Raw genomic sequence first — 70979 nt, 5'->3', positions numbered from 1 at the left:
CCTGTATTGCTCATTCAAGGAATACATCATTTTTCTAATCTCCTCTATTTTTTTTTAATCAATGTCTTCTTTAGAAGTAGCTATTAATTCTTTTACTGCAGTGTTTTTTTCAGGTTGGCTTTCCTCCCTATGTTTCTGTAGTTGATTCTTTACCTCAGATGCTATGAGTTCCGAGAATTCTTTTCTTATTTCAGAAAATTCCACTCTGAGTTCCTCTATAACTTTCTGCTGTTGCTTATTTACTATCAACACTATTAATCCATACATTTGAGCTGAGCTAGTGTCCTCTGCACTTGTTCTGGGTGGGCATTGGGTTTCCTCCCTATGTTTCTGCATTTGATTCTTTACTGAAGATGTTATTATTTCAGGGATTTCTTTTTTCATTTCCAGTCTGAGTTCCTCTATACCTTTCTGCAGCTGTTTCTTTCTTTCAGAAGCTGTTGATTCATTGATTTCAGCTGTGTGATTCCCAATTTGTTCTGTGTTAGTGTCCTCTGCACTTGTTATAGGTGCGCTTGGGTTCTGAGATTGCATTTTGTTCCTTCTCATTGTCATTTTGTGTAGCACTGTCTTCTGACCTTTGTTGTAGATCTTTGGTGCAGTTATAACCTTAGCACGTACTGAAGTTCAGGTGCAGATCTACAAAGTTTGGATTTATCCAGCTGTGCCTGGCTTGGGTCTGGCTGCTGTGCTCAGCTCCTTCCTGCTGCTGCCCTTCGGGGTGAACCTGTTGTGCCCCTCTGGCAAGATGTTCTGCTCCTGGACTAGCTGGGTGGTTCTGTCCCCTACACTCTCTGCAGGGATTGTAGCTGCAGGGTTTCATCCCAGGCCTGTATGCCAGGCCTAAGCTGAGTCTGGAGGGTACAAGGTGGAGTAGGGGGGAGAGGCAGCTCTCCCACACACTCACTGGGCCTGGGCTAGGACTGGATCTGGGGGTTCCCGGTACGTGACAGAAATTCCTACTCAGTGGGTGGGGTGGGGGGAGGACTATGGAGTGGTGGGGGGCGTCCTAAGGGGGTGGAAGAGGGTCTCACCCATGCTGTGCCTGGACTGGGACCAGTAGGTCCCGCCGGCGCATGGTAGCCAGAAGCTCTCCCACACACTCACCGGGCATGGGCTAGGACTGGATCTCCCAAGATTCTTGGGGTGCAGAGTATCACAGTAAGGGGCACAAAGCCTGAGCCAGCCCACAGCAGAGGGACAGATGTTCCCTTCCTTCACTAGCCACTGGCCTATGAGTCCAGAGCCTTGAGTGCACCTCAGGGCTAGGAGCCTCGGGAGCCAGTAGCGGGCGGGCTGTCCCGTAGGGCCCTGGGCGGCCTTGCCTCCTGGCTTCCTTCCAAGGCTTGCCTCCCTTCTGTCCTCTTCCCTTCCTTCCATCCATTTTTCTTCCTTTATTTTTTTCTTTTTCTTTTCTTTCTTCTCTCCTTTTTTCTTTATTCTTTCTTTTGACCTGTGAGCTGCCTGCCACCTACTAATAAATGCTCCTTCTGTGAGCACCACAGAGAGTCCTCACCTCCTGCTGGTCACCGTGGTCACTCTGCCTGCCGTGTGTTGAGGTGTGAGGTGGCCTCTCTACCCCAGACTCCCACTGTGCATGGGCAGCCCCTGCTTCTGTGAGCCTACAGCCCTGCTCACTCCTTTTGAACCCTCACTTGGACCACCACTGTCATAGATGTCACCTCCTTACCACTTTCCCAATACCTGTCCAGGACCAAAAAAAAAAAAGAAAGAAAGAAAGAAAGAAAGAAAGAAAGAAAGAAAGAAAGAAAAAGACTTGAGGCTTCTTGCTGCTGGGCAGGGGCCAGTTGCAGAGCATTTGTTTGTGTAATGCCCTGGGTCACATCCAAGCTAAAGCAAAACAAAAGGAAGCCAAGCTAAGCCAAGCTAAACCAAACCCAGAAATCATCCTCCCCCAAAGACATCTTTGCTAGAGACACTGGAATCAATGTCCCCAGGCAGAGCAGGGCTGTGTGGAGAGCCAGTGTAACCCAAGGGAGCCATGGGGTCCAGTTCTTGTCCTGCCCACCTCTGTTTGCCCCTAGGTTGCCCAGTGCTGCCCATGGATGGCAGGGTCTTGAGCACCATGTGCTACCGCACTCTGGGCCTGACTGTGTCTGTGAAGCAGGGGAAGCCATTCCTGAGTTTTTCAGAAGCTAGTGATTGCGTTGTTTCAAAGGCCCCTGCATCAGCCTGTGGAGTACTGGGATGTGGTGGATCTCAAAAGCTGAGGTGCGGCGGGAAAGGGCAGGCCCTGGGGACATACCCTTGCAGGGGACCCGGGACTGATGCCTTCCTGCCTCTGGCCACCCAGCTGCTGTGATGTGAGCACCTTGCCCCTTGCACACTTCCTACCATGACGTTTCACCTAGCCATAGGCCCCAAGCAATGGGGCCAACCATGGACGAAACCTCTGAAACCCTGAGGCCAAGCGAAGCTTTCCTCCCTTGAATTGATCATCTTGGGTGTTGGAGCACCCAAGAGAAAGCTTTCTAGTGCTTGCTGTGCCCCTGAGCTGGCAGCCCCCTCCTGAGCCTCCAGAGCAGGCCCCTCATCTCTGCCCCACTCTTGCACCTCGCCCCTGCTTCTCTTGTATAAGAACACTGGTGACTGCATTTAGGGCTCCCCCAGGAAACCAGGACACCCTCCCACCCCTACAGATGTGGTACCCTCACATCTGCAGAGTCCCTTTGTCATGTCCGGTCACAATCACAGGACCATGGGGGAGGATGTGGAACATCTTTGAAGGTCACAGTTTGGCCTTCAGAGCCACTGTGCATCGTTGTCTTTGTGGTCACTTCTCCTCTGGTCTGGGTTTCACTCAGACTCTTGAGGGACTGAAAGCACTCTCAGATGGTCACCAGGCTGTGTGGCTTGTCTGGATCTGCAGTAGGCCCCAGGGTTAGGGTGAGTCTCCATCCATCCTATCGCAGGTGCTCCTCTTCCTGCCTGGGTTAGAAGCCAGTTCTCACCACCCTTGTCTCAGCAGAGCGCCTAGCCAGAGCAGCGTCCCACAGAGGTCAGATGTCTGGGTGGGGGAGCTCAGTCCTGTCCTCCTCAGGGACAGGAGGGTGGCAGGCACGCAGGAGACCCCTTCTTTCTATGGGCCCATGGAATTGCCCTCTGTCCCCAAGGTGTCAGAAGCCTCTGAGCTGCTCCTGGTCCTCACAGCTCAGTACCTCCTCCCAGGGGCCATGTGTCAAGTGACTTGCTGCGATGTGTACTGGTCAGGGTCAGTTCTGAGGCAGAGGGAAGCTGTGTGCCTGGGGCCTGGCTAAATTCTCTGTCTAGCAAGGCCAGGAGGGGGCTGACTGCACTGCTTTGAAGCCAGGGCCGAGGGGAGCTGCCTGACAGCCTCTTTGGGGTATTAAAGACTAAGTACAACTTTGAAGAGGATGGAAAATTGAGCTATTATAACACAGGGGGATGTTGGGTGGCTGTCATCCAAAACCTGGGGACACCATTTGAGGACCTACAAGGCTCCCCAACCCAACTGCTATAGATTGAATGTTTGGTCCCCATCCCCAAATTTATATGTTGAAACCTAATCCACATTACAATGTAGCTTTGCCCATTTTATGTTGCTAACTACAGGATAATTCACTAAGGAGAGAAATTTAGTGGCATGTGGTGACACATGCCTATATTCCCAGCACTGAGGGAGGCAGAGTCAGGCGGATCATAAATTCAGGGCCATCATTTTACCTTGTCTCAAAATAAATAATAAGAAATGAGATATAGTCAATATAAAGACCCTGGCTTTGAGTCTCATTACCACCAACAAAAAAGAAAAAAACCCAGAAAGATAATTATTTCCCATCTCCGCATCCTCACAGAGGCTGGGAAGTCCCATGTCTGCATGTGGCAGCTGTGGGGACTTTCCTCTGTGTTCTGACACAGCAAGTAGTATCACATGGCCAGAGAGCAAGTGAGCCACTTCAGATTGCCACCTCTTCTTATAAAGCCAACAGTCCCACCATGGAGTTCTGGCCTCATGACCCCATTTGACTGTACCTCTGAAAGGCCTCATCTCTGAGTACTGCCAGCGAGCTATGGGGTTACACTTTGACCCATGAACCTTAGGGAGGCTCATCCGAACCAGACAGTAATGGAGACGAGGCCCCTGGGAGGGAGGTGACAAGGTCTGAGGGTGGTGCCCTCAGGAGTGGGATTAGTGCCCTCATAAGAGAGCACTCAGAGAGCTCCCTCAGCACTCCTGCCACGTCACATTTGGACACAGAAGGAAGCTGCCTGTCTATAAACCAGGATCTGCTGGCACTGACCTTGGGCCTCCCAGTCTCCGGAATCATGAGGAATTCATTTCTGTTGGTCTGTGCAGACCAGGTACTCAGGTGGAGCAGCCTGAACGGACTAGGACACTAAACGCCCACAGCCAAGGAGGGTCGCAGCAGTGTGCGGGAAGCCCGCGGAGCGCCGTCATTGCTGTGACGGGTGTGGCCGAGCTGTCCGGCAGTGCAGCTCTGCGGGAGCAGCCAGAAGTCTGGACTGCAAGTTTTAACCTTCCAGTTGCAACATTTGCCAGCAACTAACGAAGTTGCAGCTACCACACATGCAGGCTACAGGACTTGGGGTCCCTCCTCTGTGCTCTTGCATAGTCAGTGCTTTAACTCTGCTTGGTAAGGCTTGGGGTGCTGTTTTCTCAGTGTGGGGACCAGGAACCCCCGATGTCAGCGGAATCTGTGGACTCATGATACCAAATGCCTCCTAAGTCCCGGGGCCTGGGTCCCAGAGGCAAGGCCTGGGATTCTGCCTCTGACAGAGGGCCACAGAGACAGCTCCTCACCGGCTGGCCGCGGTTCACCACAGGGCTCTGAGGCATCCAGGGAACTGTTCAGCCCCAGTCAGTATTAAACTAATTTGGCCTCCATGCTTGAGCCTTTATGTAATGAGCTACAACTTAACTAATACATAAACCAACTGAAGGCCTGGCTAGGAATAAGCTCATGTGACAGCTGAATATCAGCCAAGGCACAGTGCCCGAGCTTTAGTCCATCATAGGTAGACCCACTGATTCAGGCCTGACTTCCACTTCTGTGACTACTCTCTGACCACGTGTGGACAGGTGATCTTGGAACCTGTTCTGGCTCTCAGAGTCGCCCAATTTAGTCGTCACTGTTTGATGACTTCATTAAATTCTGTTAAATTTAACTTGTTCAAGGTGTTTGCTTGTAGCACACATCATATCTGGGACTTACGTGACAGGATTGTTGTAAAAAGCAAACCCACCTGCTGCATAAAGCTTTCTGTTGTTAGGGTTTATATGGAGATGGCCATGTCCACCCGTGGCTCAGCCCACTGACGAGTTTATAGACTAACGGTGCTGTCGTGGATGGGTCACAAGCCTGTGTCACTGGGGCTGTGATCCGGAAGGTTCTGTCTTGCTCCCAGGGCCGCTGTTCACTTCCTGCTCCCAGCTGCCCTGAGGTGAGCGGGCTTGCCCTGCCTGGCTGCTCTGCTCGGCCATCCTCCGTGGGAGCCAGCTAGCCAGCTATGGACTAAAGATGCCAAAGCCAAAATAAACCTCTCCTCTGGCACTTTATCCCAGAGATGACAAAGTAACAGAGACAGCTCCTGGCACGAGGGATGGGGCCAGTGAAGCCACGGCTGCCGGCGTGACCTGGCTCTCTGGAGAATGATTCAGCCGTGTCACGCTTTCACCTCCACCCTCCGGCAGCTCCCCATGCACTTACAGTCTGGTCTCTGTCCTCGGAGGGCCTGAGCCTGGCTCAGGCTACCTCTCTGGGGTCCACCCCGCTGCTCCCCATTTCCTTGCTGTAAAGTCACTCTCTCCGTGCAGCATTCTCTGCCCACTGCCCTCTGTCATGCCAGCCGCCCCCACTCTCACTTCCTGCTTCGTGTTCCTTCCTCTCCCTTACCTGCTGTCGCAGTGACACAAGAGATGCTTTATTCCTGCTACGCCCCCACTGGCCTGATGATGCTGAGCACAGGCCGCATGCGCGCCGAGTGACTGTCTGTGGGATGGATGAATGAGCCATCGCCGAGGTCCCTTCTGCCTGTGGCCTTTGGTGACGGGTGGTGCCATGGCCTCTGGCTGAACCTGTGCTGGGCTCTTTCCCGTCATCAGGCTCCATCAAGCCTGCCTTCACCCCAAGGATTTCCCCAATACTCACTTCCTAGCCCTTCTCTATCACTTTAATTTTATTTTTCTTTAAAATGAGATGTAACTCATTTAACGTAACAGTTTGCATAACATGAAATCAGCTAAAAGGGTACAGTCTGTGGGTTTGAGCTACTAACCATAGCTACTGTCGAGGTCCTGGGGTGTCCATCACCCCCAGAGAAACCAGGTGGCCACTAGCAGCCAGTGCCCCCCACCCCCGGCCATTCTCTTTCTGTGGATCTGCTGTTCCGGCTGTTTCACATGCATGGGATGGTACTGTTCGTAACCTTTGTGTCCCGCTTGCTTAGTGCTCTGCTTTCTAAGGTCACCCATACTGTGTCATGCATCAGATCCACACTCCTCCTCGTGGCTGAGGACGTTCAGTGTGCCAGCACACTCGGGCTCGTCCATCCATGGCTGCGGGTCTCTTCCCTGCTCTGGCTATTCTGAATAATGTTGAGCGTGTGCTTTCACTTCCTGCCGGCGTGGCCCCAGGGGTGAACCTGGGCTCGGTTTTCTCCAGAGTGCTTAGCACTTTCTGAAGCGAGCCCTGGGACTGCTTGTCACTGCCTGCCTTTCCCGGGGCCAGGACTGCAGAGCAAGTGAAGGTGCAGACCTGAACAGTGCCCAAAGTCTGTCATCAGCAAGCCGCGTTTGAAGAAATGGTCAAGTGGCAGACAACAATTGCAGGTGTTCATGGAGCAGAGTGTGACACTGTGCCGGGCACTCGCAGAGCGAGTGATTGAGTCCAGGCGTTCAAGACAAAGCGGATCTGTTGGCTGGAGCCCAGGGCCCAGGGAAATGTCTAATCTTTACTTTATTGAAAATGTTGATATTTTTCTTCATGTCTTCCCTTTTGCATTGACTTCAGCTTTAAAAACATTGCATTAAGATATTATTAGTCCAGGCCTGGCCAGATAGCTCAGCAGATTAAAGCACCTGCTTAGGCATACTCAGGGGCCAGGGGTTCGATCCCCGACCTGCCATGCTGGCCCTGCCCCTGGGGCACACCGAGATGGTGATTGAGACTGGGCGTGGTGCAGGAAACGTCACTACAAATTCAAACTGTGTAGTGAGACCCTGTAGACCCTGTACTAAATACATTTAAAAAAGATATTAGTAGTCCAAATATCCTAGTAAATGTTTCAGCAGAGGTGAGAGAGGACTTGTCACCTGCTCTCCAAGTCCCCTTGGAGCAGGTGCCTGTGGCAGCTTCCTTGCCAGGGAGGACCTTGTCTGAGCAAGGCGCCAGGCAGTGGGGCCTGGTGGCCCTGAGGTGAAGCACGAGCAGGAGAGAACTTGCAACCAGACCTGGGCGGCTGTGCCCGGGCAGGGAGGAGGAGACGCTGGGGCGAGGTGAACGCTGTGGCCGTGGCCTGGGCAGGGGCAGGGCTGAGAGAATGGGGCAGGAAGGCCACCCAGAGAGCCTGGCCAGGCCCAAGGGACCACCACCCAGGCTCAGAATTTAGGAGGGGCTAGGACTTCAGCAGTCGGAGTGAACAGAAACAATTAAATTGGCAAGATGCTTTCCACAAGCTGGCCATCTGGGTTGTTTTGTGTTTGCTTTTTTCTTTTTTTTTTCATCTGTTTCATAGATCAAGTTTTACTGGAAATTCGGCAACAAATTACTAGAGAGCCAAAGCCACTAGTACTTGCTGCATGTCATAAAAAAGCATGACCTGGGCACTGGGTGCTGACATCACCTCCTGGAGTAGTGAGTATTCAATTTTGTTCAACTCTAAAAGTCACCCTTTCTCTGGAGCAGTCATCACATTAAAATTCTACCTAATTTTAATAGAATTAAAAGTAGAGTATAAGGCTGGGCCGGGGAGATGGCTCAGTGGAATAAGTGCTTCCCTGGCAAGCGCAAAGGCCTGAGTTCAATCCCCGGTTCCACCAAAAAAAAAAAGTCTTAAAAGTAGAGTATAAGGAAACACAGTATTTTAGCCTTGCTTAGGTGCTGGGCCTGCCACCCAGCTTCCTCTGCCCTGCAGTGAATAGATGAAGGCCCCCGCTTGGTCGGGCTACCCCTGGGCTGAGATCTGCATCTATCCTATGGACAGACAAGAGCAAGCCGGATTGTGCACAGTAAACTCCAACTGTAGCTCCCAGCTGCTCCACCGCTATTTACCACTCTAGCTGCCAAGTGGGCCAGGAGAGAGAGGAGAGGGTGCCCGCAAGCTGTTGGTATTGGTGAGCTAAAAGACGGGTGTGAGGACAGCAGCAGAGGAGTGCTGGGCAGTTCTGGGGTGCAGGAGAGAGCCCTGAGCTGCATTCTGTCCTCCCATGTGGGGTCAAGCCTATGCCCCATCCAGTCCACTTCTGTTCCAGTCCACTTCTGCTCCGTCCACTCACCCACTGATCCATCCATCCACTCGTCCATTCAGCCAGGCCTTGCTCGCTTGCTCCTTATCCATTTGCCCCTCGTTGGCCTCATGTCCTCAGTTATTCCTTCTCTTTCCCACTTGACACACTGAGCACCACCCCATCTTTCTGGAAAAGAATGTGACCCTGTCAGGCAGATCATACGTAACCCTTCAGTGGTTCCTAAGGACTAGAAGTTGAGACCCCGTTCCTCTACCTGCATCAGTAGGCTACTCTTCTTCCCACTTCCCACCCTCTGCTACTGGTGTGGATCTTAAAGGCCTGTCAAAGGCCACGTGCTACAGGGAGGGCATGGGACCCTTAAGAGGCGGGGCCCAGCAGGAGGATGTTCAGTTGTTGGAGGAGAGGCCTTGAAGGACCTGGGAGACCCCAGCTCCTTTTCTTCTCTCTTCAATTTCTCGGCCACCAGGAGGTGAGCGAGTTTTCCGGCCACACACTTCAGCCATGATGTCTTGCCTTGGCATGGCTAAAAGCCAAACTAAGTCTTCCTTCTTAAAGTTGGCTCATTTCGGGTACTTGATCACAGTAAGGGAAGCCTTCCCATGTGCTGTTCAGGCATGGCACATCTCCCAGGGCTTTTGAAAGACAGTTTTGCTGAGTGTAAGATTGTCATTTGACGGGAGTTTTGTTTACATATTTTAGTTTTAGCTCTTATAGTGTATCACCCCCCCGCTATTAATCTTTTGGGGGTTCTCGTGTCCATTCTATCATCTTTTCTGCTGCTTTTAAAAATTTAATTTAATCAATTAATTTATTTATTTTATTTATGTATGTAGTACAGGGTCTCACTGCACAGCTCAGGCTTGTAGTGATCTTCCTGCTTTTAGCCTCCCCAGACCTGGGATTACAGGCGTGCACTACCTCCCCCGGTCTTTTTTGCTGCTTTTAAACATTTTTCTTTGGCTATCAGCACTTCCATGATGTGTCTACGTGCAAATGCCTTGGAATCTACCTTAGCTGTAGTTTGTTGAGTTGCCTACATGGGTAGATTAACGTTTTGGGGGAAGTTTTCAGCTACGTAATTTTTTCTGCTCCTTTCTCTGTCTACTATGCCTGATGTGCATACATTCATAAGATTAAAATTTTTATTTTCCTTGAAAAAAATTTATTTTTAATCCAGGGCCCCACATGTGCTAAGCAACATCTCTACCGTTAGTCAGACGTGCGTGTCAGGGGGGTGTGCATATCATCCCAGGACTCTAGGAGGCTGAGGCAGGAGGGTTGCAGGTTGAGCCCAGGCTAGGAGAGCCTGTCTCAAAACAATACTTTTTTTTTTCCTTTTTAAAGGGTTGTAGATGGAACTCAGTACAGAGGCCCTGGGTTCAGTCTCAAAACTGCCATAAAAAGCCAAACGTTTCCCAGTCCCCCTGTCTTAGTTACTCTTTTCTGCTGAGGCAAAGTACCCAACACCCACAGGCTCACAGTCCATAGAGGTTTGGTCCATAATCAGCTGACTCCAAGGCAGGGCAGCCTGGCAGGGGGGCATTGCAGAGAGTAGTTGATGGTGCCCACAAGGTAGCAGAAGCAACAAGGACTTTAACAGCATCTTTGAACTGCATGCAGGCTACGGGAGGAGGGTAGTGGACTGGTTCAGTGGCCACAGACCCTTTGATGTCACAGGCTTGCTCTGCTAATCGCTGCATGATTTTCTCCCTTCTACAATGAGGTCCTGGACTTAATTGTGAGCCAGTTAAACCCAGGGCCTTTGCAAGCAATCCTTGAGGCTTCCTCTGACCCCAGGAAGGCTCCTGCAGCCTTTCTCTGCTCATGGCTTGGGCAAGAAACCCCAGTTGGGCTACAGCTTAGCTTTATTCTGATAAAGCTCCTAGCCACCTACTGATTCCCATTGCTCACCACCAAGAGCACCTGCCCTTAGACTTCCTACACTGCCTCAAATAAAGTCAGCTCCTTTGGGGAGTGTGAAGGAGCTGTGTTTTCATATATATATATATATATATATATATATATATAATTTTTATTTAAGAACATCCTAATAGAATATGTATGTATTCTTTTTTTACATTAATTTTTGTGGGTACACTTTTGACATATGTAGTGATCACATCCATCATAGGGAACGTGTGCCTGTGAGGGACCGAGCTTTCGTGTCTCCCCTCGTGTCCTAGGCAGAAGGGCGTTGGGGACAGCAGCCTGTTTTCTCTGCAGAGGGGGGCTAAGGCCCATGATGTTCCTCTCTTTTGTCTCAGGGAAGTGAGCTGGGGCGCCAGGGCCCCAGGACCCACTGTGTGCACGCGCCTGGACAGGGCTGCATGCATGGGGCTGGGTGGAGAAGGTGACCCTGACGGCTCAGGCGCTTACTGGGACTTCCAGGGGTGACACCTTTGCAGCACCTTGCTGCTGCTTAGTTGGTGGGGCTGGCAAGGTGAGAGGCGCTGCGGATATGTCTCCCGCACAGGGGAGCCCTTGCCTGGGAGCTGTGAGCTCTGGTGTGGACCTTCTGCCACGCTGGACTAAGGAGCGAGGATGTGGCCGGAGCTCAAATGCCACCCTGCTCTCCACTTTGGCTTTCAGTAGACTTTCTTCAGCTGCTCTATGCTCTTGAGACAATTTCCAGACACTGTTCTTTCTTTAATAATCATTTTCACCACTTACCCTGGGTGTGCAGGGAGCTGGTCCTAGAGCTCCTTATGCTGCCTCGCAGGAGGTCGGGAATTCTGCTTCTGAGGGCTGGAGGGTCCTCGGGGGGCTCCCCCAGCCTCCTCCCTACACCTGTGCCCGGCAGCACCCAGCCCTCTGTGACTTGGTTGTGTGGTTTGGGAAGGAGATCAGATTTGAGAAAACCCACCCTTGCGTCCCTGAATGTCCCTCTCCTCTGTCCTGCTCCTTACCCTGAGTCCAGATGATTGATTAAGAGTGATGAGGGAGGGAGAGGGTGGAGAGCAGGAGAGAGGGAGAGAGGGAGAGAGGGAGAGAGAGGGGAGAAAGAGGGTGAGAGAGCCCTGTGAAGGCCTGCCTTCCTTCTTTCCTTCCTTTTATTTATCTTTTTGTGGTAGTAGGGATTGAATTATGAGCCTTGTGCAAACCAGACAAGGGCTCTATCACAGAGGTACATCCTCAGCTGTTTTTATTCTATTTTGAGATAGGATGCTGCTGAGTTGCCCATGCTGGCCTCATATTATAATCCTCCTGCCTCAGCCTCCTGAGTAGCTGGAATTACTGGTGTGCACCACCTCCCTTAGTATTTCCTCCATTTCTCCCCAGGGGCACTCTGGAGCTACGGATGGTCACGCGGCCCCTGTCTCCATTCCAGTCCCTGGGACCCATCCCTCTTGCCCTAGCCCACCTGGGTGCTCTTGGGAACCGTTCGCCCGGTTCCTGGCAGGGCCATGCCTTTTCCTCATTGTCTGTCAGGATTTCCTCCATCATGGCAGTGGCCTGTGTCTTACTGTAGAAACATGATCCCTATTGGGAGTGTCAGCAGGGATTTGTGGGGACTCTGGGATGGGACCCTGCCTGGGAGGGCAGCCTGGGGCGTGCATCGTGGAGTTGCTGCACCGGGCCAGGTGAGCCTGCAGGTGCCCTCGCTGTAGCTGTGTCTGTCTATGGGAAGGCAGGAGGTTCTGCATTGACTTAGTGGACATGGGATCTTTTGGGTCTTTTGCTGCCAGACAGTGCTGCAGGAATAGCCTTGTGCAGACCCTGTTCTTCGAAAGTATGAAGGTTCTGGGGCTGGTGAGATGGCTCAGTGGTCTAAAGCACCTACTTAGAACAAGCTTAGCCAAGCACAGGGACCGCGGTTCAATCCCCCAGCACCACATGCCAGCCAGCCCCGCCCCCTGGTGGGCTGAGCTGGCCACACACACACACACACACACACACACTAAATAAATAAATAAATAAATAAATAAATAAAGTATTTGTTAAAAAAAAAAAAAGAAAGAAAGAAAGTATGAAGGTTCTGCTGAGATCTATTGCTAGAGCTGAGATGTCGCCTCACAGCGTGTGCACCGTGCACTGGGGCATCAGCTCTCCCTTAGGGTTTGACTGTTGCTATCTCTCTGAGGAGGCATGATCTCTGGTGGCAGTTTTGGGAGGGGCCAGGCACTGCTAAGAGGTCTGAGGGCAGCTGAGGCTCAGGGCGGGCGGCCTCTGGGAGGCGTTCACAGGAGGAGCCTTGCCGTGGCTTCCTGAAGCGGGGCCCCTCACTCTCGCGTGCGCTTTTATCATTGTGACCCGCTCCCATGTGTCTAGCTGCGGGGCCCTTGGCAGGATGGAGCTGACGCGGGTGCCAGGCCACGGCCTGTGGGGCCCTGAGATGGCAAAGCCTCTTCCCTTTACAAACCAGCTGCAGTGGGTGTCGTGCACAGTGACGAAAAGCCCGCGAATGCGCCTACAGATTCACTCCCCCAGGACGGTGTCTGCGTGTACGGACGTGGTCAGGAGCACAGGAGCCACCACGGTGGAGTAGCCTCTCTGGTCTGACAGACACCAGCAATACTGAGATGTAAGCCCTGGTGCTGGCCTCATGGGACGTGTGTGGTCCCCTCCATACCCTTCTAGAAGAAGGGAGTGTGAGGACACAGAGCGGGCGAGCCTCTGGCAGACAGCCCGCTGGCGCCCAGTAGTGATTTGCCAGCCTGCTGAACTGCTCTTTATCAGTGACTCTAAATTTCACTGCAGCATCCAGACAGACTGAGATGGCCCTGCCACGGACTGCCGGGATGGCGGGCCACAGCAGCGAGTCCGTGGGGCAGGGCTTCAGGGGACCCGTGGATCTTCAGCGGCAGTCATCAGTTCTGAACCCCAGCCAGGCCCAGGGCCTGGAGGCAAAGCCTAGGGCTGCACCCTCCCTGGCATCTCCCAGAAGCAGCGCTGGGTAAGAAGGCTGTGCCTGCTCCCTTCCTGGGCCACAGCACAGCACGTGGGCAGCTTCTGACCTCAAGCTGCATGCAGGTGCTGTGCAGGGTCCAGGGGCCAGTTGTGGGCCCCAGCTTGCTGCTGACCCCTGACCACCACTGCAGGCTGTGCCATGTGGCACCCTTGCAATGTCCTTTCTGGCTGGCAACAGGGTGTGGGGCTAGGTTGGCAGGATGCCAGAGCCACCTCTTGGGGAGGTGTCCCAACGAGATCCCAAGCAAGGCTCTCAGGCTGCTCTGGGAGGGGGCCACAGTGACACCCACCTGGGGAGGAGCCCCTGGTGGTTGTCTTCAGGGAGCACACCTCTAGGTGAGCCAGGGACTGGCATCCTGCAGGTGTCAGAGTTAGAGCCCAGGTCTGAGGACACCAGGATGGTCCTGAGGTGCAACCTGGGCCCTGGTCCTCTGCTCCGCAGGGTGGCCCTGGGCTTCATGAGTGCTTCCTTTGCTCTTGCCCTGAGCAGATGCTGAGCCCCTAGAGCCAAGGCTTCACCTCACCACCATCCTGACATCTATTCTGCTTGGCTGCCGAGGGCCTGTGGGTGTGGATGCTGTCCAGAATCACTTTCAGAAAGCAGACTGTTGTGGTTTGTATCAGAACGTCCCTCGAGTGTTTGTAGGTAGGGCTTTGGGGAGGCGACTAGATCACAGAGGGGTGATATTCATGAGTGGATTAGTCCACTGATGGACTTAAAGCTGTCCATGATATTGGGAGGTGAAGCCCGGTCTAAAGAGGTGGTCATTGGGGAGCGGCCTGGGTCTATCGCTCTCCTCTCCCTCGATCTCGCCGCTTCCTGCTGCTCTGGCATGGCCTGTTTCCTTTCTGCCATGCTGCACTGCTGTGGGGCAGGGGTGGGAATGGCTCTGGGGTGGGGGGAGAGGGGCTAGCCTTGGGGAGACTGAAGTACCCTGCCCCTAGGGGAAGTTGCACAAGGTGAGAAGAGGACATCTTGGCAGGGCCTCCCCCTCCTGCAGCGCAGGTTCCAGGCTTCTGTCCTGGGGTGCTCAGGGTGCAGCATGGAGCCAGGAGGTCAGGCTGAGGAGAGGCAGCAGCTCCTGTTGCCCTCACTGAGGCACTGAGGTTTCCTCTGGTCAGAGCCAGGCCCTGGGCACATTCCATGGGTTCTGCACTGCTTGCCTGCAGGTGCAGAGGGTGGCTGGGAGGCAGGGGGAGGCCTGCTGATGTCCATGGCGGGCCCTTTCTGGCACTGTCCACAATGCTAGGAGCCAAGGGTGGTGAGGGCAGGGATGTGCCTCAGGGTGGCCTGAAAGGCTGCAGTTCCCTGGTGCCATCAGTTCGACCCTAGCACATGGCCTTCCATGCCTGTTGCAGGCTCTGGCTGCTGGCTCCTTCTGAGACCTCACTGAGCTCCAGAGTCATCAGCTGGAATTCTCTGAGTTGTGTGAGGCATTTATGGCTGTCAGAAGCCCTGTTCCCTTCTGTCCCTGTAAGGGATCCAAGGCCAGGACAGTTGAGTCCAGCTCTGAGCTGACCATACCCTCTGGGGCCTGACATGGGCTGGAGGCAGCGAGGATGGGCAGTGTACCCCAGTGCCCCAGCTTTCCCCCGTGTCCCACCTGGCAGCTCCTGACCAGAATAGGTGCACACTGTGCTCCCTGGCTTCCTGGGAAGTGACCTCATCACATGTCAGGCGGCATCTCAGCTCTCCATGGGCCATCAGTGTGCGAGATGTGGGAAGCAAGAGACTGGGGGCCCTTGGGGCAGCCGTAGAGAGCCTTAGAACTTACTGTACCCCACCAAGGAGGCTCCCTAAGCATGCACTCTGCTCCAGGCCCAGCACGCACTGGGGCCCATGGGAGGGCACGGCCACCCACCCATCCTGCTCCTAAACCGCAGCTACAGCATTTCTGGAGAGCAGTTCAGAAACAGCCCGAGTTGGCCTGAAGGTCACAGACAGTGTGATGTGACTGTGCAGGGTGTGTGAACATGTGTTTATCCCAGTGCTGCAAGTTACAGGGGGCTGGGAACCCAGGATCACAGTGGACGCACCATCAGTCCCAGGAGTCCAGCTGGTCCTCCTGACCTGCTTCACAGCCACCACCAGAGAGCTGTCCTGAAACCAGCAGGACCCAGAAAGGGCAGGTGCCTGGGCTGCGAAGCAAGACCCTGGGAGGGGCAGGTGAGGGTCCCTCAGGGGCCGACAGGGCCACGCTGAGCTGCCTCAGGCTCGTCACTTGGCACACAGGATGCCTGCTGTGGTGCAAAGGCTCCTGAGTCCCAAGGTGGATGGCACTTCTGCGGCATGTGTCACTCAATGAGAGCAAGAAACTGCAGCTGCCCAGGGTGGACCCACTGACCAGCAGTGTGACTCCAGGGTGCTGAAGGCAGGTGTCCCAAGGCACGTGCACCCACATGCCCGGAGGCCCTGCCAAGTCTGCAGGGCTGAGGGCCCACCAAAGGCTTCCTGTGCCCTGTGGCCATGGTGATGGGTCTCAGCTTGCCAAGCAGTGAGGTGCTCCCTGTGCCCCTGCCCAGGCCCCACGCAGGGCTGCGAGGCCTCTGCCGGCTCGCCTTTGCCTCCTTCAGCTCTGCGGCCCTCATGTCTTCCCCAGAATAGATCTGCAGACTCAAGCATGGGGACAGCGATGAGAGAGAGCCCCTAACTCCGGCAGAGTGCCTCCCACATGCCTGCTGCTGGGCACAGGGAGGAGGCAGGCAGACAGGAGCTTGCAAACCCTTTAGGCCCAGTCCTCCGCGTCCACTGCCAGGAACCATTTCCAACCTCCACTCTGCTGTTCACGTGGCAGACAGGCAAGATGTGGTCGTGCATCCCAATTCCCGGCACAGAAATATGGGCTGGAGTTCCTGGTCCGTGGACAGACATCGGGACTGGCCGGAGGCAGCCGCGCCTCTAGGATCGTGGGCTCTGCCCCTCGCCCTCCTGCCCGCAGCTCTGCCTGACCCCACAGCCTTGGCCTGACCCTGCTCTGGACGAGGTGAGCACGCTGGGAAGCCGAGGGTGGGAACCCCGAAGCCGCAGCAGGCCGCCCGCCCCCGCTGCCCGCCTTGGCGATTTCCACCTGTCCTCCTCTGTCTGGTTCTCTGGGGTCTCACTGTCGTATGAAGCCAAGTAAAGGCTTGACAGAAAGGACGTGAAATTACCCAAGATGGGTGATGACAGCGACCTGTTGCATCCTGACCTGGCCGCCTTCTGCAGATTCACAGAGTTGTAGAAAGGACGCAGGGAGCGACCAGGGACCTCTGGCCTCACGCCCCCTGGTGGTAACCACCTGCGAGGCTACAGAGGGGCACGCGCGTGCACGCAGCAGAAGCTGCGCTTTGGATTTTGAAAGTGGATCTTCTCCCGGCCTGGTGACGTGGGTAGGATCCGCCTCACCACGCTGGACAGCGGCAGCGAGCGCAGCGCTCAGCAAAGGCCCCTCATGCTGGCGTGCCTGCCGGCTGAACTCCTGGTCTGGTCTCCATTTATGCAGTTTGCCTCTGTCTCCTGTCTGTCTCTGTCTTTCATCTGTTTATCTCTCACCTATCTATCATCCACCCACCTATCTATACGCTATCTATGTGTTGAGAAAGAGTCCATTAAATCGCTAAATTGCCCAGGCTGGGCTCCAAAGTGTGCTCCTCCTGCCTCAGCCTCCCAGAGTGCTGGGATTACAGGCATCGCCAGCACGCCTGGCTCCTTCGGTCATTTTAAGAATGTCTATAAAGGGATCCGTGTGGTATGCCGCTTTGGGGCCTGGCTTCTTCACTCCGTGGAGCATCCTGGACACTGGAGCATGCTGTCGGTGTGTGAGCAGTGGCGTCCTTTCTGTGCGCACGGTGGGTGGCGTGGTGCGCCACAGGCAGTTTAACCACTCGTTCACACGCTGGAGGACATCTGGCTGCTTCTAGTTTCTGGCTATGGAGAGTTAAGTGGCTGCAAACATCAAAGAAGACGTTTTTCTGTTTTCTGAAGATGACTATTCATTTGTCTAGAATAAATAAAAGGCCAAGAGTGCAATCACTAGGTCATATAACAGCTACATGTTTTATTTTAAAAGAACAACCTTTGGCTCTATACCTATGCTTGCCCATGTGATGGATCACATCCTAGAAAACCTGCGTGAAGTCGTCATTGCCACCGAAGGGCATTCACCACCTAAGCCCTGACTCTCACAGCCGCAGCACACACTAGACCACAGCCCTGGTCCTTCCTCCCCTGACAGGGCTGACAGGGGCTTCGGCTGGGCACAGCTGCCCTGCACTGGGAGATGCCGAGGACAGATCCACACGCACAGTGCAAGCTGCAGCTGCCGGTGCACGGTGTTCTCCCATCGCTCACACCCACCGGCCCCAAGCGAGGTGTTAGAAGGTGGAGCAGTCTGTATCTTGAAGAGCTTCTCCTGGTCCCCCCAACACACACCAGCCACTGCAGTTTCAGCACTTTATATTTAGGTCTGTGAACCATTTTGAGTTAGCATTGTTTTGTGGAGGGCATCAAACTTACACTAGGCTTCTTTTAAATTTGTGATGTCATACATGTTCCAGTATCTTGTGGAAAGGCTTTCTTGCCTCAAATGAATTGTTTTTGCTTATGTTTTTGGTACCAGGAATTGAACTCAAGACCTTGTGCTTGCCAGGCAGGCATTGTGCCTCTGAGCTATGTCCCTGGCCCTGCATTTTTATTAAAAGCTATCAGGCACATGTCTATGGGTCTGCTTATGAGTTTTCTATTTTGTTCTGCCAATCTATTACCACACGGTCTTGATTACTAAGGCTACAGAATGTCAGCTTTAGAATAGGGAGATTGATTTCTCTCATTTTGTCTGTTTTTTTTTTTTTTTTCAGAATTGTTTTAACTATTCTAGTTCCTTTGCCTTTCCCTACAGACGTTGGGATAGTCTTGCTTGTATCTTGCAAAAGATCTTCCGAGGATTTGGATTGAACTCTCATAAAACTACTGGAATTTGGGAAGGGGAGGTGACATCTTTGTCATGTTGTCTTCTAATTCATGAATGTTATAGATCTTCATTTGTTCTTTGGTCTCAGCAGTGTATGGTTTTTTAAATATCCAAATCTTATACACGTGTCGAAGGATTTGCACCTAAAATTTCATCTTTTGAGTGATTGGAAATGGCATCAAACATACATTTTTTTTTCTAGTACTGGATTGAACTGAGTGAGAGTTTGCACTGAGCTATGTCCTTCTCAGGTTTTGGTTTTTGTCTTTGTCTTTTTAAACAGGGTCTTGCTAAATCACAAAGTTGCCCCGGCTGGGCTCCACTTGAGATTATCTTGTCTTAGTCTCTCAGAGTGCTGGTATTAGAGGTGTAAGCCACCAGGCCTGGCTAAATGGCATAATGCTTTTAAAATTTGGTATCCATGTATTTATTGCTAGAACATAGCGGTACAGTCACTTGCGGTATGCTTATCTTTCATTCTATGGCCTTGTTAAACTCATCTCACATCTTAGTTCTAGAAGCTTTTGTAAATTCCTTGGGATTTTCTTACCTCATCACCGGCAAGTAGAGACAGTGTGAAGTTTCTTCATTTGCGACCTTTGCTGTCCCCTTTTTCTTGCCTTATTGTATTAACTAGATGCTGCGTCACTACAGAAACCAAGAGCGGGGTAGACAGCCATTTGCACCTTGCTCTCCCTCCGTAGGAAAGCGCTTAGTGTTCCACATAGGGATAAACTTGTGTTCGGGCTCCCAGATTTGTGGTGGTTTACGTTAGCACCAAAAGGACTGGGGGATGGGTGCCACCTTGATCCTTGGTCTGGCTTTCTATTATCTCAGTTGCCTCTGGTCAGCAACAATCTGAAGATGTTAAATGGAAAAATTTCAGAACGGAGCAATCCATGAGTTTTCAAATGTGTGCCGCTGTGCGTAGCGCAGTGAGGCCTGGGGCAGCCCTGGGTGTGAGGGTCCCTCTGTGCCATGCCCATGCCATGGACACTACCAGCCTGTGGGCCACTCACTGAGCAGCCTTCCTGGCTATCAGATCCACTGTCACACAACCACAGGCCCAGGTCTTTAATAATGAGGAAACTTATTTACTTAATAATGACCCTAAATCACAGCCCTGGGGATGGTATGATTTGGATTCTTACCATGATGCCATAGGAAGGAAAACAGTCCTACACTGAAGTTGCTAAGATCTACGATAGGAATGACTCTTCTATGTGAAATTGTGAGGAAGGAGAAAAGATAACTGTATGTTCAAACTGCAAATATCGTGACCATAGTTAGGAAAGAAGAGGCACCACAGCTGTGTGTGTGCAGGAAGAACAGCACTCCATGCTTTCTGTACTCCCTGTCTCTGCGGGGGTTCTGGCAATGTGCCTGTGGCTATAGTCTGCTGTGTGCCTGCTGTGGCTCTACCTGCCCAGCTCAGTACCTGTCACCTGGCCTGGGAGTGGCTTCTCTCACTGTCCTGAGGACAGGTGCAGCAATGGGACTGCCCAGGTTACAGCCTGGGCAGTGAGCTTACTGGATTTTCCTATCAGCTGCTGTTTGGGGGTGGTGGTACAGCTATGGGGTAAACCCTTTCCAGAAAGTTCCTGACTCTAAATGTGAAAAGTAAAATGGCAAAGTTGAAAGTAATCAAAGGCAAAATCAAGAAGAAATACTTCTCCTAATTTTGGGGGTGCAGCAAGTGTTCCCTCTATGGCATGCACTACCCTGTGTGCTGAGGACCAAGGGGTCCCATGGGCTGGGCAGGGGCATCCGCTGGTGAGTGCATCCAAGCACTGGCCCCTGAGCTCTTGGAGTCATCACCATCTGACTGCTTGGAGCTCCAGAATGTTCTCTTTCTCAAAGAAGGGTTCAGGGGTCTGTATGGAGCCAGTGAAGCTGGAAATTGATCACATGTGCAGAAGCAAGGAAAGGCAGGTCCAGAACAAAGAGCTCCTGAGGCAAGCCAAGTAATCAATCAGTTGCTAGGCAAAAAGGATGTCATGTGACATCAAACTACCAAATGTATAAATAATTGTGCTCCTACCCTTGCATGTGCAGAGAGCATTCCACCTGACCTCAGCTTTCTGTCCCTTATCTTTTTCTCCGTCCTCTTGCCATCCTTCACCTGGGGAACTTGGTGAACTGTGTTGGATGTGGCCTGCTGGTGCCTGAACACCGGACTGGAGTAAGAAGAAGCAGTGGTGGGGAGACAGTTCTTACTGTGCACACAGTAGGGGGAGAAGTGGATAGATAGTGTCAGTATTCATCACAGGGGAGTATGGATATTGACATCATCAGGAATAAAACTTGGGGCAAAGAAAGAAACAGGTTCACGAGGGCCAGAGAGATCAGTGAACTCATGAGACACAAAAGGGAGAGAGGTTATCATGTATTGGGGGCCAGGGAGATGGCTCAGTAGAATAAGTGTTTGCCTGGCAAGCACAAGGGCCTGAGTTCAATCCCGGGGGAGGGGGGGACAGTCTCAAGAAACACAGATGTACATGGAATTGTTTGTTGTATTCTTAATCCCTATATTTACTCTCCTTTTGTGGATTTTGATTAGAGGAGGTCTTACAACCACAAAAGATTTGACTTGGAGCGCTATTTTAAAATCAAGTCTTGAGCAAGAAAAGGAGGGCAGGGCAACAGCAACCTTGATGGAGCGTAAGCCCTCTAGCTCTGCTCAGTCACGCAAGGAATGGGTGGTGGGGAGCAAAGAGGATCCTTCCTGAGGGAGGGAGTGTGTCACTGTGGATTCCATTTTACTACTCCCAATAACTTTAATGGAGCCACAGGTGGTAGTCCCTGCTTCTTCAGCTCAGAGAAATTTTGCTAAGTCACAGGTTGGAACTTTTCAGGGAGTAGAGCGTTTTCTCTCTCTCCCTCTTGCAACTGGTGCTTAAAGAAGCCAGATGGGCAGAGGAGTCCATGGAGGGTTTTTAACATAACTACCATGTTATTAAAGTTCAAGTTCCCAATAATCTGGGACAAGTTATACATCTTCATGAAGCTGTAGCCTTTAAGACCTTAACAGAATTAAAACAAGCTACTGCAATGTATGGCCCTGTGGCCCTTTTTACCTTAGGTTTAGTAGAACCTGTAGGACAACAGATAATGGCCCCAAATGATTGGAAGGAATAACTAAAGCTCGTTTAGGTCCAAGTGGTTATTTATTTATTTATTTATTTATTTACTGTAGCTGGCTCAGCTCACCCTGGGGGTGGGGTTGGCACAGCATGTGGTGCCAGGGATAGAACCAGGGTCCCTGAGCACTTGCCTAAGCAGGCACTTTAGAACCCTGAGCTATCTTGCCAGCCCCCAAGTAGTTCTTTATTGTAGAACAGAAATTGTTTTGATTTGTGCATGGACCAGGATGCCTGTGCAGCTGGCGCAGTGCAGCGAAGCACTGAGGGAGGGAGGGAGGGAGGGAGGGAGCAAGGGCCAAGTGCAGAGTGAGCTCCACACGCAGGGCCCAGGCAGGCGAGTCGGGATGCCTGTTCTGCCCCACCCCTGCACGCCCAGCCACAACCACGAATGTGTGCCACCAGCCGGGGGTCCAAGTGCCCAGGGCGGGGAAGGCAGGACACAGCCCCAGCACACTCAAGCTACCCTGGCTCCCCCAGTGCCCCCACACACACTTCATGCACCACAGCATCCACAGCAGTGGTGGCCACCGCAGGGCTCCAGGCAGAAGCTGGGGCAGCACGCCCTGCTGAGGCTTGGGTGGCGGCTGCAGGGCTGCTGCTCCAGGCTGGGCCCCTGGCTTCCACCTGCACTTGGACCCCAGCAACAGCAAGCCTCCAGCAGCCAGGGAGGGGCCCACAACCACCCACATCAGAGGAGGGAAATCTAGGATGAAAAGTGGTGGCTGTGGCTGCAGAGGCGGTGGCTGCCATGTCCCCTGGGGAGAAGGACAAGGGTCTATCCTAGGCAACAAGGCAGGCACTGACCCACTTCTGGTCCCTGCCACCAAAGCATTGATGCGGAAGGGTGAGGCCATGGGGAAACAGTCCTCCCCTCAGAGGACAGCTCAGGCTGTGGATGGGGGCCGCACCTGAACACAAAATGCACGATACAGCTTTTTTTCTGCACTTAAGACTGACAATGGCCCAGCATACAAAGTGTTGCTTTCCAAATGTTTTGTAAAACTTTTCATATTTCCCTGAGCACCGAAATTCCTTATAACCCTCAAGGCCAAGGAATTGTTGAATGTGTTCACCATACACTCAAAATTCAATGACAAAAACAGAGAGAATCCTTCCCTACCAAATTCACACCTCATAATAGACTTCACTTGGCAGTATATACTACCAACTTTCAAAATCCTACTATGGATGGGACTACAACAGCAGAAAGACAACTTGGTCAGGTAAAAGAAACAAAAGTTAAGAAGAGTCCTTTGGAAAGATCTCCACAGTGGATGATGGAAGGAACCCAACCCAGTGCTCGCATGGGATCAAAGGCATGCTTGTGTCTTTCCGGAAAATGCTGAATGGGCTCTTGGGGTGCCAGAGCATGCTCTCCAGGGGCATCATGAGCCAGAAGCAATTGTTTTATTTTTATTAGTACATGCTTGCGGTGTATAAAGATTACATTATTGTGAGGAGTTGGCCCATGTACATCACACACCTTAATTCTTTCTTCATCCTCTCTCTCTCCTTCCATGCCCTGGCCTCTCTATTTGCAAAAGCTCTAGCTCCACTTTTTCTTTCAATTCTTTTTTAATTCTTTTCCCCTCCCTGCTCTCTGCCTTTTCTCCATCTCTTGTTCCTCTTCCCATTTTTGAAAAATAGACGACAGATAACAGGAGTAGGAAGATCAGGTGAGAGGGAATTTTTAAAAGGTAGGATTTTGACCCCTGTTCAGTTGAATCCATGGATGTGGAAGCCCTGGCACCGAAGAAAGCTGTGGATATGCTGAATCATGAGCAGCACGCCAGGTGGAGGAAGGATTTGCAGAGCAGCACAGCCCAGGCTGGCGGGAACCCTGCTCACTGGTGCCTCCATCTGCCCTGCCAGCCAGTCTGGCCTGGAAGTCAGATGCCAGGTGAGGGCCTTGAGGTCTTACCTTACTTTTGCTCTGGGCTCTGAGGACAATTCAAGAAGGGAGGGCAATAGACAGGGGCTCCCACATCTGCTGAGTGTCAGGGTCACCTACAGAGTATGAGGCCATCCCCCCAAGCTCCTGCAGTCAGGCTCTCCTCAGGGACACAGCAGCCCAGGACACCTGTTGGCTCTTGGCAGAAGCTTGCCCAGGCCTGTCCCATAGAGCCTGGGCTGCACAGGCCATGGTGGCCCTCCTAACCTTTCTGTGTAGCCAGAGTTGTGGTTTACACAGGGGCAGCCTGAGGTACAGACAGAGCCAGTGACCAACCCAGGACTCACAGCCCGGGTGGTGGAGGTCACCCTGCAGAGGAGAGAGCCCAGGCAAGGCTGGCTTTCCAGTGGGAGAAGAGTCCTTTCCTTCCTGCAGACTGCAGCGCACCCTGCTGCTGCATGGCGTGGGTCTCCTGCTTCCACTGCCCAGCATCTCCTGTGCCTGCCAGCCACTCCAACACACAAGTGTGTGTGTGGGCCCATACTGAGGCTGGGACACAGCAGAACAGCCTGGCCTTGCTCCCGAGGAGCGTCTCCCGAGGGGCGCTGGCGCTGCGGCCTAGTGAGTGAGACGCAGGCTGCTGCTCTGTGGAGCCCTTACAGGTGGGCTCTCCTTGCCTGAGAGGTCCTGAGACCCTGAAGGCGGGGACTTTCAGACAATGGCAATGTCTGTGGGAAGCAGAAAGCTTTTTCCCTTCTGACTCTGGCCTCTAGCTCACAAAACCCTCCTGCTGCTGTGGGCTCTCCTCAGGGGCCGCCCTGACACCTACGCACCGTGAGCTTGTGTATCACAGCACTTCGCCAGATGTCACCCTGGGTTTACAGGATTGTCTTCCTCACCAGCCTAGTGCTCCTTAAGGGTCAAAATACTTTTGCTGGGCCCAAGGCTCAGCACGGAGCGTACATCTGACATGAGCGTGAGCCTCAGTTTCTCCCTCTGGCAGATGGGATGGAGGGGCATCATGATAATGCCTCCTGAAAACTGCACTCTGCCTCAGGGTCCCCCATTAGTCTCTCTAGGGCCAATGGTCCTGCCTTGGGAACCTGTCTTGGCTTGTCTAACTTGGAGCCAGGCCCTCACGGGAGGCCCCCAGGTCCTGCCTCAAAGTTGACATGTCCATTGGGAAAGCGGTTGGCACAGCCTTGTTCAGGAAGTAGATGTCTTTGATGAGCAGGCTGAAGGAAGGAATGATAATCCAGAGGGAAGACAAGGCAGGTCAGCCCTCAGCTGGCCTCTCGCAGGGATGACTTAGGGTGGGAAGCCGCCTGGCCAGCAGATACTTGTCCCAGGAACGTCAGCCTCCATCCCTAGATGCAGAGGGCAGGATGCGTCCCGGGCAGCCTGGCTGGCTCTGGGGCTTCGCGGCTCCTAAGCCTGTGTGAGTCAGCTTCCCAACATAGTGAAAAAGAATCTGCGATTAACGATGATAGGGATGCGTTACTCGGCTCATGGGCTGCGGGTCCACAGACCTCGGGCCTGTGGTGAGGCAGGGAACCACGTGGGAGCATGTGGTGGGGCAAGGCGCTTGGCTCGTGGCAGCTGGGAAGGGGAGAGAGGAGGGGCAGAGAGACAGAGATCCCCGTGTCCCCTTCAAGAGCTCACTCTTGGGCTTGAAAATGCTCAAGAGTGACGAGCAGCAAAACAGCATCTTTGGGACACAGAAGCCAGAAAGCTGGAAAAGAGCGATGTGGCGAAAGGGGAAAAGAGAAGAAGTGGACTTCTGGGAACAGGGAAGGAGTCGACAGGAAAACTAGAAACTATGGAGAAGCTGGGAGATGGAGCACAGTGCGGAGAGAAGAATGAAGTGGTCCGAAGCCCACCTGAGCGCCCAGGGAGCTACACCTGACTTTGCTAATACAAGGTACACACCAGGGTCAGCAACTCCAGGGAGAAACTTGGGGGGCAGCAGTGCTGGTCCAAGAAAGTCCTGCCTCCCGTAAGCTGCAAGGAGCGTGGGGTGCTGCTCTGAAAGCGAGCCTTCTGCACAGCAGGTTCCAGTTGGGAAAGAAATCCCGCATGGTGCTCACGAGGTGCACTTAGTCAGAAGCCGCCTGGGGAAGGAGCTCATTGTTTAAGCCCCAAACAACAAAACCACCACACTGTTGGCTTGCCAGTGTTGTGCTCACACAGGGACTAGGTAAGAGACAGCCATGAGACAGTTATGGAGGGGCGCAGGCAACATGCCAGACCCCCTGAGAAGGCTAAACTCAGGCTGGGAAGGACACAGGGCCCTGTCCTCTGTGATGAGGAGCCAGGCCTGGCATGTGCGCCTTCAGGCCGCTGAACGTGAAAGTGCTGGCCTGCAGCCCTGTGCCCGCGTGAACCCCTGCCTGCTGCAGACCAGCTGGCTGACGGCTTTCCTCACCTGCTAATGTTGAACAAGGACACGCCTTGGCCCAGACAGTAGCCCCAGCCTGGGGCCAGCGGGGCCTCTGGAGCAGGGGTCACCGCACAAGCACACAGGCAGTCCAGGTCGGTGGGCAAAGCAGGGCCTGCCGAGTTCCCAGACGCTGGGTCTTGGAAAGAAGCCACTCATCCAAAAATACGGAAAGTACAAATTCCGCCTCTTTTTCCTTCATTTTTTTCTTTCCTTTCTTTATTGGTGTTTAATTCTTATTCTTCACTTTTTTCTTATTTGTTCTCTCCTGTCACCTTTATCTAATTTTACTGTTTTTTAAACTTCTTAATAGAATCCTTTAACTCATTTTTTTGCTCCTTTTCATCTTTCACTTTGTAATTTGTCTATTTTTTCTTTTATTTTCCCATTCTCTATTGTTTCCACCTTTACTGCAATAAGTGACAAAACCCCAAAAGAAATTATGCTATTATTTATATATATAAGTAAAATATATATAATATATAATATACAATATAATAGATAATATATATTTAATAGGGTCATAGAGGAAATCAATCATTAGAAAGTGTCTAGAATCAAACAATACAGTCAGTACATCATACCAGAGCTTAAGAGGCTCAACATAAGTAATCTTTTTTTTTTTTTTTTTTTTTGGCAGAACCGGGGATTGAACTCAGGCCCTTGAGCTTGACCGGCAAGCGCTTATTCCACTGAGCCGTCTCCCCGGCCCCAACATGAGCAATCTTAAGAGGGCAGTTTGTAGCTGTGAATGCTCACCACAGGAAAACAGAGTGAACCCAAATAATTAAACTAGAGATGCATCTAAATGTCCTAGAAAAACAAGAACAATCCAAATCCAAAGCTAGTACATGGCAAAAATGATAAAAATAAGAGCAGAAATTAGCAAAATTGAGACCAAGAAAACAACACAAAGATCAATCAATCAAAGAATTGGTTCTTTAAATGAACAAGCAAAATAGAAAATCCTGAGCCGATCTTTCGCGGGTGGGGTGCAGCCAATATCAACTCGATTAGAATGAAAAAGGCAAAATCACCACACCAAGATCCAGAAGACTGTTAGCAACCACTTTGAAAACCTGTGCTCCACTAAGTTGGAGAATCCAGGAGAAAGCAATTTCTAATAAATATGAATTACCAAAATAGAACCTGCAGATATAAAAGCTCTGTATACCAAAACAAGCAATGAAATTGAGCCAATAATTAAAAATCCCCTAACAATTAAGAAAAGTCCAGGACCCAAAGGATTCACTGTCGAATTCTGCAAGGAGGTCAGGGAAGATCTGAGGCCAACACTCCTCAAACTCCGCAACGTAAGTGAAGAGGAAGCAGTGTTTCCAAATTCATGCCTGGATTACAGCATTGAACTCATTCCAAAATCAAACAAGGCCCAGCCATGAAAGAGAACCAATCTCCAGACACCTTTCAGAAGAAAAAGTAAAAATATATGAAAAAATGGTCAACACCACTGGCAATGGGAGTAATGCAAATTATTTATTTATTTATCTTTCTGTATTTTAGGACAGGGTCTACAGGGTCTCACTACATAGGTCAGACTTGTAGTGATCCTCTTGTTTTCAGCCTCCCAACTGCTGGGATTACAGGCATGCTACCATGCCCAGTCTCAATCACCTTCTCAGCACACCCCGTGGGCAGGGCTGGCACAGCAGGCCCGGGGATCGAATCCTGGCCACTGCACTCTGCCTAAGCAGGTGCTTTAGTCCACTGAGCTATCAGGCCAGTCTGAGAAATGCTAATTAAAACAACACTGATATTCTACTTCACTCCAGAAAGAATGGCTATCATCAAAAACCCAAACACATATGCTGGTGAGGCTGCAGGGGAAAAGGAATCCTTTAACTCGGGAAGGGATGTAAACTACTACATCCCTATGAGACTCAGTATGGAGATTCCTCAAGCAATCAGGACTGGAGGTTCCCTTTGACCCAGTTACTCCCATTCTGGGTGTCTTTCTGCAGGCATCATGCTACAGCGACACATTCACACTGTGTTTACGGCAGCTCTGTTCATGATAGTTAAACCCTGGAAGCGGCCCATGTGTCCATCAGGGAAATTAATAAAGAACATGTAGCAGGTTTATGTAGAGTACTGTCTTGGTTTCTTTATTATTATTATTATTATGTTTTGTATTTTAGGGAAGGGTGTATAGGGTGTTCAGGGTCTCAGTACTAGATCAAACTCCTAGTGATCCGCCTGTTTGCAGCCTCCCAAGAGCTGGGATCACAGGTGCATGCCACCATGCCCAGTCTCAATTGCCAGCTCAGCGTGACCCAGGGGCAGGGCTGACATGGCAGGCCTGGGGATTGAACCCCTGGCACCTGCACCTACTTGCAGGTGCTTTAATGCGCTGAGCTATTTGGCCGGCGGGCGGGCGGGCGGGCTGTCTGTCTGTCTTTGTTTGTTTGTTTGTTTGTTTCTTGCTGGCTGGCTGGCTGGCTGGCTGGCTGGCTGGCTGGCTGGCTGGCTGGCTGGCTGGCTGGCTGGCTGCCTGCCTGCCTGCCTGCCTGCCTGCCTGCCTGCCTGCCTGCCTGCCTGCCTGCCTTCCTTCCTTCCTTCCTTCCTTCCTTCCTTCCTTCCTTCCATTTTATGTATTTGGTATAGGGTCTCACTATGCAGCTCAAATTCATAGTGATCCTCCTATTTTTAGCTTCCCCAGTGCTGGGATTACAGCCATGCGCCACCACGCCAAGACTCGGTTGCCAGCTCAGCCTGCCACAGGGGCAGGGCTGGTGTGGCATTCAGAAACCCTGGTCCCTGTGCTTGCCAAAGTAGGTGCTTAGTCTACTGAGCTATCTCACCGGCCCGTCTTGGTTTCTTTTCTCTCATTGCTGAGACAAAATACCTGATACTCAAAATTAAGAAAAGAAAGATTTATTTATATCAGTTAGTGGAAGGTTCAGTCCATAGGCTCCAAGGCAGAGGGCAGCTGTTCATGTGGCAGAAAATAGCAAAACAGCAAGAGCAAAAAGGCAGGAGCAGCAGCAGTGGCTGGGAGCAAGCCTCCCTCCTTTCTTACGCTCTCTTCAGGGTATCTGTGGGTGTAGCATTCACCCCCATAATCCTGGCACTGGATCATGAATTAATCACAAACTCTAGAAGCCACCCCAGTGACTGCATGAGGCTTTGGGGGGACACCAAGACACAAACCCTAACAAGTACTGTCTGCTGTAAATTAGGATAAACTTGAGTCATTTCAAGGAAAATGCATGCACCTTGAGACCACAACGTCAAGTGTACGACATCAGAACACAAGCTGAACTATTGCATGGTTTCTCTTATACCAGAAGCCCAAATATAGAGCGCAAAATAAGCTGGATGATGGGAAATAGCACGACAACAATTTTTGCACAAAGGAAGGGGACCAAGAGACACAGAGAAGGAGAGCAGCAGAGGTAAAGTGGGTGAGGAAGAAGAAGGCTCCATGTTCTGCACGTGCACCAGTGCTCCACCCGGAATGCAACTCTGCACACTGCAGACACGTGCCAAGAAGCATAAAAATTGTCGAGATCATTCCCACCTCTTGTGGGGCCTGCCTCCTAAAGGTGCCAGCACCTCCTATGGCACCCCGGGTGGGAGCCCGAGCCTGACACGACGAATCATAGGAAAGGCTGGCTGTACTGTGAAGGGCAACAAGTGAGCCAGACAGAAAGGAGGCACAGGGCCTACAACTCCGGGGCCAGACTCCTTCCTCCCAGGCCCTAGCAGGCACCAGCTGAATTCTCCCCCTCTTGCTGGGGAACTGGGCAAAGATGCAGAGTTGGCAGAGGCTGGAGCATTTCTCTCCTCAGCTGCCTGGACAAGCAGAGTCCTGGCTGCCTCCCTGCTTGCGGCCCATGAGGCCTGGCTCCATGCACGGGGATCCCAGGCCCAGGCTGAGCACACCATGCCCACACAGGGAACAGGAGAGAGTTAACTGGCACAGCACACTCGGCCTATTCTTTTTTAAATAAAAAGTACTCAATGATTTGTCATCCTTTGTCTTTCTTGGTGCTACAGAGCCAATCTTGAGGCACACAGTGAAAGCAGGAGCAAACGTCCTCGCCACTTCCTGAGAGGCTTGCAAAGTGCTACTGGCTGTTATGTGGGGTCTGAGGTTGTCCGTCTGCCTGCTCGTGCATCTGCCACCTGGCAGCTCCCAGGAAGGCCCCTGCTGACCACCCAGACTGCCCTTGGGAGCCCAGATGGCTCTGCCCTGCTGCTGGAGTGTGAGCGTCGCTTGGGTCTGCAAGCATCCTTTCAGGCCTCGCGTATCTGGAGCCTGGTCCTCAGTGTGGGAGCGCAGTGAGCCAGAGGCCGCCAAGTGCCCCTCGGGGGGTGAGACCAGTCCTCAAGGGACTCTGGGAATTCTTGTGAGAGGGTTGTATTTAAAAAGTGCAAAGCCGTCCCTTCCTTCTGGCTTCTTGCCTCACCACAGCACAGCACTTCCAGCAGGACCCCCTCCACTGGGTGACACAGCCAAGGGTCCCTTGCAGAGCCAAGACAAGTTCAGCACTTAGCCACCAAAACTCTGAGCCATGTAAACCTCTTTGCTTTGTGAAATTCTCACCCCAGGATGTTATTATAGTGATGAAGGACAGACTAATGTAAACTGTGCCCCCAGGGGTGCGCAGGCCCAATGAAGTCCTGAACACCACTGCCTGTTTGTGGGTACTCACTTAGACTCGCTCAACTTAAGATGGGCCATGCTGGCTTAGAGCAGCCCTCATGCAAGTCACATTCTCAAGAACAGAGGTCAATACGGCTGTGCACATGAAGACAGCCACATGGGAGAGATGAGGTGGGGAAGCTGACAGCTGTGGCCATCAGGAGCCAGCAGAGGGAAGGGTTCTTGGTACAGTCTCTGCTCACGCTTGCTCCATCCTGGCCTTCTGGACTCCAGAACTGGAGCACACCATTCTGCTGTTCTAAGCTGGGATTCTGTCTGGGGGACTCAGGGAAGCCCCGGCAAGGTGCCTGCAGCCTCTGCCTTGGCCCCCAGGGCTGGGGACACATGCCAGTCTCACCAGGGCCAAGCTCTCACCTGCTATCCTGGGCAAAGGGCACATGGCTCTGGCCTTTCTAGCTCAGGGATGGCTGGGCCAAGCTGACAGAGGCTTTGAAATGAGGACTTAGATGCTGACACTCTGGAGAACCATGCACGGCTCACCTTTATAGTGCAGACGGGGAAACAGGCCCATAGAGCAGCAGGAGCTGGCTGGAAACCTCCAGCTAATGATAGCCAGGGCCAGGCCCAGGACCAGATGTGGTAGTGACCGATGCCTGGTGTGCTGAGGACTGAGGGAGATCCTGGGATGCAGGACTTTTAGCAACAAAACCACAACTGTCTTGGGCAAACCGGATGGATGTGTCACCCCAGGTGCTGAGTAACTAACTGGTCCTGGGCTCTGAGGCTGGACTGCAGGTGTGATAGGAAATTTTAAAATAACACCTTCATTGGCCTGGGGAGATGGCTCAATGGAATAAGTGCTTCCCTGGCAAGGACAAGGGCCTGAGTTCAATCCCTGGTTCTGCAAAAAAAAAAAAAAAAAAAAAGAAGGAAAAAACAGCTTCATAATTGGACCATCAGCCTCAGCTGGCCTGGACTAAACTACCCAACTGCAGCTCAGAGATGACACGACTCCGCTCTAGCTGACCCTCTAGCGCAAGGGCCTGCGCTCATGTCCTGGTTTGCCAGCCTGTCTCAAGGACTAGCTACGTGGGACAGGCCAGCCCTGTCAAAGGCACACTTCATTGTACGCACCCGCCCGGACCCTGACTTCCCTGGTCCTTCTTGCCTCGTGACAAATGGCCCCCTAACTAAACCTGCCCCGGACACATCTGCCTGACAATGTGTGAACAAACATATGCTGAGTTACAGAATAACCCGTTACTGACTCTGCGCTTCCTGCTTACACCACGTAGAAGCAGCTACTTTACTCTAAGCCAGGGCTGGTGATGTGGACCTGGTTCCCACCAGCCCCCTGGTGTCATAAAAGTGGCCTTCCAGCACCTTGGTGCAGAGTGTTTTCCCTCAGTTGAGGCAAACAATGGGTTCTACAACACAGGCACCCTCTTCACACAAGCACTTCTACTTCCTCCACATCCACGTGGGTCCAGGCCACCATTCTATCTGGCCTGGTCCACTGTGCACAAGGGCCTTTGGAACTGCAAACTTGCTGCTGTTGCTTTCTGGACTTAATATCAATCAGGACCCAGCTCAACATAGAGGCCACCTGGAGAAGTGGGTACAATGACAGCCTGGGAGAGAAAGGGGGCAGAAGCCGATGACAGGCAGGAAGGATGTGCTGAGGGATGACGGTGCAAAGTGCTGTTCTCAGAATTCCAAGCCACGCTGGGGTGTGCTGGTTGGGTGTGCTGGTCTGCCTTGAGGGATGCTGCGGCGGATAGCGGAATTCGTGCTCATGCCCTCCCTCAGATACCCGCACGGCCGTGTGGTGATGGCATAGCCTCATCCCCTGGCCCTTTCTGGGCCCCAGGAGGCCTACTGCAGGGTGTGCGAGCAAGACAGGGCATTGCCAGACTCTTAGTCCTGGGTGAGTGAGCTGCCCCTCCCCAAGCAGGAGCCAAGGGCCGGAAGGCAGGGCAGCCAAGGGCAGGAGCCTCACCACAGAGAGGGCCCTGCTACACGTGGGCTGCTTGGACTGTGGCTCCCCACCGAACTCCCATGGCTACTCTACAGGCCCCAGCGTTGACATTCCCCAGTTGGAAGCCTGAGTCTCAGGGACTTCACTGTCCACTCAATACGAGGAGGTAGCAGGTCCAGGAACATGCTGTAGTTGGCCTAGTGTGAATCTCACAGCCTTTGTACAACAGGCTGCTGCCATTTCCAGGACATGGTAGAGCTGGGTGGCAGCCAGGGGTGCCAGCTCACAGCCCAGGAGTGGGCTGTGGAGCTAGGGTCTAGAGGAGCTAAACCACGTTAATCGTGGGGCAGGTGAGCAGGCTGGGACTTTTGTGTTCCTAGACTCCCTTCCAGTGCCAGGGAGCTGGGGTACAGTGCATGTAATCTGGTCAGGTGGTTTGTGGCTGTGTGTTTAGAGGAAGGAGGAAAGGTGGGTGGATGGAAGGAGGGAAGAAGGAAAGATGGCTGGGTGGACGGGTGGATATAAAGATGGATGGGGAAAGCTGGATGATGGATAGATTGATGGATGGGTAGAAGGAAGGCTGGATGATGAATGGTTGGAGGGAAGCATGAACAGATGGGCAGGTGCTAGAGACCACCTCACAGTTGCCATCCGCATCAACTCAAGTTGAGGCCTGGAGAACTCAGTGCATAACACCTTGTGATTCCTTCCTGCCTGTCATCGGCTTCTGCCCCCTTTCTCTCCCAGGCTGTCATTGTACCCACTTCTCCAGGTGGCCTCTATGTTGAGCTGGGTCCTGATTGATATTAAGTCCAGAAAGCAACAGCAGCAAGTTTGCAGTTCCAAAGGCCCTTGTGCACAGTGGACCAGGCCAGATAGAATGGTGGCCTGGACCCACGTGGATGTGGAGGAAGTAGAAGTGCTTGTGTGAAGAGGGTGCCTGTGTTGTAGAACCCATTGTTTGCCTCAACTGAGGGAAAACACTCTGCACCAAGGTGCTGGAAGGCCACTTTTATGACACCAGGGGGCTGGTGGGAACCAGGTCCACATCACCAGCACGGGGCCAGATGTCACCAGCATTCCTCCAAGAAGCAGACTCAGAAGGTTCACCAAGCCTTGGGCTTTCCTCCTGAGAGCCAGAGGGCTGGTAGCAGGTTTCAAGCTGGACACACTGCAGTACAGGGCCTATGTATACCATCCTGTGACACAGATCCCTAGGAGAATTTGGAGGAGAAATAGGGGGCAGTGTGAATGAAGGTGCTGCAGAACACAAACATGTAAGAACACCACCATGAAAAGCAGTTTGGATGGACAAGAAGCTTGGTCAGTCATCAACAAAAACAAATGGGACTTGAGGTCACATTAAAGGTGCTATGAGCTGGGGAGATAGCTCAGCAGTCTAAGCACCTGCCTGGCAAGCACAAGGACCCAAGTTGGATCCCTGGTACTACATGCCATATGGGCCCTGAAACTGGGTGTGGTGGTGCATGCCTGTTATCCCAGCACTGGGGAGGCTGATAAAGGAGGATCACTACAAGTCCAAACTGCATAGCAAGACCCTGTATCAAATAAATAAATAAATAAATAAATAAATAAATAAATAAATGTGTTGCATTTAGAATGAAAGGCAAAAGACCCTGTGTACCTGGAACTGGAATTTGATCTTAAACAGAAGAGATTCTAATGGGTGGGTGGGTGGGTGGGGTGGTCAGAGCAGGAAGAGACCTGGAAACCCTCACATGGCCAGGCTGGGGAGGTTACCTCAGGCACTGAAGTGGAGAGGACCCCAAGGCAGGGAAGATGCAGTATGGGGGGAGTGGCCCAATTTCCAGCCTCCGAGAGGATGTGCCAGGTGGACAGTGCTGCCTCCATGAAGAGGCCCTTACAGAGGAGCTGCTTTGGGAGGTGAGGCACCCCACACTGGCAGGTGGGGTGCAAGGAGCCTCGGGCGGAGGGTGGGCTCCACCAGCAGACTCTGATCACCTCGCGTTCCTGGACCGCTATGATCTGGACCCTAAGTGCCTGTTAGGTGCCTGAGGGAGGCTAAAGTCCCTGGGCGGCTGCAGGGACCCGGCCAGGAAGCCAGTGCTTTGCTCTGCCATGGACTCTAAAGCACAGGCCAGGCCCTCACACATGTACACCTCAAAGCTAGACACGAAGCCAGCCCTCTCCCTTCCTAAGTGCCCTGAGGTATTTGCTGTAGGTACGCTGCTGCCCACACCCCACGCAGCTGGCCCACTCGTCCTGGAGCAGGAAGACTGCAGAGGGAGGGCACAGCCCTCTGCCTGTCTTCCATTTACCTTCTCCCGCCTGCTGTATGTGGTCAGGGAGTGGTGTGCTGCCCCACGCAGGGCTGTAGTAGAAGTTCCCTGTAGGGTCCATCTGGTGCTGGGAGGGGACAGGAGGCACTAGGCAGCTGTCAGAGCTCCATGGCCACACCCTCCCCCAGGCAGCCCAATTACCTCCAGGATGAAGAACTTGGCCGTCTTCGCTTTGGCCCATGTCTTCTTCAGCCTGGAGACAGGACTCATGTTCATGCCAGCTGCAAGAGGGAGGTGGGCTAAGCAGGCTCCTGGGCCTGGCAGCCCACACTGGGAGCTCCATGTGGTCTGTGGGGCCCCGCCCCGCCCACAGAGGGCCTGCCCAGCACTTGTGTGCCCCATGGTGCCCCCGCCCTCGGTGGTCCTCATGGCCCAGCCTGGGGGGTCACTCACAGACAGTGGCCATCAGGGAGTTGAAGTTGCTGATGTTGAAGCACTCTCGGGCCACGTCAGTGAAGAACTCAATCACCTGGGCCCGTGGCTTCTTCTTGGCTGGCTGAGGACAGGCAGAGTCAGCCCTGTCACTCCGTCAGCTGCCCCAGCTGGCTCTGAACCTCGGCCAAGCCCAGGCCCAGGCCCAGGCCCAGGCCCAGACCACAGCAGAGCAGCTGAGGCCCAAAGTGCTGCGCAAGCTCTTACGGCAGCTCCAGGCCACACTGAGGCCCAGCGCGACTGCAGCATGCTAGGGCCCACAGCTCAGCCCACTTGGAGGCTGTCTTCCCGGGCCAGCGCTGGGCCCTTCAGAACTGTCCTGTGGCCTTCACCAGTTGTCCTGGGAGAGTTCCTCATGCAGACCCCCTCAGGCCAGCGCATCCCAGCCCTCATAGCAGGGGTGAGCAGGGAGAAGCGCCCCAGCGAGGGTGCCCCAGACTGCTCACTACCACAGGCAGTACCAGTCTCTGTGGTGTCTGAGGAGGCTGGCACTGGGCCCCTTGGGGGTGGCCGAATGGGGGCAGTGCCCAAGCCAGGAGGGGCAAAAGGCATAGCACACAAGCTTCTCCCTCGCAGGTGACTCTACTAAACAGCTTCCAGGAGCCTCAGAGGAGTGGCCTGCAACTCTTCTCAGGGGGAAGCCTGATTTCACCTTATAGCAAGGTCGAGGGTTCAGTGCATGCCCTCTACTGTGAAGAGGACAGGCTGGGGGTCTCAGTCCAGGGACAAGCATGTCCAGCTCCAGCCTGCTGGGGCCTCGTGTGGTCCAGGAGAAGCCATGGACTGCACTTTCCATGTGTTATATCTGAACTCTTAAAGCTTGCATCTCTTCTATCTCTAAACCCTGACCAAGCCAAAGCAAACCTGCTACTGGCTGGGCTCTGAGGCAACAGGTGCAGCGGAGGTGGACGCTGCCCACGAGTGACCTCATACCTTCAGCAAGCAGCCTTTGATGGTGGCATGGGTCTTAGCCAGCAGGGAATGTCACTTCAGGGGAGGGTGGTGGAGTACTGCTCGTATCCTGGAGGAGTCCTGGCTGAAGATGGCCCTACACAAGCTGCCCTCTGGTCTCTCTGTGGGTCCCACCACCCCCACCCCTCACTTGCCATGCAGGTCTCAGTGGCTACCAGGTAGCACAGTCAGTTGGACCATTTTACATAGGTCTCAAGGTTGTTCGTCTTGTCACTGAAGCAAGGCTAGAAAAGGCATGCAGGGCCACACCCTGAGTCTGCCAGTAGCTTTTTTAAAATGTATTTTAGTACAGGGTCTATAGAGTCTCACTACACAGATTGGACTTGTAGTGATCCTAGTGATACCCTGTTTTCAGCCTCCCAAGTGCTGGGAGTACAGGTGGGCGCCACCACGCCCATCCCAGTCATCTTCACCTCAGTGCCCCTCAGGGGTGGGGCCGGCCGGCATGCCGGGGATGGAACCCTGGTCCCTGCACCTGCCTAAGCAGGCACTTTAGTCCACTCAGCTATTTGGCCAGCCCTGTCAGTAGCTTTTTGTAATATCAAGACAGTTCACAGTCATAATAGACAATCTGGACAATGTGGAACCACAAGCCATCTAGAAATACCAATGGGTAGTCTTTTGGGGTTTTCCTATACATTTAAAGATGTAATTGAAAATAAGGTGGTGGGGCCGGGGATAAAGCTCAGCGCAATAAGTGCCTGCCTGGCAAATGCAAGTTTCTGAGTTTGATCCCAGTGGGGGGGGGTGTGTGTGTGTGCGCATGCACGTGCACACACATGCACGCACACATGCATGTACGCACACGCACACATGCACACATGCATGCACTCAGAATTGGTCCTTGCTATTCATGGGTTCTGAATTTGAAATTTGCCCACACCCTGAATTTGGTCTGTAACTCCAGCAGCTCATATTGCTTTGCAGCTGTTTGTGCAGGTGCACGGAGGTGCGGGGGAAAAAAAAATCGAGTCACTCCACACAGGCATTTCCAGCTGAGGTGGAACAAAATGAGGTACCACACTCCTGTTTTGGCTCTCATATCATCAGCAAGTATTATTTATCTGTCTAATACTGCCCCCCACTTTCTGGTGCTTTTTAGGGGAGCAACTTCAATGTAGAAAACCCTCCCAAGCACAGTGCTGGTGTCCTGGGGTGCCGCAGGGACCCAGATGGTCTGTCCCCTAGAGCAGGGCGGGACGAGCGCCCCTTGGGCAGAACCACAGTGCAGATGGCTTGGGTGCGACTTAAAGTGTCCTCAAACATAAACACGCGTGCAACAGTGTTACACATGGGTCACTTGATGAACGCTGTGGTGAGAGGCTTGACTTTCCTGTAGGAACAGTGGCTTAGTCACAGCATTGATGACATTGCTCGAGAGCATAACGACCAACCACAGTCAGAGCCAACTGTCTGCAGCCGAGCATCTATACGATATAGCTATATACCTTTCCATGTTTCTGCCTTAACCTTTTCCAGTGTCATAAAGTATCCTTTGGAAAGATATTTTTTAATTTATGTAGAACGTGCCATCATACATGTATCATAGTTTGCAAGATTAAATCTAAACTAGCTTAAATGTGCAAGTTACAACTGCTGGCATAATTTTCAAAAAAGGGGAAGATGGAGTGAGGGACTTGCTAATTCAAATGATATAAAGGAAAAAGGAAAAAAATAAATGGAAAATATGGACGGTGAATATACAATAGAGGGCATCAGAAGAAATGCAGATAAGCACTTACAGTTATTGCAATTTTTTAAAAAAGAAACTCTGGTCCTTGTCATTTTCAAGAGATATATTCTAAATTTCACTCAAGTAAAAAGTAGGAAAACATATGCAATAAATACCACACAACTATTCAGGTGGTTCATGACTTACGGTGGTTTGGCGTAATGATCTTTTGACTACACTGGGCTTCCAGGACATGGCCCTACCACAAAGTGAGGGACATTTACATTAATATTAGACAAAATTGATTTTAAAACAAAAAAAGGACTCTAAGGCAAAAACACTAGAAGAGATTAAAATGTACAAGATGATGTTCAGTTCACTGGGAACGGGTCACGAATCTGAGCGTGTCTGCACTGTGTGACCCAGCTCCTGCCAACAGTCAGGAAGGAGGAGCACCTTATCAGAGAAAGCAAACCACACCGGCACAGCGGAAGGGCTTTATGGATAGAGCAGCGATCCTTAGGGCAGGGAAACTGGAAAAAAGTGCAGACAAATCCGAGTGAAGTAATTTACATAGTTGAAGTAATGGACAAACATGGAAGCTCAGCTACCTGAAAATATGCATTCTTCTAAAAATTTAGAAATCCAACAACATTTTAAAAAAATCTATAGGTCAAAGATGAAATAATAAGGAAATTAAAATGATACTGAAAACACTGGAAAACAAAATTTAGAGTCTGCAAATAAACAAATACTTAAAGGGAAATGAGTGTGGTCTTTCATTCTTTTATTAGAAGAGTGGAAGACTAAGAAAACTTGCAATCCAGCATAAGAAATGAGAAAGGACCAGGGATACAGCTCAGCAGTGCAGGCGCTGCCTGGCAAGTGTGGGGTCAAAAAAAGAAGAAATGAGAAAAAGAGCAGCAGTAAACCTAGGGAGAGTAAGTGGAAGGAAACAGAGACTAGAGAATAAATGAATAAAACAGTAGAGAAAACTGAGCTCATAGGATCAACAGTCAAAAGTTCTTCATGTGAAACCCTCGACAAACTGATGAATCTGTGCAATATTGGGGGAGAAGCAAAGCGAGAAAAAAGTCATGAAGACTATTAAAGATAAGTCAATTTGAATACCAAGAAATTTAGGCAGTCCAGTGGTGCCATGGGTCGTGAACTTCATTAGTTCCGTGAATCTGGGGAAATCCGTCACCCAGTGTTGAGTTCCAGAACCAAAGCTTAATTTTGCTGAATGCTTCTGGTCAACACAAGCATTTGTGAACCAAAGTACTAGTAACAGTTATCCATGAATAATTACTATTATTAATAAATACTACTACTATTATAATAGTTATCTGTGAATAATTCTATGTCTATGAATATGAAAACTTAGTTGAAATGGCCAAATCCTTGGAAAAATATACATTATAAAACAGACCTAAGAAGAAAAAGAAACCTAAATGGCTTATAACCACAAGGATAAACAAAGAAAAAATAAGAAAAAAATTGAACCTGAACATAAAAATCATTCCTTGAAGAGCATTCCAGGCCCCAGTATTTCACTGAAAGAGTCTATCCAATGTTCCAAGAAGGGGCAGTTCCAACTTTTAATCCAGAATAAAGAGAAATGGAAACCAAATGCCGGCCAAGAACAGTGTCAGAAGGGAAGGTTACAGCTCAGTCCCAGTCATGGTCCCAACTGCACACACTCTAAACTGAACACTGGCACACTGAGTCCAAAGATGAGTGGAAAGGGTGCCAGGCTGTAATTTTCTCTTCCATTACGGCACGAAGCAGTGGGTAAGCTGCTCAGTAAAAGATAACAATGTGGGTGCCCCTTGGAATGCCGAGTAAGGTATAACTTTAATTTTATCACATCTTTGTCATACCTATTTGATAGGACAAAGCTGGAGTGCCTTTGCCGCAGGCCCCAGCCTGCTGGGTCTCCAGGGTGAGCACTTGCCTGACCACTGCTGCCGGCCCTGCTGTCACAGGACCCTGCTTTTCCTTGGGAGAAGCGCTGCAGACTCACACTTTCCAGACTCCAGTATTTGGCTCATATTTTCTTAAAAATGAACAAAATAAACCTGCCACTTCACAGAGAACAATTCACAGTATTTGTCGCCATTGGTAAAATGCAAGCTTTCAAGAGAAGACGCGAAACATGCATCTGCCCCTGAGCTTGACGACTTTCAACATTCAGGCTTCGTGCAGTGCGGGGGATGGAAGCCAGGGTCTGGCGCAAGCCAGGCAAATGTGCTGCGGCCGAAGCAGGCCCCAACCCCGGACTGTTTTAAATCATGAGGGCAGGAATGACAGTCACAGATGTGATTAAAGTCCGGCATAATGACCTGTGCCAGGCTTCAGATCTGCCTAATTCTCTATCTTCTAAATGACCGACGTACAATGTTACAGAATCATGCACTGAGAGGTCCAAGGTGGACCGACAGAGGCCCAACATGTGGGAAGCTCACTGACATGCTTTCAGAGCTCATATTATACTGAATGGTTAAAAAGTACTGATCGCTGGGCTTGACTGCAGTGTCTAGCAAGAATATTAACTTTCAACTACTTGTCTGAGTGAGGCTGGGTTTCCTTTAACCACACAGGGTATGCTGAGAGACTGAATGCACAAGTGAGTGAATCTCACTGTTTTCCATGAAGTCAGACATTACAGAGACTTGTGAAAATACTGTAAAGCAATATCACTCTTCTCAGTAATTTTCTCTGGATATATAGCTATGGTTCATATAATATGTTAATTAGGTGAACATATGATCAGTTAGTATAGCTATTTGTAAGTACTTTAGGAAGTCAGAGGTGTTAACGGATGATATGCTAAGTGGTGCTAGAAACAAGTCATGTAGCTAACAGTACTTTGATGCCCTCAATAATTTTTATGCATGTAAGTGGTCCTGAGAATGAGCCACTTGAGAAGTGAAGCCCTGGGAAAACGTGCACCCGATGTGCCCCAGAAATCCGGTCAGAATGCTGACTGCAGCTAAACTCGCAACAGGAAAACAAGAACGCAAGTGGGGTGGGCTGAGCCTCGACGTCCTGACACACACTTGACACCACAAAGAAACACCAGAAATGGGACACATCACACAGAAGACCAACAACCCTCCTCGGGTGGGCGCATCTCCTTCCTGTGTCCCCCACCCCCATTCCTGGAGGTTGTTCACTCACTCTGGTGAACAGAGAGCACCTGGAAGGTTTTGCTTTGTCGGGTCACAAATGGTCACATCCTTTTGTCTCCGTCACTACTTGTTTCTCTTGGGTAACTGGATGCACAGAGCACGTCTGTTTATTTGTTTTTGTTCTTTTTTTTTTTTTAGACAGGGTCTCCTATGTCGTTTAGCCTAGTCTTGAACTCACTATGCAGCCCAGGCTGGCCTTGAACTCACAGAAATTTTCCTGCCTCAGCCTCGAGTGCTGGGATTACAGTTGTGTCCCCCACACCCTACTAAGATAGCCTTACTTTTAATAGCCGTGTGGTACTGGTGGATGTATTATATTTTTAATCTACTCCCATGGAAAATTTGCTTCCGGCCTTTGGCCACAACACACCCTCTATCTCTCAAGTAGCCCTGCATGCCCATCTTGTGCACAGCTGCATTTATTGTAGCATAAATGATGAGCTGCGGACATCTGGATCCAGGAAGTAGGTGTGTCATTTACTTGTTTATTTGGTGCTTGGGATGGGCCGCCAGGCCTCGTGCACCCCCTAGCCCAGCGCTGCAGGGCAGAGCTCCGTCCCCGCGAGGCGCCCTGGCCCACCACTGCAGAAGAGCCCTTTGTCCCTCTCGCCCGCACACCCACCACTCTGTCCTGCCGCGTGACGCTCGCTCGTGTGGGAGGTGTGACGCAGTCCCGCACTACAGAGCTCAGCTTCTGCTTTGTCCAGTCGTGCCATTGCGTCTGGAGCCTTTGCGCTGAGCTGCACCCCCCAACTCTCCTTGTATTTTTAATTTTCAGCCAGGGTCTCGCTAGATCATTAAATTTTCCAGGCTGTGCTCGAACTTGTGATACTCCTGCCTCAACGTCCCAGACTGCGGCCAGCCCCACCTTACTAGAGGCGAGGGCACAAAACACTGCTCCAGTTCATGTTACACCACGGGCCACATCTGTCCTGTTCCACCGCTCGCATGGCCCGAGCGTTTCCCCGCGCAGCCGCCAGAGAGCGCCTGGAGCCTGGGCCAGAGCCCAGCGTCTGCCCGCAGGTCTCCCTGCGCCAGCACCTGCACACCCATCTGTGCCCACCCGCACCCCCACCTGCGCCCCTCCCGAGCACCCCGGGTCTCCTGCACCCCTTGCGTGCCACCCCCGCTTTCCCCACCCCTATGCTGAGTCCCGCAAATACCCCCCAACGTGCGCCCACCTGCGCGCTCCCCGCGCGTTCTTGCTTGCGAAAGTCTGCACGAACTCCTCGGGCCCGATGCGTCGCAGACGCTCCTGTGGGCAGAGGAGCGGCCCCAGTCGGTCCCTGCACTACCCAGGGCCGCCGCACCCTCTGGGGAGTCCGCCTCAGCGAAGGCCCTGGGAGCAGCCCTTGGGTCGCCCGGTGGGCGTGGAAGGCCTGGGCTCCTGCGCTCACCAGCTCCACGTGAGTCAGCTGCTCTGCCAGCGTGTAGGGGTCGCTGCAGACGCTGAGGAGCACCCTGTGGACTGAGGCATGTGGCTTGGTCTGGTAGGCGATGGGCTTGTCCGTGCCCATCAGGCCCTCAGGCCCTGGTCCAGCTAGCGTCCCCTGGTCCCAAGCTTGTGGCGCAGAGCCTGCAGGAGCTGCTGCATCCTCTTCCCGGAGGCCTGGGGGCCAGCGGCACTCAGCCTGTGCATCTTTCCCGTTTCCCTTGGGGCCTCTGGAAAGGCCCGGCACAGCATGGTGCCACAACCTTCAGCCAAGAGCAGGGCTCAGAACCAGGTCCTGGAAGGAAGCAACAGGCTCTCACAGGGCACCCCAACTCCCTGGGCCCGTGCAGAGTGGGGTTTGTGCTGCCTAGAGGCAGACCAAAGGAGGAAGGCTTGGAACAGGCCCTGCCTAGCCCTGGGCCTCCTGCTTGGATCCAGTGGGGGCCCAGTTTCCGCAGGCTGCCTTGGCCCTGCCAGCAGCACCCCGGAAACCAGAGAACTCTTCTAGGATTGGGTGTTTATTCCCCCGTGGAATGGGGCTCACACGGGCCACCTCTGTATTATGGTCGGCGGGGCTTACAGTGTGTGGTAAAAACCTCCTGCTGAAACCCCTCAGCTCTGCTCAGAGGGACAGACCAGTTCCTACACTGGGCCACACCTTGGGCAGGTACAGAGACAGAGACCTGGGCCCTTTCTGCAGGGCCATCTGCCCTTCTACCTTCAGGGAGAGACCCCTGTTGCTAAGGGACGTTGCTGTCAGCCAGCTGGGTTGGCTGAGTGAGAGGGCAGCAGGTCCCTGGGGGCTCTGGTCAGTAAGGAGCAGAGCAGCCTGAGCTCATGAACCTGTAGCTTTGTTGCTGCCACTCCCCTCAGCCACCAGGTCCCCAAAACCCTCCCACACAGCGGTTTCTCAGGTCTCATCTCCTGCAGCTGCCTCAGCTCTTGGGCCCCAGCAGTGGCAAAGGCCACCAGGCCCCGCACACTGGCTGGAGTCATCCCAGACACTGTCTTCTCTCACGGCTCTCGCGTCTTTCCCCCAATGCTTGTGCATGTCCACCATCATCCCTGTGGGCCAGGCCCTCTGTTCACACTGGCCTCTAGAAAGGTTCCCCGCTTCCACATGGGCTCTGGTCCCTTTCACCTCCAGCCACGTGAGGCCCACCTCCCCCTTAGAATGTTTCCATGGCTTTCCTGGCTGTAAGGCCCTGAGTCCACTTCCAGCTACCCTTGATAGCTTCACTGTCCCTTTGGCCCCCTGTGCTCTGGACACAGGCAGCTCCTGGATTCCCTTTCCATCCACCCCGGGGGCCTCTAGAAGGGCCCAGTGTGCTTCCTTGCAGTGTTTGCCACTTGTCCCCAGCGTGCCCTTCACTGCTGGGGACACAGGTGCCCATGCATGGCGCCTGTCATGGCACCTGCCCAGCTAGAATTCAGACCACTGCAGAAGCTGCTCCAGACTTGCGTCTTCCCTCCCCACTGTTTATGCCCAGCTCATAGCAGTCACACTCATCTGGCCTTCAGCTGCAGACACCTCCCTGGGGGGCATCAGGGTAGCCTGCCACCTGCAGATCTGCCAGTGCAGCCTCTCTCCGTCCCTCCTTCCTAACACTCACCACCCACCCACTGCCAGCTTCCCATCTACTGTCCACCTACCCATCCACCCTTCCTGTCTTTTTATCCTGTCTTCTCAGCAATCTTTCCACATCCATTCACCTATAAATCCACCTGCCTATGTAAATGACACAAACACCTACCCTCTTCCTATCAATAAAAAGTAGCCAACTGCCCAGCCAGCCACTTAGCCTGCAGCCTCCTTCTGTGTCCACCTCCCCTGCCCGTCCACCAGCCACCAAGTCTTCCAGGACCCACTGTGCTGCATCCAAAAGCCAGACCCTGATCCTGAAAGGGATCACCCAGGCACTGCCCCTCTGAGCCTCTGAGGCCTTGGCATCACTGCCTCCTGTTGTCCAGCCTGGCTTAGCAGTTTCCTTTATCAACACACGTCTATGCCCACTCTGGGGCACGTTGCTGGCTCCCAGTCTGCCAGGTTTGCTGTCCTCCCAGAAGAGGTGACACACCAACCCTCCTCCTCCCCCTCCCAAATGTCCTCTCCTTCCATTAAAAGGAATAGTGTGCTTCGGTGCCATGCACAGGGTCCTGGGGACCTGGGAAACCTTCCCCTGCCAACTACCAGGAGACATCCTAACCCCTGCAGGGGACTTCCTCAAATTCTCACAGCCCTTAAAGGTGGAGATTTTTGTTCCCCTTGCACTCAGAAGTGAAGTAAGGCTTATGCTCCTGAAATTGCTCTTCCCAGAGAGACACAGCCAGGAGCACGGAGTGAGGTGGGACAGAGGCACCTCCTACCTCTGAAGCCACCAAGGTTTCCAAGTGCCAGGGTCAGGGTCATGTTCACCTCTAGTACACTTTGGGCTGTAGGAGGGTCCTCCACTGCACGGTTCACAGGTGAACCCTTGGACTGAGCAGATCTGAGGAAGGTTTGCCGAGGGTGGTTGGTGTGCCTACCTTACTGTCCTTTGGTTCACCAGCCAGAGCCCTTTCCCTGCCCTTGATTGGCAGGTCCCTGGCCAGGTACACTGGCTCCCAGGCTAGCTCTGGACAGGCACAAGGCCCAGCAAGTACAACACGCCTAGTAGCCTAATGGGTCATAGGTCAACAGCCAGACTGAGGGGCTCCAAGAACGCTGGCTGTCTTATGCCATTGATAATAGCAGGCCAGCAACGAGGTCAAGAAGCCAGGCCTGGAACCAGAGGCCTTTGCTTCCCTCCTGCTGAGGTGCTGAGGTGGGTGTGGGTACCTGGGATGAGAAGTTATGGGGTGAAGGAACCCTGCTGTGCTTGCCCACCTCATCACAGGGGGCATTGCAGCCCACCATGTCCTTTAGGTGCCCAATAGCCTACTCTTCCTGGAAATCCCGTGGGAAGGGTTCTGTCCAGCAATTGGAGCAGTTTGGGGCCAAACATTTGGACCCGGGCCTGTAAGGCAAGCAGAGCGCTGGGGTTACCCAGGGTGAGGGGTGAGGCGGGGTCAGCCTCCCCATGTGTGCACTGTGCCCTGAGGCCCACTGAGGCTGGACATGGAGGGGCTGAGGGGCCTGGCACACGTTTTGAGGCTGGGTGACTTCCGCCTGCCGGTCATCCCACATCCCTTCTCCCACACTCAGTGTCCCCTGCAGACTCCTCCTTCCAGCACACTGTCTTAGGGGAGCTGAGGCCACACAGGGAACAGAGGAGGCCCCATCCTTTGTGAGGACTAAGCCAAGCCCCTGTGCCTGGGACTTGCATTAGCCCTGAGGAGAAACCGCTTCCTCTTTCTACATAGTTGGGAAGGATAGACAGTGACCCCATTGACTGAGGCCCCTTGTCACCACTTGAGAACAGTGGGAACCAGAGTGAGGTCTCTAGGTCTTGGTGAAACCAGTGGGTCAGAGTGAGAAAGACTAGGTTTTAGTGTCACTGGGTCCCAGAGCCAGCAGGACCTGAGATTTGGTGGTTACATGAGATAGTCTGTCCCTTTGCCAGTTGAAGTTGGGCTTCTGACATGGAAACAGAACCAAACCAACATCCAAACACATTGCCAAGCATGTGGGCTGAGCCCAGGCAAGAGGAAGGGATGCAAGGAACCCTGAAGAGACTGGGCCATCCATAGACCACATGCAGAAGGGGTGGGGTGGGGGGAGCAGCGCAGCAGAGCTATAGGGCCATGCCAGGACACAGACAGTGGGATCTAATTGACTGGGCTTTGGGGACACAAGGCAGGGCTCAGTGTTAGCTCAGGGCACCTGGGGACACCGTGAAGCTGCACAGGGAGCTGCCCAGGACTCTAGGAACCAGCTGCATCTTCCAGGTCCTTGACTTCAGGCAGCGTCAGGACAGTGACAGCACAGCCTCCCGACAGGCAGAAGCAGGACTGCTGGAAGCCCGGACCTCACCTTGTCCAGCACTGGCTGCTGCTGCTGGGTGCACAGATTGCCACCTGGGCCAGGACCTCTTGGGGCTCAATGAAGAGGTGGGCGCTCAGCAGGAAGGAGAAGATGTAGGCTTTCTGCAGGGGACAGGCAAGACAGACGGTCCACTCACAAGGGCGTGGGCAAGGGCGTCCTTCAGCTTGCCCACCTCCCCAGGCCAGGCCGCTCCCAGGCCTGCTGCCAGCCCCATGCCTGTGGGCCCACTGGGCAGTTCACCCACCTCAGGGTAGTAGTCGGCTGTGGGTACCCGGTGCTGGACCAGAGAGGCTGAGGAGGGGGTTCCATCCAGGAGGGGCTGCCCAGTCTGCTCGCCATCTGCGGGCACTGTTGGGGGCAGGCTGAGGCTGCCTGGGGTGACCATGTCGGAGGTGCTGTGTCTGGGACATGCCTGCCTGCAACAGTGAGGAGCAGTTGGGGTACACTTGAGCTGTGGCTACTGGTTCCCTGGGTTCCCCTCCACCTCAATGTCCGTGTGAGTCCATGATGACTCCCTTTCTCCTTCGCTTACAGCCCCCAGGCCTCCCTCAGAGTCCAACCATCACTTCTTTGCCGAGCTCACCCTCTCAGGGGAAGATGCCTTCCAGATCCCCTCCCAGGAAGGTTGCCTTCAACAAGACCCACAGCATCAGTCTCTTCCTCCCTGCCACGGGCCACAGAGGTTGGTTCAGAGACCAACCTGACCCACACAGGCAGGGAGCGGAGGGCAGGCATCACCCAGAACTGCTTTGGCACCCAGAGGCCCTTACCCTAGTGAAGTGCAGGCTGACATGGGTTGGGCCATCTGGTCGCTTGGAGGGCCCAGGAGAAGGAGTGCAGTGCCAAGTGCAGCGTGGAGACCTCGCTGTGCAGAGCTGCTCAGGGGACTGCAGCTGGTCATGCTGGATTCTTCCCAGGAGCACCCTCAGCTGGCACTGCAGGTGCTCTGTGATTCTGGACAGTTAGACTGTACCATCTCACAAGGCCACCTCCTAACCACCCCATGTGGGCACATGGGACTGGGGCTGCTTCAGGGAGTGGTGGCCAGCTCTGAGGCAGGTATCAGCTCTGCCTCTGCCTGGGGCCTGAGCCTAACACCATAGAACAGGCTCTGCTGCCCTCTGCTCCCACCTGCCAGAGGTCTGGCACCTCACCCTGCAGCCTTGGGCCTGTCCCAGCCCCAGCCACATTTTCTTGAAGATGAGTGTGGCAGACTTTCCCTGCAGGCCAGAGCAGCATCGCCTTGTGGTGGGAGGAAATGTCCTTTGAGAGAGGAGCCCGTGGCTGCAGAGCACCTGGGCCTGGTGTGGAATGGGTGCCGGGGTGCCAGGGATGGGGCTGGGAAGCTGCAGTGTCCTCAGACCCAGCTGGGCCTAAAGTGGCTATAGTGACCAAAGTCACTACAATGGTATCACGGTTTGGGGTTTTTGCAAGGTGAACAACATAGTACAGGGCACATTTTATAATAGTATTTTATAACAAATCACCCAAGAATCACATACTACTAGTACAGGAAATCTATCCACACACTAAATACTAATGAATCCAGCTGAGGCCTAGAGCTCATAACAGTGCCTCCTGCCAGTCCAACTGGAGGCCTAGAGCCCACAAAGTCCCATGCAGGTCCACTTCGCAGATCTGCGCTGGAAAGGCCCGAAGATCAGCGGTGGAAGCTAGAAAGTCTATGCCAGTGGGATGAAGGGTCTGTGCTAGCAGGCTGAGGGATCTGCACTGGAGCCAAGAAGCAATGCTCAAGGTAAGCACCAGAGCTCCCCAAACACACCACAGCCATCCTCAGCAACAGTGAGGTCCTGAGCTCCTCCAGCAATGGGGAAAGCTGAGTTCCATCAGGAAAGCCAATGTGGGGGCTGGGGAGATGGCTCAGTAGAATAAGCACTTGCCTGGCAAGCGCAAGGGTCTGAGTTCTAATCCCCAGTTCCGCCAAAAAAACCAGCAAAAAACCGGAAAGCCAATGTGACCAGCTTCTCCATGAGGCTGAGCAGGGCACCATCTTCTCCTCTGGAGCAGGAATCAGTGTTAAAGATGGGGACCCAAGCTTCACCAAAGTTCATCGGGAAAGCCAGCAGGACAAGGTCCTCCAGCAGAACAGCCCAAGAGAACCAGCAGCTCCCAGCAGCTTCTCCAGCTGGCAGCCCTAACAGCGTTCCGGCAGCTTCTCCTGTTCTGCATTCATGCTGCTGGCAACAACCCTCAGGTGGCCTCCTGCACCCAGCACCACGCTAGTTTAGTTCAGCTGGGTGGAGTACGTTGACCACCTGATGGAAATCCACTACAAGTGGTTCAAGTGGCTCCTGTGGCAGCTCACACAGGGGCCCAGGAGAGGCTGCAAACCAGCATGACCACACAGATCCCCAGAGAGGGAATGAGCCACCAGTGCCCTCTGGCCTGCAAACACTGTAATGGGTTAACTCACATTTTAAGCTATAAATGTAAATCTTGTGCTTTCTGTTGTAAATGCATATTCACTCATTGTTTTAGATTGTTTAGTAAATAGTGGCTGTTACCTGTAGTTTGCTAGATAAAACTACCTCACCAATCCCTGTAAACAAAGTTAGATTACAGAGATGACTTCGAAAGGAAACTAAAGGGGCTTTAACTTCTTGTAACCTTGGGCTATGCCAGGCTGCCTGAAGGTACTCAGGTGCAAATTAACGAGAGACTGAAAAAGCCTCAGGAAATCTAGTTTGAGTAGTGGTCAGAATGACTCTGAGGGGCCGGGGAGATGGCTCAGTGGAATAAGCGCTTCCCTGGCAAGTGCAAGGGCCTGAGTTCAATCCCTGGTTCTGCCAAAAAAAAAACAAAACAACAACAAAAAAAAACAAAAAAACAGAATGACTCTGAAAGCATTATTGGTAGTGGTCACAATGATTCTGAAAGCATTATTCTGCATCAGATAATGAATTTGTTTATCAAACTGAATGTGGTTCCAGGGTTTAAAACCCCTCCCCTGCTTCCTGAGCAAGTCACCTTTCAGTCTTCTCCTGTGTGAGAGCTGATCGAGGGTCCTGAGCTCAGTAATAAACGGCTTTCTAAATTCCAACCTGGCTGATCTGGTTCCTATTCTGAGCAACCCATAACAACACTTGTAGGCTGCCACTGCTTGCAGGTGTGACTCTCAGGGGACAGGCTTGTCCTCCACCATCCTGCTGTTGCCTGGGGCCACAGTCATTCAGTAGCACTGGAGTGGCTTCTGGCACTGTCCCCAGCACCAGGGACCTCACAGATCTGGTGGAGGGGGGCAGAGAGCACACAGATGACGCTGTGCACAGTCCAAGATACAGGGAAGGCAGGGCACTGGGGAGCAGCACAAACTACTCATTGTGCCCCTCAGCCCCCCTGTGGCCCTTCCATACCACAGTGGTCCTTTCCATTTTCTTATTTCTCTTCTCATTTGCATATGCAAGGACAAAGACATTAAATATGTTTCCCCTTTTCTACTTTATTATGCAGAAAAGCAGCAGGTCCACACCTCCCACTGTGTGCTTCGGAGGTCTTTCCTTGGCAGGACAGGCTTCCCTTTGTTTTTAGGTACCTCAAAGTATCCCATTGTTTGGATGTTGAGAAATAATTTAAAACCTGATGATGGGGGCTAGATGTAGAGCTCCATGGTGCAGTGCTTGCCTCGCGTGGACAAGGGCCTGGGTTTGAGGCTCAGCGCTGCAAAACAGCACAAGCAAAAGCTGTGAAGTAGCCCACAGATGCACATGTGGGTAAGTGCAGTACAGTCTGGGGGGCACGTGCTGCAGCCTTAAGGAAGCACTGCGTCGCAGTTTAGATCTGGACAGCCTCCAGCTTCACATGCACTGGGTGGGGCCTGCTCTAGGTGGTCAGCAGGACAAGGTCCTCCAGCAGAACAGCCCAAGAGAACCAGCAGCTCCCAGCAGCTTCTCCAGCTGGCAGCCCTAACAGCGTTCCGGCAGCTTCTCCTGTTCTGCATTCATGCTGCTGGCAACAACCCTCAGGTGGCCTCCTGCACCCAGCACCACACTAGTTTAGTTCAGCTGGGTGGAGTGCATTGAGCACCTGATGGAAATAGAGCCTGAGGGCTCCTCTTCCTACCCCAACTCAGTCCCTGTCCCATGCTCCAGGCAGCTCTCCTCCACAGCACTGAAGCAAAACTCTCCCCCCTGTAGCAAGGGGCACTGAGTATTTGCTCCAGCCCTGAGAAAAGTGATAACACATGGAAAAAAAGATGAGGGGCCAGAGAGATAGCTCAGTAGAATAAGCACTTCCCTGGCAAGTGCAAGGGCTTGAGTTCAATCCCCACGTTCCGCCAAAAAAAAAAAAAAAAAAAAAAAAAAAAAGAAGAAGAAGAAAGAAAGAAAGATGACCCTTGAGGAGGTTGTGTCAAGCGAATGTGCCCATCTCAGGATTCCCTGCTTAGGGGGTGGGCTAGTCAGTGATCACCACGGAGCAGAATGGCGGCTCTAAGGGCTGCGGCAGGGCAAGGGACATAGAGCTCTTGATTAAGGCTGACACTTTCAGTCCTGCAAGATGCAGGAGTACTAGAAACGATGGCGCACAGTGATGTGAACATGCTCGACCCCTCTGGACTGGACGCTGAAGAGAGTGGAGATTGTGAATCTTACAAGTATTTTTAATAACTTTTAAAACCATAGTAGTAAAATTATCATTACAGTCTCCCTTGGAGAGTCTTTAAAGCACCAGCACATTCCCCCGGGGAAGGCACACACTTGGGGGTGGGGCTGGAGGCAGGCTGGCCGGGTCCTGCACCTGCGAACACGGGGGAGGAGCTGTGGCAGCTGGCCGGGTCCTGTGAGCACGGGGAAGGAGGGGCTGCGGCTGCAGGCGGGGTCCTGCACCTGCGAGCATGGGGAAGCAGGGGCTGCAGCTGCTGGCCGGGTCCTGCACCTGCGAGCACGGGGAAGCAGGGGCTGCGGCAGCTGGCCGGGTCCTGCACCTGCGAGCACGGGAAGGCGGGGCTGCGCCGGCTGGCCGGGTCTTGCGAGCACGGGAGAGGGGCTGCGGCAGCTGGCCGGGTTCTTCACCTTCTGAGCCTTTCACTGAGCAGGAGGCTCTCTGGCTTGCATCAGGGACTCCGCGGTGCACACGTGGCAGTTCGGCCCGCGCTTGGGCCTGAGGAGAGACAGTGCTTCAGAGCGGAACCACCCACCCCCTGGCTGGGGAGTGAGAGGAGAGGAAGGGGCCGGGGTCCTGGGTCCTCATCCACGGTGCACCGCAGGAACCCAGCACTCCCTATGTCAGCGCCCTTCCGGAGCGAGCACCACATCCCATTCACACTCTCATCCTCCATCCAGGGGACACAGGGACAGCTTGCACCTCGGCCATGTTTTTCACGGAACCTGCACCTCTGTTGCCACCAGTGGTTTGCAGCTTCTCAACATCCATACCAGTGCTTGTTTTCTAGTTTTTGAAAACATAACAGCCATGCTGATGGGTGTCAGGTGACATCGCTCTGAGGTTTTGATTGGCCTTTCCTTGAGGATTCCTGCTGAGCGCCTTCTGTGTTCCATTTGTGAATGTCCTTTTGAGCAATGCTTGATCTAGGCTTTGGCCTTTTTTGAACTGAGGTGTTTGGGTTTCCTTTTGCTGTGGAGTCGAACAGCCCCTCCTGGACTCAGCTGAAGGACAGACCTCGGCTTCTCCAAGCTGCCCCTGCTTTGCGCAGGTGCACTGTGCCGGGGCCAGAGGAGCGACGGCACTTTGCAGTCTCCAGCAAACCCTGGAGTCCTCTTTCCCACCCTGGTAAATCCTGGAGCTCTGACAGTCTCATCCCAGTTTGGGTTCCCTGAAGGGCTCTCCATGTTTCCTGGTGTCTGAAGAGCTACTGCAGGGTACGGGGCCTCCTGCAGACTGAGCTCAGGGCTGCGCATGCGCTGCTGGGAGAGCACCTGCAGGAAGCCATCTGGTGGATGGCATGAGGAGGACACAAGACTGAGCTATCTGGCCCCCCACTGAATCCAGACCTCCAGGAGCATTGTCCATCTGTGAGAGGCAGGGCCTGGCTTGCAGCAATCTGTCCCTGCACGTGGATGGCACCAGCACACGCAGTCTGGTGGCTGGAACTAGAGCTTTCCAAAAAGAAAAGAAGTTGGTTCTACTCCACAGTCCATCCTAGCTCGGTTCTCAGTGAAGACACCCTGCTACCGGCAGAAGCCATAGACCAGAGAACGCAGGCTTTCCCAAGAATTGAGGTACACCACCAACGGCTCCCTGCCACCACAGGGAAGGCATGTCCCAACTTCTCAACCACCTTGCTTCTCTGTCTCCGGGAGCCGCTTCTCCCTACTGGCTGGAATTCCAGTAAGGGGCCAGGGGTGAACTGAGCCCTGGCCAATGAGAGTACAGCACCACGCCCCCAAGTGGATGATGCAGGTTATACTTTGGAATAAACCTGCACCTTGTTTGGGGACTATCATGGGAAATGTTCTTTTGATAATTCCCCGATTAATTAAAAATTTAAACATAGAAAAGCCTCTAAACACATCTATAATTTAAGTTATTATTACTGTAATAACATGAAGACCTGTGAACATAACCTAGGCTAATAAAACAAGTAAGTACCTTAGTGTCCCTTATCCATTTTCCTCAATTTGTGCCTCGCCACCTCGTCTTAGGCCACGACCACCCAAATACTGAGCTAACTGCTGCTTTTCTTTATGGTGCTGCCTGCTTGCCTGTCCCCAAACAGTGTACAGCCACGAGCTGCTCACTCGCAGGAACTCATCTGGGAGATGTGTCCTTAGTTGGCTTTGTCACCATGTGACTCACAGCGTGTTCTTACCCAAACCTAGGTAATGCAGCCTACTCGGTGCCTAGGATCAATCAACTGCTGTATCACATGTATCTACCTGTCAGTTATATTTTACATACACACGTGCATATGCAAATATAAAAGTAGCCTATTAATCCTGAGGCCATCATAAAACAACATGTGATTAAATGAAGCACAAGAGAAAATGGTGCAATAAAAATGAGATTACGTGGCTGCTGACCATGTAACAAGACATTTTACAGTAAACATAAGCAGAAAATAATAAAAACATGATGTATGAATACATCAACCAGTGAAACAGTTGTGCATTGTTACTACCACCATCAACTATTACGCACAGCACATAACTGTAAGGCTCTGTTTTGACACAGAGAGCAGCACATTAGGTGTGTTCCATGGTGTCACCACAAACCTGTGTTGCAACATGGCATCACTAGGTGATGGGAAATTTCCAGCCCATGATCCCTTGGATGGCCTGTTGTGCATGTAGCTTGTCACTGGCTGAAATGTTGGTATGTGCACATGACCACAGTAGATTTTGAGCTGAGGAGTGGAAGGGGAGGCCAGCTGGGGAGGCTCCAGGAGGAGTCAGGTGCAATCTCCAGGTCATGGTCTGACTTCCACTTCTCTGGGAGCTCCCAAGGTGCCTTGGGGGTAAGTCATGAGCAAGATCACACGGAATCTTGGGATACATGGGCTCAGCACAGCAGGGATGAGGTGTGGACCAGGTACTAGACATGCAGCTTAAAATGGTCTGATGGGTGGATGTCTGTACTCCTGTGGAGGCCCACCTGAGCAGCTCTCCTTGAAAGAAGAGGGACTGTCTCCATTTTGACTGAGCCTGACCCTATTTCCTCGGATTGTTCTGTACAGAGCTGGCCAGGACTTCTGTTTATCCTTCAGTTGGCCTTAAGCAACGTATATTGGTCTAGCTGAGGTGCTGGTGATAGTCTTTGAAGGTGGCATGCATGTTTCCCTGGTAACCTACACCTGCTACTCTTCAATGCGAGCCGGGTTGAGTCAGGATGGTAGAGCTAATGCTCCACAGCACCAGCTGGGATAGAGCCTTGAGACAGAGGCTATGACATCCTGGGACTTGAAAGGCTACACCACAGCTGAAGCACCAGACTTTCCAAAACATTAGATGCTATATAATGCACATTACTCTCTCTGCATATCCTCTCTGCATATCGCAGAGGTAAATTTAGGCCATCCACCTAGCTCAGCTCATAGCAGTCTCTTTCCCACAGTTCTCAGTCAATCCTCAAGTCACTCCCCCACTGAATAAAACTGGGTGAGGCCTTGGGTCGCTCTCTGGGTTCCAGAAAGCCATCTTCATGGCTGGACTTAGAGCCCCTTGACTCCTCGATGATTGAAGATATAATTTAGTGTCTTTATTTTTACCGTGGGTTGCATTGTAAGTGGTAGATTGGAATCAATTTGATGAGATTCCAATAACGTAACTTTGGGATTACAAATATTGGCTTCTTGGACCGAGAGGTGGACCTGAAGTGTCTCCTACATACTCCAGCTCTGCAGGGAAGAGCTGAAAACCTCTGTAGCTGGTACATGTGTCCTCTGAAGAGGAGGAGGGAGGGACATGGTCAGGTCAAGGCCAACTGCCAAGTTGAAGCTGGACCAAGCTCTCCTGGGCGTTCTGTCCTTGGTTTAAAAAAAGGGCTTGACTGAGAACAAAAACTAAAGAACACTAACCTTCCTGATTTCAAGACTTACTAGAACGCTATAGTAATCACTAATGTGCTGCTGTTGAAAATATACACACAGATCAGTGGAATAAAATGGAGAGTGCAGAAGCAGACCCCCATGTAGTCAGCTGGTATTTGGCAGAGGAACAAAGGTGACATAGTGGAGAAAATGTCTTTTCAATAAATGATCCTTGAACAACTGGAAATCACATGCAAAAAAGTGAATCAAGACACAGACTTTATGTCCTTCAAAGAAATTAAAGTGGAACACAGAGTTAAATTAAGATACAAAATTATAAAACCCGTGCAAGAGAACAGCAGAAAATGCCTTGCATTTGCTGATGACTTCTTAGGTCTCACATCAAAGGCATGCTCCGTGAAAGAGAATCAATAAGCTGGACCTCTTGAAGGTGAAAGATTTGAGCTTCTGCACAAGATGATGCACAGAGGAGGAGAAAATGCATAGAGTAGGAGAAAACATCTGCAAAGCACTTATCTGATAAGGGGCCACAAGTAGCGGAGTGGTCTTTGTCCCAGAGGAACACTACCTGTTCTGTTTTCCCAAGACTGTCCCAGTGTTAGCGCTGAAAAGTTACAGCCCTAAAAATCTGGCCCAGGCAGACTGGACGGCTTGTCGCCCTGTCATGAGGGTCTGCTCCTTTGCAGCAGGCACTTGATGTGGTCTCTGCAGACTGTCTGAGGAGTGGTCAGCAGGCTCACAGCCGGACACTCATGCCCCTCAGTGGTCAAGAGTCAGAAGTAATTCACCGGTGAGTTCCTTTCCTTTATTTTCTCTATTTGCCATTTTTAAAAATTCCACTGCTTTACTTTCTGATTTTCTCAGTTTTATTTTCCAGACCTTCTATTTATTCTTTTTAATTTTCAAGAGATTCCCCCCGCCCGTATTACTTTGAAAAATGAACATTTGTTTGTTTTTTTTAAAATGCAGATGAACATTTTCTCTTGCCTCTCTGAGACTACTACTTATAAATTGCTAGTAGTTGCTTCCTTCCCTCCTGTACTTCGCTTCCTTCTCTTTGCCTTCTTGAGTCTTGTACTTCTTACGTCTTGGCTGGATCTCCACCAACCTTGGAAGCTTTTGCGCTGACGTCTGAAACTCTGGCGCTCCGGTGGGAGCTAAGAAGCTAATCGGCCATTCTCGGGAAGGGGGCGGGGCTTTCCCACCGCCCAGCTGGGGGCGATTTTGACTGAAGCTGGAAGGTTGCGCTGAGAGGTCCAGCTCCTGACCCTGCCACGGCCTTCCTGTCACTTAATCCACATGGGGCTGGTGAGATGGCTCAGTGGTCTAAAGCATCTACTTAGAACAAGCTTAGCTAAAGCACAGGGACCAGGGTTCAATCCCCCAGCACCACATGCCAGCCAGCCCCGCCCCCTGGTGGGCTGAGCTGGCCACACACACACACACACACACACACACACACACACACACACACACACACACAAAATAAATAAAATTTAAAAAATTTTAAAAAAAAGCTTTGTTAAAAAAAAAAAAATCCACAGGCTGCAGATGTGGTCTTCGAAGGTCTGCTCTTCCGCCAGTTGCTCTCCCTTTGCTTTCCAGCCTCCTGGAGTTCCTTCCTCCTGCTGCCCCTTCCGTCCCCACCGTCCTGTGTATTCCGTCGTTGGTTTGTTCATTTTGACAGGAGTCCCACCTGTGAGGACTTCGTGAGGCTCAGGAGGGCCGAGTTCAGCCTTCCCTCCTGTGCCCTGCCCTCTTCCCTGGGCTGGAAGGTGAGGTAGTGCCCCACCACGGCCATCTGCTGACGGAGTGCGGGGCGCCAGTGAGCTCGGGACAGCTGGAACCCCTAATCCAGCTGGACTGGAGGTTAGCCTGTGGTAGCTTTTATGTATGTGATGTAGTGTGTTCTTCTTCTTGTCGTTATTATCTGGGCCGCTGGCTCTGGGTCTCTGATGAATCGGAAGGAATCTTGATCCCAAGGAACCGCCCGGGCTACAGCCCTGTCCGCTTGGCCCCTGCTGCCCCTGACTTGTTTCTGTGGAGGGTAACCGGGCAGGGCCGCACAGAGTGACCCCCGTCTGGGTCTCCAGAGATGCTGCCAGGGTTCTGTACCCAGTACATCTTGCTCAGTCCAACGCTACCCTAAAAGAAGCTATTTGGCTTCACCTTGGCCTGAAGAAAAAGATGAGGTTTGAGGTCTTCAGGGTTCACTCGAGGCACCTACTTGCCTTCTGTCTTAGTTTGATTTTCCGATTGCTAATAATGCAATGTCATAGACTGGTAATTTATCAAGAAAGCGGGATAAATTTGGCACATGACTGGTCTGAGGCCAAGGGGCTGCAGATGTCCTCCTGCTGGCAGAGTCCCAAGATGTCACATAATAGGGGACAGGAAGTGTGCAAGGCCCCTTGCCAAGTGGGCTCTCACAGAGCCCCGGCCACCCATTCATCACCGCATGAGCAACATGACCCACCCCTGAGGACGGACACTCGGAAGTCGCCCCGCCAGTCTCACCTCGTCAAGTTGCAGGTGTCCCCAGGAAAAGCTGACAGATATGGGTGGACTGCACACCTAGGACTTCTGTGCTGGTGACCCACGGAGCACAGCTTTTCCCCCTGAGGCCACACTGCCTGGCTCCCCACAGCAGGGAGGGACTCTGGAGCTCCCCCCCCCCCCACATACTTCTAGTACAATCTAGCACTGCCCCTCCCCAAGGGAGGCTTTGCTTCTGGGAAGAAAGGACTGGTTGTTTGTTTCAGAGAGGCCATAAAAATGTGCGTGTCAATCACGACACAGTGTGGAAAGCTTTTAAAATGCCTTTGAACCTAAGAAATACACAATGAGCCTCTAGATAGGAGCACAGGGGACAAAGGTCAAGAGGAGGATCTTTCACTGAGGCTGCCCCAGAGCAGTACTCTGTGTGTTGTTTAAGAGCTGCCTGTAGAGTCTGCCAGGTCCCTCCTGAGGACCTACAAATGCTTCACGGCACTTTCATTATGGTGCTGACAGCTATGCACATTTTGTAGCGACTGCATTTATAGTCTCACAGAATGTGGTGGTATTTGAGAAATGTGTCAACAGGACAGATGACAGAAAACTGAGAAAAGGGTGCAGGCTGATAACTGGTATAGCCTTGGATGCTGTGGATGTTTAGGAGAGGCCAGAGGAGGCATCACTTAAAACAGGATAGGGACTAACTCACTGGGTAGCTCTCCTCCCCATCCCTTCCTGTGCCTCACTCTGGCCACCGCCAGCCTGTTCAGACTCGAGGAGGAAGTGGCAGAGAGCAGAGGAAAAACAACTCTACTTTTGGGTATTGAGTTTTATAGGCATGCGAGAAACATCATGGAAAAAGGCAGTGTTCCTCCTCTCTGAAAACCTAAACAGTGGCCACTTGCCGCTAGCTGCGATTCCGGCCACTGCTCGGCCACTCACACCTAAGCTCTAAAAGCCGAAGGGTGAAGGTCCAGCTGCACGGGAAGTGAGCAAACTCAGGCCCAGAGATGGGATGTTAGCGCCCTGTGCACTGCATTTCAGGTCCACACTCCACAGGAGCCCAAGTCACAGGTAGGGGGATGCAGGGGGCATAGGCCATGCGCTCAAGGCTCCTCCGGGAGCAGAGCAGACCCAGCTGGGAGTCTCAGATGCTCAGAGTCAAGACTGAACTGCACTCCCAGCTTCCACTCCTCTGCATTCTCAGTCACTCAGAGACAAAGAGCCTGTCATCTGTGTCTGTGACTGTGATGCCCTGTATCTCATTAAGGTTCTTCTCTATTTTTAAATGTGTGAATTGTCACAGATTGATTTATTATAACTCATATTTTGGGGGGCCGGGGAGATGGCTCAGTAGAATAAATGCTTCCCTGGCAAGCACAAGGGCCTGAGTTCAATCCCTGGTTCCACAAAAATAAAACAAAATGAAAAACCTCATATTTTGGTGTTTCTAGCTATTTATTTATTTATTTATTTATTTGTATTTTAGGGAAGGGTCTACAGGGTGTTCAGGGTCTCACTACTAGATCGGACTCATAGCGATTCGCCTGTTTACAGCCTCCCAAGTGCTGGGATTACAGGCGCGCCACCATGCCCAGTCTCAATTGCTGTCTCAGTGTGCCCTGGGGTGGGGCTGGCACAGGCCTGGGTATCGAACCTCTGGCCCCTGCACCTGCTTGCAGGCCCTTTAATCTGCTGAGCTATTTGGCTGGCCCAAAGAGACTTTCAGTCAAATGAAGAACTTCCTCATTTTTTGGAAACAGGCATCGAATTCATAACCTCTTGCTTACCAGGCAGGCGCTATGCCACTGAGCTTTACCCCCAGCCCTCTAGCTATTTCAGTTCCTTTGCTTTCCATATAAAATTTCCGTGTCCCTACCTACAAAAACCAACTAACCAAGCAATCATCCAACCATTCAACCAAACAAACAAATAAAAATCCACCTTGAGATACTGATTGGAACTAGATTAAACCTATAGCTCCATTTGTTGAGTCTTCCAATGAACATAATAGGTCTTTCCAATTACTTGGGGTTTTGTTTTTTCATTAGAATTTCATAGCTAATAGCATACAAATTGGGCACATAGCTACACTTATCTTGGGGCACTTTTGTGGGGAGAGTTATAGCAAATAACATTGTATTTTAAATGTTGATTACCAGTTGTTCATTGCAAAACTATAACTATTTTATATTGTTATATTGATTATATTTTGAGTAAGCATACTGATTTTTGGGCTTGTATTCTGGGATCTTGCTAAACACATGTATTAATCCTAGTTGGATTTTTCCACCTCTTGGGATTTGTATACATAATCATCATGAGATATGAAAACAGGACAGTTTTACTTCTTCATTCTAAGATATGTATCTTATTTTCTTGTCTACTGCACTAGCTAGGACTTCTGGGGGGATGCTGAATAAGAAGGTGAGAGTGACCATCCTGACTTAGCTCTGGTCTTGGTGGAAAGCATTCGGTTTTCAGCATTGAGTTCAGGTTTGTGGACAGCCCTGTTAGATTAAGGATTCATGTCTACACTTGGTTAGAGCTTTCATCCCAAGTGGATGTTAAATTCTGTTACAGGGCTTCTAGTGATTGTGTTGGCTGTCTACCACTATAACAAATTCCAGAGGTAAGACACCTATATAGAGAAAGGGTTCATTCAGGCTCAGTTTCAGAGGTGCCAGCCCAAGACCAGCTGGACCCTTTGCTCTTGGGCTGATGCTGAGGCAGTGTATTGCAGTGGAGTAAGTGTGGGGCAAAACTGCTCATCTCATGACAGGGAAGAAAGAAGAGAGGAAGCAGAAAGGGCAGGTGCCCACTGCCCTTTGAGGGCATACCCAGTATCCTACGACTTCACATGAGGCCCCCTCCTAAGGGGTCCACCTCTTCCCTGGTGGTGCCCCTTTGGGAACAAAACTGAAACACACAGCCCTTCGGAGGACGCTGAAGACTCAAGCTGGGTATAGTGCGTTGTTTTTCTTTTTAAGGTCATTGTTGTAGTCAAGTGTTTTGCAAGGGGAACAATGCAATACAGGATACTTAATTATAAGATTATAGTAGTCACCCAAAGAATCATATACAAAGAGAGTGCGGGAAATCTGTCCACACACTAAAGACCAAAGACTTCAGCTAGGACCTGGATCCCATGGCAATGTCCTGCATGAGTCCGGCTGAAGACCTGGAGCTCATAGCAGCACCCCGCATGTGCCTAACTGGAGGACTAGGGCCAAGATTAATTCCTCACGCAGGCCTGTTTCCTAGGTCTGCCCTGGGAAGGCCCAAAGACTAGTGGTAGAAGCTGGAAGCCTGCGTCAGCAGGGCAAAGGATCTGAACTGGAGCCAGGAAGCAATACTTCAAGTAAGAACCAGGCTCCCGCAAAGGTACCACAGCCATCTTCAGTGAAACTCAGGACCCAAGCTTCCCCAGTGATGAGGAAAGCTGAGTTTCCATCAGGAAAGCCAACCTGACAAGCTTCTCAAGGACAGCCAAGTTCATCAGGAAAGCCGGTGTGACAAGCTGCTCTAAGAGAACCAGCAGCTCCCTACGACCTCCAACAGCTTCCAAACAGCTTCTCCCTTTCTCCAGTTCTGCCTGTCATGTGCTGGCAACAACCCGCAGACGGACTTCTCAACACCGCACCATGCTAGTTCAGGTCAGCTGGGTATAACAAGTTGACTGCCAGCTGGTAGTCCACCCAGTGATGAATCATGCAGGCTGACGTACAAAGATCTGTTCAGATCTAGTTCAAAACTATTGAACTGGTTTTGCAGGCCTTAGATGAATTCATCTGGCTATGGAGAGTGTTTTCCTTTTATAAACTACTGATTTTTTTTTTTTTTACCAGGGATCCAATTCAGGACTTTGCACTTGCCAGGCAGACGCTTATACCACTGAATTATCTTCCTGGACCTACACTGCTGATTTTATTTGCTAATATTTTGAAGCTTTTTTTTTTTTCTTCATTAAGAGTTATTTTCTGTCTGCAATTTTTTGGTATTGTCTGTCTTTACCTAGATTTGATTTCTTTTTTTTTTTTAAAGATTTATTTTTTTATATATATTCTGCTGTTTATTTATTTATTACATTCATTTATTGTGTGTGTGTGTGGCCAGCTCAGCCCACCAGGGGGCGGGGCTGGCTGGCATGTGGCGCTGGGGGATCGAACCGCGGTCCCTGTGCTTTGCCAAGCCTGTTCCAAGTAGGTGCTTTAGACCACTGAGCCATCTCTCCAGCCCCTAGATTTGATTTCAAAGTAACTCTGGCCTCAAGAAATGAGTTCCCTCCTGTTCTATTTTCTGGGATAAATGCTATAGAATTTTTGTCATTTCTTCATTAAGTCATCAATAAAATTCACAATAAAACCAGTTAGGCCTGGAGTTTTCTTCTACTAAGGTCTTAAATTATGACTTCAATTTCTTAAATAGTTACAGGATTGTCCAGGTTATATACATCATCTTTGGTGAGTTTTGGTAGATGTTTTCAAAGAATTGGTAGTTTTAAGCGAGTTGCCCAATTGTGTGTAGAGTTGTTAATTCTTTTAGTGACATAGATTTGTCGTCATGATGCCTGGTACTCGTGTTTTCTGCCAGTCTTGCCCCTGCTTCCCAATCTTAATGATATTTCCAAAGAACTAGCTTTTTATTTCATTGACTATTTCTGTCACTCTTCTGTTTTCAAGTTCATCAGTTTCCACATTTAACTCATTTATTTCTTCTTTCTGTTTATTTAAGGCTCATTTTGCTTTTATTTTTTTAGATTCTTAAGATGAAGTTTCCAGTTATTCACCTAAGCTTCTTTTCCCTTCTAACATAAGAATTTGATGCTATAAATTTACCTTTTTAAGTTTTTTTTAAAGAAATCTTTTTTAAATTTTTTAAAATTTATTTATTTATTTATTTGTGTGTGTGTGTGTGTGTGTGTGTGGCCCGTTCAGCCCACCAGGGGGTGGGGCTGGCTGGCATGTGGTGCTGGGGATTGAACCGTGGTCCCTGTGCTTTGCTTGGCTTAGCTTGTTCTGAGTAGGTGCTCTAGACCACTGAGCCATCTCACCAGCCCCTACCTTTTTAAGTTTTGTTCCAAAAAAATTTGACATGCTGTAATTTTATTTTCATTTAGTTCAAAATATTTTCTAATTTCTCTTGAGACTTCCTTTCTTACCTATGGATTATATGGAAATGTCTTGTTTAATTTCTAGTATTCAGGGGGCCTGGCCCTAGCTCAGTCCTTTAAGTGGCTGCTTCCACAAAGCTGTCAGCCTCAGGTTGCTGGAGTTCAAACCTCACAACTCTCCCGCTGGCCAAAAGTGCCCTGAAGGCATTCGAGGAACAAAAAAAAAATAATAATTTCTAGTATTCAAAGATTTTTCTGTTTCTGTCCTATATTTAATTTTTAGTCTAATTCCATTATGGTCAGAGGACATTTGTATGAGCACAATGCTTTTACTAATGTTAAAATGACTTGTATGTTCCAAGATATGCTTGACCTTGGTTAATGTCCCACGAGCACCAAAAAGAATGCATGCTCCACTGCTGCTGGTAAGCAGGGAGCGCCGCAACGCCAGCTGGAGGCGATGGCTGATGACCTTGAGTCTCCCCCGCCGGTCAGTGTCTGCCTGCTGATTAGTGACTGAGCATGTTCAAGTCTCTGTGTTTGTGATTTTGTCCATTTTGCCCCTCAGCTCGGTCAGTTTTATTTCCCGAAGTTTGAAGCTATGTTGTTAGGTGCATGCAAATACATTCTAGATTTCTGTCCCTCTGCAAATGTCCCCTTTGTCATGATGTAACATTTATCTTGCCTGAAAGCCAGTTCTGTAATTAAAATTCAAGATGTGAGTCAGTTCTCCTATTTTGTTTCTTTCAACCTAGCCATGCCACTATATTTGAAATGAGTTGTTTGGGCAGCAACAAATTGGAACATTTAAATAAAGCCTGTTCTGATAAATCATGTCTTTTAATTGGTATGTTCAGATTATTTACAATTAGTGTATTTGTTGATGCGTTTGAATGGAGGCTATTATTTTATTTTGTAGTAATAGACATATGTTTAGAAGAATTTTAAGTCATTAGCAATAATTTTTGTTCCCCTTTTTGTTGCCTCTTTTTAATTGTTTCTTCCTTTCTGCCTTCTTTTGAATTATTTGAACACTTTTTATTCCATTTTAATTTAGCTTCTTATTATATCTTTATGGATAACTTTTCATGGTTGTGCTAGGGATTACAGTTCACATGCTTTAACTTCTCACAGCATATTCTGAAGAAATATTTTGCCACTTCAAGTGAAATACACAAAACTTACCACTCTGTAGGTAGCTTTACCCTCCTTTAATTATATGGGAGTCATGTGTGTTACATTCCGCTTCTATTGAAAACACCACCTGATGTTTTTGACCATCAAACATAACTTAAAAACTCAAGGAGACCAGTGTGTTCTGTCACAGAGACTCTACCATTTCTGTTCTCCTGCGTCGTTCCTGGTGGCATAAGTGTCCTCGTTGCATTTCTTTTCTGCTAAGGAAGAGCTTTCCCCAGCAGGGCTTTCAGAGCACGTCTGTTGCCAATGAATTCCCTTAGATTCTTTGCACCTGTGTGTGTCATGGCACCTCCATTCCTGAAGGATATTTGAGTAGATAGAGAATTACAGGTTCACAGTTCATTCAGCACTTTAAAAATGTTATTCCACTTACTTCTGGTCTTCATGGTTTCTAAAGAGAAATTTAGTAATTTGCATCATTCTTCCTTTGTAAGTAAAAATCATTTTTCTTTTGTTGTTTTAAAAAATTTGCCTTTGTCTTTCAGTTTGATTAGGATATATCTGGCCATGAATTTGTTTTATCCTCGTTGGAATTCATCCTGTTTTGGGGCTCTTGTACATGTGGGTTCATGTCTTTGACCAAATTGGGAGGTTTTCAGCTATTCAAATATTTTTTTAAATACATCCTTTCTCCTGCCTTTCTTAAACTCTGGTGACATAAATGTGAACACTTTTGCTGTTGTGGCACTTAAAGCTTTACCTTTTCTTTCACTGTCTTTATTCAGATGGGATAATTTCTAATGAGGGATGCCTGATCCCTTTCCTGTCCTGTCTACTTTGGAACTGAGCCTATCTAGTGAACTTGAAATTTTTCTTATTGTAGTTTTCAGTTGTAAAAATGTGCCTTGGTTTCTTCTTTATATCTTTGCTGAGAATCTCCAACTTTCCATTTGGTTTGAGAGCTTTGCCCTTACTGATGGAACATTTTTAAAGTAGCTACTTTATCTGTCAAGTCAAAAAGGCCCATCTGCTTCCTCTGGGTGTCAGCACCTGTTCATTACCTTCTCCTGTGTGAATGGAGATTTTCCTACTGTTATAACCTGTAAAATCAATTCCAATTTTGTAACTGTGTATGCTTCTACTATGATCTTAGCCTGACACATGTGTCACCATCTTGTGCTGTATGTGCCATTTTGTATACATGTTCCTTTGTAACTTCTGCTTTTGTAAGCATTTTCCTAAAACCCCTTCCTCCCCCAAGCAGTTATGGGAAAAACTCCCCCCCCCCCAGCGAGGCCATTAAAACCTCAAAGGCAAGCTATAAAACTTCAAGGACATTGCCTCCAGTAATAAGACATCCTAAGGAAATAGGTTGAAATGTCCAGATAAGCCCACCTGTTCTCCGGACCTTGAAATTAGCTCATAGCTGCCCTTTACCTGACCCCTTTTTGGTTTCCTTAAAAGGCCTTAAATCCAAACCCACCAATTATTGTAAAAATCGTCCTAAAACTAACCAATGCGATCTGCTTCTGTACATCGCTTGCTTTCCCCCCCTTTTTGTGGTTTTTGCCTTTAAAAACTGTGTCTGCCATCCCAGCGGGGCCTCTCTTTGCACCTAGCATAGAGACCGCCGCTGGGTACCAGCTAAAATAAAGCGCTTCTTTAACTTTTGGACTTGCCTCGTTGTCATCTGATTTTTGAGCTACAACATTTGGGGCTCGTCCGGGATCCCTAAAGGCCTCATCTTCTTTCTTTCTCGAGAGCGGTGAGTACCAAAATTTATCCAAATTATTATTGTTGCCGGCATTTGTTTTGGGACGTTGGGGGCACTAGCCCCCTCGTCACTGGAGTGGGACGCCCTCCAGGTATTTGTTGCTCTTAGAGATTTGGGAAGTTAGGAAGTTTGGACTGAAGTTAAAGAGTTTGGACTTAGGTCATTTGTAGAAGTTTTCGTAACTTCATTTGTTTCTTTAACTAAGGTCATACTTCTTTTGTTTCTCTTTGAGTTTGGTTAATTGGAATTGGATGATTTAATTCGGTTTTACAGGATAAATTTGTTCCTGATCATCTCACCGACTTTTTTTCGGCGCCGTAACTACTTTTTCCTCTCCTTACAGCACTGACAACATTTCCTTTGTTAATGACTGATCTCTCCCCAGCGGGATCCCCCTCCCGCTGACTTCTTTCACGTCGCACTACCTATTGTATTACAGCCTTTTTTATCTTTTTCGCCTTTCTCTGTCCTTTCGCTGCTCTGTGGGACGTTGGTTATTTTGACAATATGGGTCAGTCTCCCTCTACTTGCACGCCCCTTGCCCTGGTCCTTGACCACTTTTCCCTTTTTAAGGATCGAGCCAAAGGATACGGGGACCCAGTTTATCCAGGAAAACTGAGGACTCTCTGTGAACTCAAATGGCCAGCCCTGTCTAACCGTTTATGGCCCCCGGAGGGCACATTTAATCTCTCTCTTGCCCAGTCACTCCAGCAGGTTATTTTCAGCCCTCCAGGCCACCCAGATCAGTATACCTGCACATAAGTCTAGACTGACCTCATCTAGGATCCATCCACCTGGATCAAGAAATTTATCAAGGCTGTAATCTACCATCCTACGCACCCTCTTCTTCTTAGTCCCCTTAGCTCCTCCAAAGGACTCGGAGCTGACACCCTCCACCATCCATTGCTGACTCCCTGAAATGACTCAAGATTTGCTGTTCTGGACACCGTTCCCAGACAACTGGCTAATTCCATCTGGATGCACCGGCAGTTCCAACTGATAAGAAGTGGCTGTGACCCCTGACCATCACCCTCAGGACTGGCTTATCCTGCCTGCCACCCGGTACACAGATTAAATTCATTATGTAATTGTTAAAATATTGGTCAAAATGTGTTGATAAATTTAAGCTAAAACATAAAATTGTTATAAGGTTATGATATTTCTTTAATGGGACATTTTATGACTATTTTATGTTTGTATGTGCTACATTTGAACTGGTTGTTAAATGTACTGGTATTCCTTGTGCAATCTTAGACAACAGCACTGGAGAGGGTAAGGTTAATAAGCTTCCTATTGGATTTGATGTAAACCTCTGTGAAATGGGATTTTTAGCCAGCTTGAACTTAAAAACCTACATGCCTATATAAAAAACGGGACTCCTTTTGCCAGTTAAATGACATTAGGTCGGCAACCGTTCTTAAAGACTTGGAGGACAGGTTTCACTGGGATGGACTGGTTCTGATCCCCCCCCTACATGCTAGAGGGAATGTCGGGCCTGATCTGTTTCAGTTTCCTTGCTTTGACTTTGTTCCTGATTTTCTTATCTCTTTGAACTTTCCTTTTTAAAAGGCATGTATAAATTAAAAACTCTGACTGTTCCAGCTAGGTAAAGCCCTTAAGAATAAATGTTCGTTAACACCAAAAATAAGTCTGAACCTGGGACAGAAGGAAAAAAAAAACCACAAACGACTTCTGGGTGACACCAGAAGGAGCTATCTCCAACAACAGCACACTTATGGAACCAAAATATTTAAGTGTGAAAAAAAAAAAATTGACCTTTTCTCCTAAGTCTTGTTATCATTTAATTGGATAAAAGATAAATTAAAGACTTAAGGCCTTTACTGTGAAATGCTTAAGGTAATCTTGTCCAGGCCTTTTAAATATTCCTTGTAAAATTTGGATAAACAATGATTACCAGCTAGTAAATGCTCTTAAAACAGCTACCATTTAAAAAAAAAAAAGCTGGATTTCTCTCTAGAGTCATCTCTGGTTGTATGAGCCAAAAGAAACCAAGAATACCTAAGGGGTTAAGGCGCCATACCTGAAGGTTCCTTGGTGAAAACTGGCTTCGGATCACTAAAAGCTTACATCTGCTTTACGTGTTAACTGAAAATAAGATGTTTGCCAGCTGTATTGTGTTTTTACCAAATATGTAAAATGTGATGATGAATGATAATAAGTTTCACCTGTAAGTTACAAGGTTAAATCTTGTTTAGTTGCTAAAATATTTATAAAATGTTAATCTTAAACCAAGTTTTAAATTCTCTAAAGAGACAGACAACATTATAAGTTGATGTTACATTTGGAGATAAGTGACATATTGTTAAAAGATAAACAGCCAGTCTATCTGGTTTAGCTGTAACAGGAATTACCTGCTCCCACTGGAGCCCAAGCAGTCAGACCCCTGCTGGCCTAATAGCCAGGCAGGAGATTATAAAAAATATATTTTCCAATGTGTATTCTTAAAGGTTTAAAAAACTCAGACCAAACCTTCAGTTATTAAATTTTAGCTGTTTACCAGAAAAAAGATGAACACCCCTCTGATTTCTTAAAATGTTTGGGTAAAATATACTTTTTGAGATGCTAAATCAGTGAGGGGACAGATTACTTTTACAGATAAGTTCATTATTTAGCTCCAGATATTAAAAAGAGCTAAAAAGATAGCGTTTTCTCCAGACAACTCACTTGATACTTTATAGGACATTAAGGAGAAAATGTTCTATGATCAGAACTGGGAGGAAACCAGAAAAAAAAAAACAAAGAGATCATCAAAAACGGCTGCCTTTGTTGCGGCCTCAAAACAGACCCTAAGTCTGATTCTCTGGGTTCCAAGAAGAGCTCAACGATGATGAGGTTCATCTGCTGCTGCTGTCAGAAGCCAGGCCACTGTAAGAGGGACTGCCTTAAGAGGCCCACAAGCCATGCCCTGACTGCTAAGGCAGTCACTAGAAGTGAGACTGCACTCTGAGGGGAGGCCCCAGGGCTCAGGCTCAGCTTCCCAGATGGTCCAGCAGGACTGAAGGCGCTGGGCCTGCCTCCTCCCTCTGGCCGGACTGCTACCTCTACCTGTCATCTCCATGGAGGAGCCCTGAGTAATCATGACTGCAGGGAGAATCCCAGCCCATTGCTGGATATTGGCATAGGTCTCTTTGTCTTCTCCAACCCTGGGCTTCATTCCAGTCATCGTCATCTTGTTTTAAGCTGTAATTGAGATATAATGTTCATGTGCAGATAAAATCCTGTCAATATAAAGAGTCTAGAGACACTGGCTACACAGTGTCAAACAGCTTTGGGCCTATAGGTAGAGCCAGGCCTTGTCTTTAGAACATAAAACTCAGAGCCAGTATTAAAAAGATAAATCCTTCTATAGTGCCCCTTGATTACAGTAGGGGCCATATCCAAAACTGAATGGGATATTGGTTTAATCTGACTGAATACTGTGTATTTCATGATAAGTATATTTAGTTAGCCTGGTTGATTTCTGACGTAACTCAGGTATTTCATGCTGTTAGTAAACACAAGTGTAACTAGGCAAATATGCTAAACTGTACTTAAATTACTTAAAAGGATTGACAGTAAAAATAAGGTATTAATCTGGTTTTCCATATGTTCTTAAAATTTAGAGATAATTATAAGTATAGCTAGAGAGATTTATAACAAACTGTCAGACTCCATAAATAAAGGGGTCTAAGAGCTAGTAAGTTATGATTGCTAGGTCTCAAAAAGGTTTATAAATGTACCTGTTAGCTCGAATGTTCATGCTTTGATTATATATGTTCTAATTGCTCAGAAGATTTGTTCTGTCCTAAAAGATTCTAAAACCCAGGTAATCATGCAGGAAAAATCTGTTAACGAATATGCTAGATTACGATTCCTTTTGCTGGGATCCACCAGATTTTGTCTATAGAAACATGTATTAAAGCCTAATCTAATTGTTCACCTGATAGAGCCCAGGTGATCTGAGCCTTCTCTGGGTTTCCTGCCTCATTACGAGGAAAGCTATATTTGTGTTCCTTGGATAAGACTACCTACAGGAACCAAGAAGTTGTACCTTATACAGTGGGCCCCAGATATCTGACACAAGCTGCAGAAGTTAAAAGGTTTTGCAGGAATAAATTTGTCTGAGTTGAGGTGTTTCATAGTAGAAAGGATACAAAATGAAATTATGGATGGAAAATGAGAGTGTTGATACTAGTAGCCTACAGAAAAGAAGGCCAATCAGGAAAAAAAAAAAAAAAGTTACGCTTCCCTGGACCCAGACAGCGAAAAGGGACATTTCAAAGAAAAAAAATGTCCACAGTTACTAGAGAAGGAAAAAAAAATGTTTATGATAGAGTCAGAAAAAGTTTCAGATTGAGGTGGTCATGCATCTTCCCTTTCAGTCTAAGGGAACCCATGTTAACTGCCAATATAAGAAAAAGCCTGTTAAACTTTTAATAGACGCTTGTACAGATTCATCAGTAGATACCCAGCCAATAACTCCACTTACAAACTGGAGAGTACTCAGTACTTTCCCTAGGTCTGACAATTCATGTGCCCCCAGTAATGGTAAAGTTGGTAAAACACAAAAATAGGCCAGTTTGAAACAATACCCAGTGGCCATGGAAGAGAAAGAGATTAAACCTCACATTTAAGAGATCTCTGTTAATAGACCTACAAAATGTTCTGACTAGTGTTTTTTAATTACAAATTTCAAAAGGTTATTGTATTCCAGACCTGCTAAATGGTTACTGTATCTTGTTGATATAATTATGTTTGTTTCTTTGGTTCTGTCTTTCCCCCAGTCCCGCTCTATGTACTGGTACTCCTTAGATGAGGGACTCAGACATTTAAAACGGGGTCAATTCTCTAGAGCTAATCCAGTGCTCGTGCCCATGTTGCTTGGTTTCAGAGCTGCTGGATCCATGGGTCTAGGTATTTCAGGTTTAATGGTTAAAGACCAAAACTTTAGATGGCTTAGTAAACAAGCTGGCAAGGACTGGTCCAATTTACAAGACTCGGTGTCTAAGTTAAAAAAATCCCTCGGTTCATTAACAAAAATGGTTTTACAAAATCTTAGAGGATTAGACCTACTACTACTCAAAGGAAGGAGGGCTATGTGCAGCCCTAAAAGAACAGTGCTGCTTTTACACGGACCATTCAGGTGTTGTCAAAGAATCTATGACCAAACTGAGGGAAAGATTGAAACAGAGACAAAGAGAACGCCAAGCTCAGCAGGGTATTTTTGAATCTTGGTTTAATAGATCCCCATGGTTAACGACCTTAATGACTGCCTTGGCAGGACCATTAATACTTCTACTCCTTACAATAACTATTGGACCTTGTGTAATCAATAAAGTCATAGATTTCGTCCGCTCACAAATTGGTAATGTTAAACTTATAGTTTTACAAAGCCACGGATGGCAGCAAGTACCCAGTGCAGAAACTCAAATTTAATGATTTAAATTTCTGACAAAAATCAGTGGGGAATGTTATAACCTGTAAAATCAATTCCAATTTTGTAACTCTGTATGCTTCTACTATGATCTTAGCCTGACACATGTGTCACCATCTTGTGCTGTATGTGCCATTTTGTATACATGTTCCTTTGTAACTTCTGCTT

At 50.3% G+C, this 70979-nt stretch overlaps 1 protein-coding gene across 1 annotated transcript; it reads right to left on the bottom strand.

Moving 5' to 3' along the window:
- Positions 1-15417: 15417 nt before the first annotated feature.
- On the bottom strand, positions 15418-51686 carry Rasgef1c (RasGEF domain family member 1C). The gene is given in 19 exon segments (XM_012514292.1): positions 15418-15532; positions 16348-16503; positions 24502-24565; positions 24568-24643; positions 34704-34764; positions 34766-34791; positions 34866-34945; positions 35118-35220; positions 36263-36352; positions 42166-42249; positions 42392-42535; positions 42538-42603; positions 45293-45383; positions 45385-45422; positions 46379-46419; positions 46422-46491; positions 46635-46806; positions 51146-51234; positions 51546-51686. Coding segments are annotated over 19 exon segments (1707 nt in total).
- Positions 51687-70979: the final 19293 nt, after the last annotated feature.

This window comes from Octodon degus, unplaced genomic scaffold, assembly GCF_000260255.1.
Source record: "Octodon degus isolate 3935 unplaced genomic scaffold, OctDeg1.0 scaffold00029, whole genome shotgun sequence".
Classification (NCBI taxonomy): domain Eukaryota; kingdom Metazoa; phylum Chordata; class Mammalia; order Rodentia; family Octodontidae; genus Octodon; species Octodon degus.
This window is presented reverse-complemented; position numbering and strand designations above follow the sequence as displayed.